The sequence below is a fragment of the Schistocerca nitens genome, chromosome 7 (genome assembly GCF_023898315.1).
Source record: "Schistocerca nitens isolate TAMUIC-IGC-003100 chromosome 7, iqSchNite1.1, whole genome shotgun sequence".
Classification (NCBI taxonomy): domain Eukaryota; kingdom Metazoa; phylum Arthropoda; class Insecta; order Orthoptera; family Acrididae; genus Schistocerca; species Schistocerca nitens.
In genome coordinates, this window is record NC_064620.1 from 77,485,075 (window position 1) to 77,557,163 (window position 72,089).

Consider the following 72,089-nt stretch of genomic DNA (forward strand, 5'->3'; position numbering starts at 1 on the left):
GTAAAAATGTTCGCAAGCCGGGTTCCGACTAAAGAATAGACAGGCCTCTCCATTCCACAGCATTAAGTCTTCATAAAACTGACATGTACTAGGGGCGTTGAATAAGTAATGCAACATATTTTTTTGAAAGCAGGTTGGTTTTATTCAGGATTCCAATGCACCATATCCCCTCCCCCTGTTTTGATTACAAAACCATATTTTTAAACATTGTCTCCGTTCAATGTGAAGGCCTTGGGACAACTTACTGGAAGGGGCTGTCTGACGACATGGTACCATTCCACTCGTCAACTTCAGAATCAACTTACCTCGCATTGATAACCTCCCTTCTAACGCGCAAGCAATACCGTACAGATGACCGTTGCTTACTACTTATGGTCTTCTGTTAGGCCTCGAGGCTTCAGCGGGCAAATGATATTTAATCTATAAGATTTAAAAATCCCATTCTTTCCGCTCGGTTTAATAGGTAAGCAAAGTTTCATTGAAGCTAGAACAATACAACAGGCACAGTTGTTTTACTTTTACTAAAAGCTTTTACAATTACCTGGAATAATGGAAACTAATTGTGTCATCTTTTAAAATGTAACACTGAAATAAGATCTAGAAACTTATTTCAGTTTCAGTGGAAAGTCTACATACCATTTTACTATTATGTGATTTACATTTACGAGTTTATCTGCACTAGGAACAAAGACGTCCAGTTGTGCAGCGAAGTGTTTGATTGTCAACCGTGAGTCACATAGAATGAGAAGGCCTGGGCATTCCAACATTGCAGAAGTCACCGTTGTGTGTGGCCGACGGGCACCAGGGAGATCAGACAGTGTTACACGACCTTTCTGCGATGATTAAGGACGCGTATGACTCACCATTGTGTGTGCCTATTGTGTATTGAACCCCATAACAGGCCACAGCAGTCCACCCACCACACCGCTGCCAGCCGGTCGGCGTGACCGAGCGGTTCTAGGCGCTTCAGTCTGGAACCGCGCGACCGCTACGGTCGCAGGTTCGAATCCTGCCTCGGGCGTGGATGTGTGTGATGTCTTTAGGTTAGTTAGGTTTAAGTAGTCCTAAGTTCTAGGGGACTGATGACCTCAGAAGTTAAGTCCCATAGTGCTCAGAGCCATTTGAACCATTTCATCGCTACCCCTCACCGAAACCAGGGTTATTGGGCGGTTCGGTTCCCAGTAGACAGTAGACAATGTCATCAACAAACCACGATGTTCTTTCTTCTCCCTGGATTTTAATTCTGCTCCATGTTTTTCTTTTGTTTCCCTTACTGTGTGCTCAATATACAGATTTATTGCCATGTAGGATAGACTATAACCCATCTCATTCCCTTCTCAACCTTTGCTTCCCTTTCGTGCCCCTCGACTCTTGTAACTGCCATCTTATTGCCGTACAAGTTGCGAATAGCCTTCCACTCCCAGTATTTTATCCATTCCATCTTTAGAATTTGAAGAGAGTATTCGAGACAACATTGTCAAAAGCTTGTTCTAAGTCTACAAATGCTGTAAACGTAGGTTTACCTTACCTTAATCTATCTTCTAAATTAAGTCGTAGGGTCAGTATTGCTACGAGTGTTCCTACATTTCTCTGGAATCCAAACTGATCCTCTCTAAGGTCGGCTTCCACCAGTTTTTCCATTCTCCTGTAAAGAATTCGTGTTCGTATTTTGCAATTGTGACCTATTGAAATGATAGTTCGCTAATATTCACACCTGTCAGCACCTGCTTTCTTTGGGATTGGAATTATTATATTCTTCTTGAAGTATGAGGGTATTTTGCCTATCTCATACATCTTGCTAACCACATGGAAGAATCTTCTCATGAGTGGCTCTCCCAAGGCTATTATTAGTTGTGACGCAATGTTATCTACTCCCAGGGCCTTTTTTCGGTTTAAGTACTTCACTGCTTTGTCAAACTCTTCACTCAGTATCATATCTCCTTTCTCATTTTAATCTACATGCTCTTCAATTTTCGTAATAGTGGCCTCAAATACGTCTGCCCTGTATAGACCCTCTATATACTCCTTCCACCTTTCTGATTTGCCTTCTTTGCTTAAACTGATTGCTCTTGATATTCATACGGTTGGTTCTCTTTTCTCCAAAGGTCTCTTTAATTTTCATGTAGACCGCATATATCTTACCCATAGCGATATATGCTTGTACATCATTACATTTGTCCTCTATCCATTCCTGCTTAGCCGTTTAGAACTTCCTGTTGATCTCGTGTTTTATCGTTTGTGTTGCCTTTGGTCCGGTTCATTTGTTGCATTTTTGTATGTTCTCCTTTCATGGATTAAGTGTAATGTGTTAGCAAAAAATTTCTACCAGCCCTCGTTTTTTTTACCTATTTGATCCCCTGCTAGCTTCACAGATTCATCTTTCAAATCTACCCATTCTGCTTCTACTGTATTCCTTTCCCCTGCTTCTGTCAATCGTTCCCTAATGCTACCTCTGAAACTCTCTATAAACTTTGGTTCTTTCAGTTTATCCAGGTCCCATCTCTTTATATCCGTTTATAACCATTTCACCGCTACCCCTCACCGAAACCAGGGTTATTGGGCGGTTGGTTTCCCAGGTTCACAGTAGACAGTATACACCCCCCCCCCCCCCCCCAGAATGTCTCATACCAGTCGCGTGTAACCCTAAATGTTTTCGTGGTAGAGTAATGATGGTGTACGTGTACGTGGAGAAAATGTTTCCGCAGCAATCGCCCCCATGGTGTAACTGAGGCGGAATAAGGGGAACCAGCTTGCATTCGCCGAGGGAGATGGAGAACCTCCTTAAGAACAATCCACTGGCTGGCCGACACACCTGACTTCGACGCTAATTCGCTGGGCGGATTCGTCCCTGGGACCGGCACGCCTTCCCGCTCGGGAACCAGCGCGTTAGACCCCATGGCTAGGGGGGCGGGCACGACTCACCATGCTTTTGTTCACTGCCAGATCTTCGTAGACATTCTGCAAATGCCTATAAATATCTGTAACGCTTCGATTTTCCGCCAAAAGAAAATTACGGCTTTTTGCTTGTAACGCACCTCCGCTAGAGACGTCATTTTGAAGGCAATGTATAGCGCTGTCTCCTATTTGAAATTCGTGAAACTATAGGTATTGTAGCTGCATTACTTACCGAAGCCCTGTCTTACTTTTGTTTCTCGTCGTAGCTTCGGGAGTTATAACCTCCTTGCGAGAAGAAAAGGAGATTACGTAATGTGTGTCTGTCGCCTATCACCTTCTCCGCACGATATACGGCCCCGAGCGTTTCGGCAGCAATTGCGCCGACATTATCGGGACGGAGGTGCCGCAAGTGGCCTCATTAGCAGCGCAGTGGAGGTGTGCGGCTGCGGGGGCCAGGACGCTGCCCGCCGGCTGATAAGGGGGAGTGGCCGTGCGCCGGCACAGGGAACTGCCGCAGATAAGGTCCGTAACGCGGCGGCCGCCATTAGCGCAGGACTGCTACTGCTACGGCTGACCACGTGACTCGCCGGCGGCGTGCACTACCAGCGCTCTCTCCCCGTCTCACCCCTTCACCCGTCCACTCACTCAAAACCGACGTCTATCCGGTCAACGTGCTCACCTGTCTGGCTTTGGCGCAGCAGCCGACAGTACGGTACTATTCAACTCGCCTCCCTTTACTGAAATCAGTGATCTCTTTGAACCAGCCAATCTATTCCAAATCAATTGCTTCAGATGAAACCTGCTTTATTCGTCACAATCTAAATCCTACATAATAAAAGTAGCTTCTTACGTATCGAAATACTCACTTTCGATCACTACGAAAACCTGCTAAAAATTATCCAAAAACGTTCCACACCAGTCTTTTTACTTGTACTCCCTACATCAGATTAGGATCTTGCTGGGGTTGGAACCATGATTTGACGTACTATCCCGAGTTTGCAAATTAGATTTAGATTTTTAAACTCCACCTTCTGCAAAACACCATCAAAACACCATGTTTTCCTTTTTTCGTTCTGCCCCAGCAGACACTCCAGAGAAACAAACGTTCAATGTTAGCATTACTCTGAACAAAAACAATTTGCGTACATTAACGACCTCTTGTCCCTTACATTGCTAGATGCTAAGTTTGTTTTGTTTGCAAATGATACAGACATTCCATTAAATAGGAAATCAAGTACAGATTTAGAATTCTGCTAGTGAAACTTTCACTGACATTAATAAATGTTTTAAAGGTAGTTCACTCTCATTAAACTTTGAAAAGAACGATTTAATGCAGTCCAGAACCTGTATGAAATTTCCTTCCAACATATGTATACCGAGCGAGGTGGCGCAGTGGTTAGCACACTGAACTCGCATTCGGGAGGACGACGGTTCAATCCCGTCTCCGGCCATCCTGATTTAGGTTTTCCGTGATTTCCCTAAATCGCTTCAGGCAAATGCCGGGATGGTTCCTTTGAAAGGGCACGGCCGATTTCCTTCCCCATCCTTCCCTCACCCGAGCTTGCGCTCCGTCTCTAATGACCTCGTTGTCGACGGGGCGTTAAACACTAATTTCCTCCTCCTCCTCCTCCTCCTTCCTCCAACATATGTATGGCATTTTTAAACTCCACCTTCTGCAAAACACCATCAAAACACCATGTTTTCCTTTTTTCGTTCTGCCCCAGCAGACACTCCAGAGAAACAAACGTTCAATGTTAGCATTACTCTGAACAAAAACAATTTGCGTACATTAACGACCTCTTGTCCCTTACATTGCTAGATGCTAAGTTTGTTTTGTTTGCAAATGATACAGACATTCCATTAAATAGGAAATCAAGTACAGATTTAGAATTCTGCTAGTGAAACTTTCACTGACATTAATAAATGTTTTAAAGGTAGTTCACTCTCATTAAACTGAAAAGAACGATTTTATGCAGTCCAGAACCTGTATGAAATTTCCTTCCAACATATGTATACCGAGCGAGGTGGCGCAGTGGTTAGCACACTGAACTCGCATTCGGGAGGACGACGGTTCAATCCCGTCTCCGGCCATCCTGATTTAGGTTTTCCGTGATTTCCCTAAATCGCTTCAGGCAAATGCCGGGATGGTTCCTTTGAAAGGGCACGGCCGATTTCCTTCCCCATCCTTCCCTCACCCGAGCTTGCGCTCCGTCTCTAATGACCTCGTTGTCGACGGGGCGTTAAACACTAATTTCCTCCTCCTCCTCCTCCTCCTTCCTCCAACATATGTATGGCAGAAAGGCATGCAGATGGAAGAGGTTGACAGTGTAAAATTTCTGGAATTACAACTCGATAATGTATTCAGTTGGGGAGGGCATACCACAGAATTGCTCAAGCACCTACACAAGTCTGTATTTGCAGTGCGAATGATATCAGCTGTAGTAGATATAAATGTAAAATATTTGCATACTTTGCAGACTTTCATTCTATTGTGTCATGTGGGATCATATTCTGAGGCAGCTCGTTAAACCGAGCAAGAGTTTTTAGAGTACAAATGTGTGTAATAAAACTCATTTATGGTTTAAATTCAAGAATATCATGTAGAAACCTGTTCAAGGAACCGGGTATTATAACCAAAGTTTCTCAGTATATTTATTTATTAGTAAAATTTGTTTCAAATAATATGTCTCTATTTCCAACCAATAGCTAAATAAACTCCTGGAAATGGAAAAAAGAACACATTGACACCGGTGTGTCAGACCCACCATACTTGCTCCGGACACTGCGAGAGGGCTGTACAAGCAATGATCACACGCACGGCACAGCGGACACACCAGGAACCGCGGTGTTGGCCGTCGAATGGCGCTAGCTGCGCAGCATTTGTGCACCGCCGCCGTCAGTGTCAGCCAGTTTGCCGTGGCATACGGAGCTCCATCGCAGTCTTTAACACTGGCAGCATGCCGCGACAGCGTGGACGTGAACCGTATGTGCAGTTGACGGACTTTGAGCGAGGGCGTATAGTGGGCATGCGGGAGGCCGGGTGGACGTACCGCCGAATTGCTCAACACGTGGGGCGTGAGGTCTCCACAGTACATCGATGTTGTCGCCAGTGGTCGGCGGAAGGTGCACGTGCCCGTCGACCTGGGACCGGACCGCAGCGACGCACGGATGCACGCCAAGACCGTAGGATCCTACGCAGTGCCGTAGGGGACCGCACCGCCACTTCCCAGCAAATTAGGGACACTGTTGCTCCTGGGGTATCGGCGAGGACCATTCGCAACCGTCTCCATGAAGCTGGGCTACGGTCCCGCACACCGTTAGGCCGTCTTCCGCTCACGCCCCAACATCGTGCAGCCCGCCTCCAGTGGTGTCCGGACAGGCGTGAATGGAGGGACGAATGGAGACGTGTCGTCTTCAGCGATGAGAGTCGCTTCTGCCTTGGTGCCAATGATGGTCGTATGCGTGTTTGGCGCCGTGCAGGTGAGCGCCACAATCAGGACTGCATACGACCGAGGCACACAGGGCCAACACCCGGCATCATGGTGTGGGGAGCGATCTCCTACACTGGCCGTACACCGCTGGTGATCGTCGAGGGGACACTGAATAGTGCACGGTACATCCAAACCGTCATCGAACCCATCGTTCTACCATTCCTAGACCGGCAAGGGAACTTGCTGTTCCAACAGGACAATGCACGTCCGCATGTATCCCGTGCCACCCAACGTGCTCTAGAAGGTGTAAGTCAACTACCCTGGCCAGCAAGATCTCCGGATCTGTCCCCCATTGAGCATGTTTGGGACTGGATGAAGCGTCGTCTCACGCGGTCTGCACGTCCAGCACGAACGCTGGTCCAACTGAGGCGCCAGGTGGAAATGGCATGGCAAGCCGTTCCACAGGACTACATCCAGCATCTCTACGATCGTCTCCATGGGAGAATAGCAGCCTGCATTGCTGCGAAAGGTGGATATACACTGTACTAGTGCCGACATTGTGCATGCTCTGTTGCCTGTGTCTATGTGCCTGTGGTTCTGTCAGTGTGATCATGTGATGTATCTGACCCCAGGAATGTGTCAATAAAGTTTCCCCTTCCTGAGACAATGAATTCACGGTGTTCTTATTTCAATTTCCAGGAGTGTATATAGTGTCAACACTAGGAATAAGATCAATCCACACAAGGACCTCAGGTCACTTACCTTGGTTGAAAAACGGAACCAATATTCAAAACACGCATTTTCAGTAAACTACAGCAATCATTAAAAACTTGGATTCAGATGAAGCACATTTTGAACAGAGACTGAAAGATTTTTTGGGAGCCAACTCTTTCTTCTCTATACATGAATAGATCATCTTAAGTAAAAATGTATGTTAGAATTCAGTTTTGACAACACTTGGCCAAAACAGTGAAGATTAGGTATTTTGTGTACAATAAATGTATTAAAAGTGGTTACCTGTGATTACTTCTGACAGCGTATTAATTCTCTGTAAATATTAGTAGTTCCATTTTACTGTAATGCAATCACATATCTTGACAGTCTCCTGACAAATGATCAGGAACTTGAGTATTATGTTCAAATGTTCTGCGTGTTTTGTCTTAAGCTTTCTGTCATGTTCCACACTCACGAGGATCATCTCAGGTTTGGATCTGAGGAAGGAAAGCTGAATTTACTCTAATCTAGTCAGAAACGATGAAAGAGTCAGTAACGACAACAACATAGCTTCTCTGTACGAGTATGGCGACATCAACGTTTACGTAAAAAATTGTGTGAAAAGAGGTGAGAGAGGAAGGAAGTATTGGATTCCAAAAGAGAGAAAAAAGAAGGAAAATACACCAAAAATTCATACCTGGACGAAATCATAGGATATTCAAAACCACTACTCCGAAACTGCTTTGCTGTTGATATGAAAGCGACTGAGCAGAACCTAGAAATGCTCTTTCAGAGGTACAGTAACTTTGTTTAAGGTGAACAGTCGAAACTAAATAAATAAAGTGCATCTTGTACGTTTTTTGACTCTGAACTAGAAAGCCGACCACGAACTTAAAATGATATTTGACAGAATTAAATCAGTGTCCATAGAAGATGATACACGTTTGGGTAAATATAAAAAGCTTTGGTCGATTAATCCTACAAAAGCCTGGTATGAGAACAGTACTGATCTTAATTTTCACACATTTTAATAGACTTTCGAAGTAATTGATGAACTGTAAATGAAGCAAGAGATCAAGAAGCTTATTCTCATATCTAGTTTTGCTTAAAAGGCAATACTGTCTGATCAAGCAGAATCGTTTTATGTACGTGACGGTAACATTCTTCCTCCTAATTTGCCGGTTTCCTAGTGGTATTCGGTTGTCTACGTTCTTAGACCTCTCACCATCTTTCAATCATATTTTATAAACTTGGTTTGCTTGAGATCAGAACAGACAAATTTTGTGGTTCACTTACAGTTTCACCCTATGGACTGAATTGCCTTTATAACTGACCACCAGCATAGCTAAAAACTGCAGAAAAATATATTTGAATCGTAGGACACGTAGTAATTCTTTCGATGGTCTCATTTGAAGAAATGGTAACGACGACACAATGCAGTAGAATTAAAGCTGCACCCTTTGTTCGAGGAGGTCACGTAGCATTTGGGCAGGTTTGGTGGGAATATTGATACCGTTTTGTTGAGTGTAGCTAAGAGACGCTTTAGAAGGAGACATATGTGTGAAAGTTTTCAAATGGCAGTATATCGTTTTTGTCTAGGTTGAAGATAGTAACGCTGAAGCTGGGAAACATTTCAGTGAATCTCTCTCGTCTTTATTCTTGTACACAATATTCGAAGTTTGTGGTCATCATTTGGAAAATAGTAATAATAATTACAAAGCCCTCACTCGATATCTGAAGCTAGACAAAAATCAACTAGAAGAGTAATGTATCCAAATGGGTTATGGATTTTAGATCCGCGTTATTAATGGGGTCTCGAAATAATGTAACTGCCCCTCGTGCTCTTTGAGTGGGATAATGTTTGCCCACGTGAGTGACAGTGATGTGGTCGTGTATCGAGCTCTGATTATAGCTGCGTGCCTATCCATCCCTCTGTTTTCCAGCTGCAGTGTGCCAGCATCGAGTCAGGACCTGCGATATGCTGTCCACTGTTCGCCAGATGACTTCTGCTTTCGAGATTGCAGCCGGCGTGGTCTGCTGGTTACAGTCGCTGTGAGTTGTCAACCTCTTGTCCGCTTATATGACGACTGGAGCCTTCTAACACCGGCTAACTGGGGCCGAACTAATGATGCTTGACGCACTATCACAATGTCGCTGTACCCTGGAGGTCGCTGGTTGCTACTAACCCTGCTCGCACCTATGAGCTAACAATGGCGACCACAGCCATCCTCTGATGAAAAGGCGGTGCTGCAATTCTGCACCACCATTGCTGTCCCACACAGAGCTGCTGGGAGCTAACTGGGGATCGCCCGAAGAGGTCCTGCCTGCAGCCAGTGGGGTCGGGCTACCCTGTACGATCCCGCTCCCCCAGTCACCAAAAGCTTCGGCAACCTGCTGAGCACACGCGGCAGTACTTTCCACGCCGCGTGCTTCATCCAGAGCAGTTCACGCTGCTGCCCCTGTGGAAACAGTTCAGTTGCAAACTAAAGCTAATAACTGTATAGTTCACTAATACTGTCTCATTAGTGCCCATGGATCCTGAAAGGCTCTCACCACCGTGCTACACCCTTTCGTCGTCCCGCATCCACAAGGGTCACTACTCACCAATCCTTATATGCGTTTTCTGCAATCGCAGGAACACTCGTTCATAGATGTTAATGATTACAAAACGTGCATAGTCATTCGACAAACTGTGAAACACATCGCCACCACAAAATAATCCTAGTGATTTCAATTACAACTGTCATGTGCAGCTACACGATATCTGTCTGTAAAATGGCAATGATCTCTGTGTTTCACATTAAATTTTCCTGGCGTGTTCGTTGTAGATGTGACAGATTCGCGTGCTCTGAAATGCCTCATCCCTTTCGACACCAATATACACCTGCTTGTTTCACAACAAATATTTTTTTTTTATCTTCCAGCACTTGCTTAGAGTAGTTCGGGAAATAATTCCATGCGATCTGTACCTTAATGCAGATGAAACTGGTGGCCGCAAGCGTTCGATGTCTGTATAAATGACAAATGGTAACTTCAGTTGTTCGATATATGACTTTATTTTTATGAAGTGCTTTGAGATTGAATTGTTGGTTGATTTAAATCGCACACAGTCATCCATGTATGCAACTAACTTTTCTTTGAAATGAAAAATAACGTAATCAGCTTTAATATACTTAGATCAGCAGTAAAACTACTACTTGCAAATTTCAGAAGTTTTCACGCAATAGAAATGACGTATCTGTACTACCATTCCACATAACTATCGCACGACAGTGCTTTCAGATACGTAGTCGTAGAAGCATAAATTCATTCTTATCTTCCATGTCATCTACAGGCGTCCATTAATAATCCCAATATTCAATACTGTAGAGATTTACAGAGACGTTTTAGTTCTGTTGTTTTGCAGATCTGTACATACACTCCTGGAAATTGAAATAAGAACACCGTGAATTCATTGTCCCAGGAAGGGGAAACTTTATTGACACATTCCTGGGGTCAGATACATCACATGATCACACTGACGGAACCATAGGCACATAGACACAGGCAACAGAGCATGCACAATGTCGGCACTAGTACAGTGTACATCCACCTTTCGCAGCAATGCAGGCTGCTATTCTCCCATGGAGACGATCGTAGAGATGCTGGATGTAGTCCTGTGGAACGGCTTGCCATGCCATTTCCACCTGGCGCCTCAGTTGGACCAGCGTTCGTGCTGGACGTGCAGACCGCGTGAGACGACGCTTCATCCAGTCCCAAACATGCTCAATGGGGGACAGATCCGGAGATCTTGCTGGCCAGGGTAGTTGACTTACACCTTCTAGAGCACGTTGGGTGGCACGGGATACATGCGGACGTGCATTGTCCTGTTGGAACAGCAAGTTCCCTTGCCGGTCTAGGAATGGTAGAACGATGGGTTCGATGACGGTTTGGATGTACCGTGCACTATTCAGTGTCCCCTCGACGATCACCAGTGGTGTACGGCCAGTGTAGGAGATCGCTCCCCACACCATGATGCCGGGTGTTGGCCGTGTGTGCCTCGGTCGTATGCAGTCCTGATTGTGGCGCTCACCTGCACGGCGCCAAACACGCATACGACCATCATTGGCACCAAGGCAGAAGCGACTCTCATCGCTGAAGACGACACGTCTCCATTCGTCCCTCCATTCACGCCTGTCGCGACACCACTGGAGGCGGGCTGCACGATGTTGGGGCGTGAGCGGAAGACGGCCTAACGGTGTGCGGGACCGTAGCCCAGCTTCATGGAGACGGTTGCGAATGGTCCTCGCCGATACCCCAGGAGCAACAGTGTCCCTAATTTGCTGGGAAGTGGCGGTGCGGTCCCCTACGGCACTGCATAGGATCCTACGGTCTTGGCGTGCATCCGTGCGTCGCTGCGGTCCGGTCCCAGGTCGACGGGCACGTGCACCTTCCGCCGACCACTGGCGACAACATCGATGTACTGTGGAGACCTCACGCCCCACGTGTTGAGCAATTCGGCGGTACGTCCACCCGGCCTCCCGCATGCCCACTATACGCCCTCGCTCAAAGTCCGTCAACTGCACATACGGTTCACGTCCACGCTGTCGCGGCATGCTACCAGTGTTAAAGACTGCGATGGAGCTCCGTATGCCACGGCAAACTGGCTGACACTGACGGCGGTGGTGCACAAATGCTGCGCAGCTAGCGCCATTCGACGGCCAACACCGCGGTTCCTGGTGTGTCCGCTGTGCCGTGCGTGTGATCATTGCTTGTACAGCCCTCTCGCAGTGTCCGGAGCAAGTATGGTGGGTCTGACACATCGGTGTCAATGTGTTCTTTTTTCCATTTCCAGGAGTGTATTTCAGACCTTCAGTAAACGGTATATTGGCAAAGTTTAATTTGTTTGCAAATGGAACATGTTCAGACACACGTTCCGCACACAGATTTGCAGGACGGAATCCTGCTGAAACAGACGATTGAAAACATGCATTGTCCTTGTACACTTATAAAGGTACTTTCTTTATGAGAAGTATCAATTTTGTCTGTGATATTGGTCGCAATAACACTATTTCTGAGTGCATGTGTAAAGCAGGTTCTCTGGATTCCAGAGATAATTGTTTGTTGAGTTTTCATTTCGTGTGAGACAGGGATTTCGGTGTCACGCGTTGCTGGGAGCAAAAGTGTGTATTTCTGTGGAGGCCAAATTTCGTAATGCTGTTCCTGTAACTTGCTGTTGTTGTTGTTGTTGTGGTCTTCCGTCCTGAGACTAGTTTGATGCAGCTCTCCATGCTACCCTATCCTGTGCAAGCTTCTTCATCTCCCAGTACTTACTGCAACCCACATGCCTCTGAATCTGCTTAGTGTATTCATCTCTTGGTCTCCTGCTACGATTTTTACCCTCCACGCTGCCCTCCAATGCTAAATTTGTGATCCTTTGATGCCTCAGAACATGTCCTACCAACCAGTCCCTTCTTTTTGTCAAGTTGTGCCACATACTCCTCTTCTCCCCATTTCTACACAATACTTCATCATTAGTTATGTGATCTACCCATCTAATCTTCAGCATTCTTCTGTAGCACCACACTTCGAAAGCTTCTATTCTCTTCCTGTCCAAACTATATATCGTCCATGTTTCACTTCCATACATGGCTACACTCCATACAAATACTTTCAGAAACGACTTCCTGACACTTAAATCTATACTCGATATTAACAAATTTCTCTTCTTCAGAAACGCTTTCCTTGCCATTGCCAGACTAAATTTTATATCTTCTCTACTTCGACCATGATCAGTTATTTTGCTCCCCAAATAGCAAAATTCCTTTACTACTTTAAGTGTCTCATTTCCTAATCTAATTTCCTCAGCATCACCCGACTTAAATCGACTACATTCCATTATCCTCGTTTTGCTTTTGTTGATGTTCATCTTATATCCTCCTTTCAAGACACTGTCCATTCCGTTCAATTGCTCTTACAAGTCCTTTGCTGTCTCTGATAGAATTACAATGTGATCGGCGAACCTCAAAGTTTTAATTTCTTCTACATGGATTTAATACCTACTCCGAATTTTTCTTTTGTTTCCTTTACTGCTTGCTCAATATACAGATTGAAAAACATCAGGGAGAGGCTGCAACCCTACCTCACTCCCTTCCCAACCACTGCTTCCCTTTCATGCCCCTCCACTCTTATAACTGCCATCTGGTTTCTGTACAAATTGTAAAAATCCTTTCGCTCCCTGTATTCTAAGTCTACCAATGCTAGAAACGTAGATTTGCCTTTCCTTAATCTTTCTTCTAAGATAAGTCGTAGGGTCAGTATTGCCTCACGTGATCCAGTATTTCTACAGAATCCAAACTGATCTTCCCTGTGGCCGGCTTCTACCAGTTTTTCCATTCGTCTGTAAAGAATTCGCGTTTGTATTTTGCAGCTGTGACTTATTAAACTGTTAGTTCGGTAATTTTCACTTCTGTCAACACCTGCTTTCTTTGGGATTGGAATTATTATAGTCTTCTTGAAGTCTGAGGGTATTTCGCCTGTCTCATACATCTTGCTCACCAGATGGTAGAGTGTTGTCAGGACTGGCTCTTCCAAGGCCATCAGTAGCCCTAATGGAATGTTGTCTACTACCGGGGCCTTATTTCGACTCAGGTTTTTCAGTGCTCTGTCAAACTCTTCACGCAGTATAGTATCTCCCATTTCATCTTCATCTACATCGTCTTTCATTTCCATAATATTGTCCTCAAGTACATCGCCCTTGTATAGACCCTCTATATACTGCTTCCACATTTCTGCTTTCCCTTCATAGCTTAGAACTGGGTTTCCATCTGAGCTCTTGATATTCATACAAGTGGCTCTCTTTTCTACAAAGGTCTCTTTAATTTTCCTGTAGGCGGTATCTATCTTACCCTTAGTGAGATAAGCCTCTACATCCTTACATTTGTCCTCTAGCCATCCCTGCTTAGTCATTTTGCACTTCCTGTCGATCTCGTTTTTGAGACGTTTGTATTCCTTTTCGCCTGCTTCATTTACTGCATTTTTATATTTTCTCCTTTCGTCAATTAAGTTCAATATTTCTTCTGTTACCTAAGGAGTTCTACTAGCTCTCGTCTTTTTACCGACTTGATACTCTGCTGCCTTCACTACTTCATCCCTCAGAGCTACCCATTCTTCTTCTACTGTACTTCTTTCCCCCATTCTTGTCCATTGTTCCCTTATGCTCTCGCTGAAACTCTGTACAACCTCTGGTTCTTTCAGTTTATCTAGGTTTCATCTTCTTAAATTCCCACCTTTTTGCAGTTTCTTCAGTTTTAATCTACAGTTCATAACCAATAGATTGTGGTCAAAGTCCACATCTGCCCCTGGAAATGTCTTACAATTTAAAACCTGGTTCCTAAATCTCTGTCTTACCATTATATAATCTATCTGATACCTTCTAGTATCTCCAGGATTCTTCCATGTATACAACCTTCTTTCATGATTCTTGAACCAAGTGATAGCTATGATTAAGTTATGCTCTGAGGAAAATTCTACCAGGCGGTTTCCTCTTTCATTTCTTTCGCCCAATCCATATTCACCTACTATGTTTTGTTCTCTCCCTTTCCATACTCTCGAATTCCAGTCACCCATGACTTAAATTTTCGTCTCCCTTCACTATCTGAATAATTTCTTTTATTTCATCATTCATTTCTTCAATTTCTTCATCATCTGCAGTGCTAGTTGACATATAAACTTGTACTACTGTAGTAGGCATGGGCTTCGTGTCTATCTTGACCACAATAATGCGTTCACTATGCTGTTAGCAGTAGCTTACCCGCCCTCCTATATTTTTATTCATTATTAAACCTTCTCCTGCAATACCCCTATTTGATTTTGCGTTTATAACCCTGTATTCAACTAACCAAAAGTGTTGTTCCTCCTGCCACTGAACTTCACTAATTCCCTCTATATCTAACTTCAACCTATCCAATTCCCTTTTTAAATTTTCTATTGTACCTACCCGGTTAAGTGATCTGACATTCCAAGCTCCGATCCGTAGAACGCCAGTTTTCTTTTTCCTGATAACGACGTCCTCTTGAGTAGTCCCTGCACGGAGATCCGAATGGGGTACTATTTTACCTCCAGAATATTTTACCCAAGAGGATGCCATCATCATTTATCCATACAGTAAAGCTGCATGCCCTCGGGAAAAATTACGGCCATAGTTTCCCCTTGCTTTCAGCTGTTCGCAGTACCAGCACAGCAAGGCCGTTTTGGTTAATGTTGCAAGGCCAGGTCGGTCAATCATCCAGACTGTTGCCCCTGCAACTACTGAAAAGTCTGCTGCCCCTCTTCAGGAACCACACGTTTGTCTGGCCTCTCAACAGATACCCCTCCTTTGTGGTTGCACCTACGGTACGGCCATCTGTATGGCTGAGGCATGCAAGCCTCCCCACCATCGCAAGGTCCATGGTTCTAGTAACTTGGAGTATGTTAAAGTAGGAAATTACCAACGTTTTGTAGCTTTGCAGAAAGTGGGAAGTCAAATTTTGGGAACTTTTCCAGCTTTGCTTCGTAAATTTTTGTAACTCGCCTTCTTTTACTATCCTGTAGTGTTGTTTAAACATCTCGTAAATGCACAAGAAATGCAGCACTCTTTACCGCGTTTCACATGTAAATACTTAATGTAAATCTTGTTTAAAGAATTGAAACTTTTGCCTAATGATTAACCTTCTAAATTTACTGTTTATTTGCAGATTTCAAAATATTGTTAATAACGAGGTTGAAACACTCCCTTTAAAACCCACCGTTATTGACTAGTGGATTATAGCCTGACAGTTTAGAACAGTTTGATAGTGTGCAACTGATAAAGGATGATTGGGTAACATCTGCTCGGGAGTTGTTTCGTATCAAATCCAACAAAGCTAATTAGCACGTCAGCTAACGATAATCGGCACATACTTGTTAATGTTCTATATCTCTCGTGTAAACAGCACTAATGAGACCTTTACTACCTTCGTCTGACGAAATAATAACGGTTAACTCACCACAGGTCGTCTGTTAATGTCCTCACATGGCAAAAATCTTCATGAGTAGAATAGAATAGAATAATTCTATTAGCCTTTCAGTATTTTTCATACAATTGGCTTCGTCAAAGTTTACAGAGGGTTTTAGTTTCATTACGATATTCAAATAGTTACAGAAAAGGGAGAAAAGGAGCTACAGACCTTTTCTTCAGCATCATGTAAAACAATGTTTTATACAGTAATTAAACACACACATAAGAAAAGAATGAGAGTAAATAACTAGCTTATATAATATCAAAACATTTTCTTCATAACTTAGGTAAAACATATTTTTTGATTTTTAGTTTCTAAGAATTCTTCAGTTGTACAGAATTCGTTGTTTTTTAGCCAGGTTTGCAATGTATTCTTATATTTATTTAGTGATACTGTACGAGCTGAGCATGGTAACTTTTTGCAAAATGTTTTGCTTAAGTACTTATAGTTGTTATGGACTACAGCAAGTCTTGTGGAAGGCAAGCCCAGCAGGTGACTGTTTCTTGTACTGTGTGCATGCACATCACATCTCATTTTCATTTTTTTCAGAATTTCTCTGGCATATATTAAACAGTTATATATGTAGAAGCTTGGCACTGTCATTACGCCAAGAGATATAAAATAATTTCTGCAGGACTCTGTGGGTGCTAACCCTTCCATGCACCTGATTGCTTTCTTCTGCCATCTGAAAATACATTCAGCCCCTGGGGAGTTACACCAAAGCAATATTCCATATTGCAGTTAGGAATGAAAAAAAGCATAGTATGAGTGGAGCAGCAATTGTCTGCTCACACTGTTTCTTAATTTATACAATAAGAAAAGTACTCGTGCTAGTTTACTACATAGATAATTGGTGTGTCCTTCCCATGAGAGCTTTTCGTCTATGATTACTCCAAGTAATTTCACTGTTTTGTTTTCATTTTTAGTTACTTTGAGATTAAATATTATTTCTTCTGTTTTTGTTTGATTTATGTACAGCTGGTTAGCCTGACACCAGTAATTAGCCATCTGCATCATTTCTCTATTTTTGTCCAGTACACTCTGTAAGTTCTCTCCTGTGCTTATTAATGTCATATCGTCAGCATATAGTATGTTCTTACACAGTATGTAATTCGAGAAGTCATTACCATAGACAATGAACAGAAAAGGTCCAAGAACAGAGCCTTGGGGTATTCCTTTTTCTATAGGGAGTATTTCTGACCTCTGCTTATTTGCATATACAAGTTGTAACCTATTGCTTGGAGAAGATTTGAATAGATGGAGTGTGTCATCTTCAATGCCATAGTATTTTAACTTTTTGATGAGTATGTCATGTGACACCGAGTCAAATGCTTTACTTAGGTCCATAAGTGTTCCAGACATTGATACCCTTTTTTCATACCCTTCATAAACATTTCAGTTTCTTTTGCTATACATTTAATGATGAGATTACTCAGTCCATAATAATCTTCTGTTTTAGAATTACTTAATTTGTTTATTGACTTATGTATATCATTTAATGTGATTCAGGTCCAAGTGTTCTCACTTCTTGTCTGTTTGCACAAGTGAGCAATGCTTCTGCATCAGAGGCAGAATTAATGGGTGGGGTGGTGCCGCTTTTTACAAAATATTCATTGAGAATATTGCAGTCAATAGGGATACTCCTTTCTTTATTGGTATTATTAATTTCCCTTTTAATGACAGTCCAGGCAGATTTAAATTTATTTTTAGAATTTAAAATATATTCATCATTTGCACAGCACTTAGCATTTTTTATGTCTAGTCTGTACAGGTTTCTAATTTTATTTTAATTTACCTTGTCCCTATCACTGTTATGATTCATAATCATAAGTAGTATTCTGAGTTTGTTAAGTTTTGGGGTATACCACTTGTTAGTATTTTGTTGCTTGTGAGTAACATTACTCTGTTACCTTTTGGTTACCAAGGGTCATGTCATTTGTACTATATGCTTGATCTCTATCAGGAAAATGGAAAAACATTTATTAATCGTTTTCTTGTTATTCATTACATGAGTCCAATCCATTTATTTTAACTGGTTTGTCATTTTGTTTACATTTGATTCACCTAGAATTCTAAATGCACAATTCTCACTTCAATCCAAATCGTGGGTGTCTGGCACTGTTGTCCAGTAATCACAGTGCACAAATGAACACTTAAACACATCAACAAATCACTCAGTTAATGCCATTTCCTTATTTGGTGGAGGTGAGGCTCACGGCTTTGGGTGACACACACACAGCCGTTAAACAACTGTATGCGTGGTTGGCCGTCGTGCCGCGATGCGCCCTGCTCTCTTAGCAGCCAACTACTTACTTGCTCAGAGTCTCAACACTGACTACCTCCTGGCGCACCGGGCGCTCGACTATCGATAGTACATACTGCGACCTGCGTGAGGCAAAGATATTGAGCGTCCATATCGTTCATGCAATCTAAAAATTTCAAAACAGAATAATTCGGACTTTAATTGCAGCTCCCAAGATCCAACTGATACCTGCGCATTGGGCTGGCACTGAACATCGTTGCATTGCACATGGCAAGAGTTATTTAAGATATTTTGTTTCAGCCCGCAGCAGTGACACGCAGCTGCAACGCATAGTTCATTATCTGTTGTCGTACTAGTGGCCCAAAGTGATTACGTCCAGTAAAACAATAACTGGCTTGACATACTCTGTGATATTATTTGGGCTAGAGGCTGTGTAAGTGTTTTGCACTGAAAATTTAAATATTGGAATGACGTGCGAAGTTCACACAGCAATATTGTTATCACATGTGGGAGGTCAGATGTCTGTTGTTAATAAGGACTGCATAAAGTGTATGTAATAATGCCCATAGGTACATTCAGTACGGAAGCGTCATAATCAGTACAAATAATGGTTAGATACAGCTACTATTGAGCATAAAGCTACATCATATCCACTGTCAGATTAATGTGTAAAGGGCTCACTTACATATAAAACCAAGAAACTCTTTTGAAAGTTTACACTTAGACATTCACAGAGATAGAGAATTTGAAGCATAAATATTATACTTGTTGAATTTTTACTGCATGTGTCACGATTTTATTACTAGTTTTGGATTCAGCAGCCAGATGAAAGCTTGCCTTGTAATTGTATCTACAATGAAAGACTATGTACACACCTTTGCGTGTATATCTCATGTATTACTAATAACAATTGTGTTAGAACGGTGAGTAGCATTGTAAGCAAGAAACATAATTTTATGTGCAGCATAGCATAAATATTACTGTCACTTCTTGTCGTTTAACTGCACATTACGATACGTATTGTGGGAACTATTTATTACTGATGGGTTATATATTCTGTGAAGAACACCACACTATGTGACGTTGATAGTATACTGATTTTCTATTCTTAGTTGGAACGTATGACAATCTTTACGGAGAGTAATACAGTAGTACATAGACAAAAGCTTTTGAAAGTATTTTCGTACTCATTGTAAATAGGTTAATGCAGTTTATTATGATAGAAGCAGTTGTAATGTGTAATTTTCTAAGGTAACATGTAGTATGTAGGACAGGAATCTGTCTTATAAATGTTTTTCTACTTCTAATGTATTAATTTTGTTGTGTGATAATTCATAGTATCTAATAATCTCATAAGTTCACATTTTTACATTGTACTGTCAATTTTTACTTTTGGAAGAAGATTGTTTTTCCACAGAATACTGTTCTTGACATGCAGTATTGTAAAGTTAGCGATTTATGGTCAATGCTTACACTAAAGTTGCACTTACGTGTTACTTATTGAAGTGCATGGTATTTCTCTTTTTGGTGTGCATAGAGTACTTGTGTATTTTTCTTGGCAGTCATACTGCTGGGTAATTTTCTGAGCTTTTATTGATTCTCGGATCTGCTGTTGAGTAGTTGTGGTTTCAGTAGCTATTTGTGTACAGCAATATGTCACTGATAATGTTAGGATTTTGTGATTCTCATTAGTAGTCAAGAAATACTTGCTCCAAATGACGTTTTAGAGGAGAAGGGAAAGCTGCTTCTAACGAGTTATCAAATGTTCAAAAGAGGTCGTCTCAGGTTATCGATTTAAGTAAGATAGTGTGATAATGGTAGACAGACATAATCAGAGCAGTCACAGTTTGATACTTAGAGATGAACAAGAGAATGCAGTAGAATATTTTATATCTGAAAATAATTCGGTAGGACGTGAATTCTCATAACACTCTAATTCAGTGGTTGAAGATTCAGGCAATGCATCTACGACATAAGTGCAAACTGAGGGAGTCCCTCCACCAATGTCACCACTGTGACCAATAAATCGTGATCCTTACAGGCATGATCTGGGAAATTAATCCCTTTATCGCCTTTTTCAGCTTTGTTCCAAGTCCATAAAAATTGTATCTAGGAATATGAAGCTCGACTCATTCTCGAGAATACCGCCCACACCTGTGTTGATACGTTTCCTAGCGCTCATGTCATATTACTGCTTAATCGGAGGTTTGCGTGTCCTATTATATAGCAAGAAATACCTAACTGCAAGAAACACCCGACCGTTGTGGTCTGATAAGAAGCTGAGCCATTTCACTAATGCCTTCCTCCCACGACGGACATCTTCTGACACGCTCTACAAGAAAAACTTTCGGTTCAGTGCTTCTCTGTAATTCCTCAGAACCCACCTGCAGTTTCTTCAATGCAACTGTTCATTGAGATCTACATTGTCCGATTTGTGTGCTCCACCTTGAAAACTGTAAACATCTCCTTTGACCAGTTCGGCAGGTTAAACTTCTTAAACGCGTTCTGTATCTCTGAATATGTACCAAGTCACCTGCGTTGTAATTAAATTCATCAAAAACGCAACTGTATACAGTATTCAGACGCCTGTTACCATGGATATCAGTAGGTCTCTTCTACTTGTGTAATACTTCCACATTCGGTTTTTTATCCTAGCATTCAAAAATAGTATCTTTCAAATGCGAGGACGTTGAATAGAGGTTTATCCTATGTCTTTATCATTAACGCTTTGAAATTCCTACTGCAAAATTCAACTTTATAGTCGGTTTGAAGGTTGTTGGGACAGCAGTTTGTTCAAGTCTGCAGAAATGTCCGATAATCTCTAAAACCACCTTCCACGTCTTAACCTTCACAAGTGGAGCCCAAGCAAAATTTCAATATGTATGTATGCCTACTAGAGTGTACTTCAAATCTTTAATCGATCTTGAGTAGTATCACATATCTATGAAATCAATGAGATCAGCGTTCCAAGCTGTTGTTGTGGTCTTCAGTCCTGAGACTCGATTGATGCAGCTTTCCACGCTACTCTATCCTGTGCAAGCTTCTTCATCTCCCAGTACCTACTGCAACCTACATCCTTCTGAATCTGCTTAGTGTATTCATCTCTTGGTCTCCCTCTACGATTTTTACCCTCCACGCTGCCCTCCAATGCTAAATTTGTGATCCATTGATGCCTCAAAACATGTCCTTCCAACCGATCCCTTCGTCTAGTCAAGTTGTGCCACAAACTTCTCTTCTCCCCAATCCTATTCAATACCTCCTCATTAGTTACGTGATCTACCCACCTTATCTTCAGCATTCTTCTGTAGCACCACATTTCAAAAGCTTCTATTCCCTTCTTGTCCAAACTATTTATCGTCCATGTTTCACTTCCATACATGGCTACACTCCATACAAATACTTTCAGAAATGACTTCCTGACACTTAAATCTATACTCGATGTTAACAAATTTCTCTTCTTCAGAAACGCTTTCCTTGCCATTGCCAGTCTACATTTTATATCCTCTCTACTTCGAACATCATCAGTTATTTTACTCCCTAAATAGCAAAACTCCTTTACTACTTTAAGTGTCTCATTTCCTAATCTAATCCCCTCAGCATTACCCGATTTAATTCGACTACATCCATTATCCTCGTTTTGCTTTTGTTGATGTTCATCTTATATCCTCCTTTCAAGACACTGTCAATTTCATTCAACTGCTCTTCCAAGTCCTTTGCTGTCTCTGACAGAATTACAATGTCATCGGCGAACCTCAAAGTTTTGACTTCTTCTCCATGAATTTTAATTCCTACTCCGAATTTTTCTTTTGTTTCCTTTACCGCTTGCTCAATATACAGATTGAATAACATCGGGGAGAGGCTACAAACCTGTCTTACTCCATTCCCAACAACTGCTTCCCTTTCATGTCCCTCGACTCTTATAACTGCCATCTGGTTTCTGTACAAATTGTAAATAGCCTTTCGCTCCTTGTATTTTACCTCTGCCACCTTCAGAATTTGAAAGAGAGTATTCCAGTTAACATTGTCAAAAGCTTTCTCTAAGTCTACAAATGCTAGAAACGTAGATTTGCCTTTTCTTAATCTTTCTTCTAAGGTAAGTCGTAAGGTTAGTATTGCCTCACGTGTTCCAGCATTTCTACGGAATCCAAACTGATCTTCACCGAGGTCAGCTTCTACCAGTTTTTCCATTCGTCTGTAAAGAATTCGCGTTAGTATTTTGCAGCTGTGACTTATTAAACTGATAGTTCGGTAATTTTCACATCTGTCAACACCTGCTTTCTTTGGGATTGGAATTATTATATTCTTCTTGAAGTCTGTGCGTATTTGGTCTGTCTCATACATCTTGCTCACCAGATGGTAGAGTTTTGTCATGACTGGCTCTCCCAAGGCCATCAGTAGTTCTAATGGAATGTTGTCTACTCCCGGGGCCTTGTTTCGACTCAGGTCTTTCAGTGCTCTGTCAAACTCTTCACGAAGTATCTTATCTCCCATTTCATCTTCATCTACATCCTCTTCCATTTCCATAATATTGTCCTCAAGTACATCGCCCTTGTATAGACCCTCTATATACTCCTTCCACCTTTCTGCCTTCCCTTCTTTGCTTAGAACTGGGTTGCCATCTTAGCTCTTGATATTCATACAATCGGTTCTCTTCTCTCCAAAGGTCTCTTTAATTTTCCTGTAGGCAGTATCTATCTTACCCCTAGTGAGACAAGCCTCTACATCCTTACATTTGTCCTCTAGCCATCCCTGCTTAGCCATTTTGCACTTCCTGTCGATCTCATTTTTGAGACGTTTGTATTCCTTTTTGCCTGCTTCATTTACTGCATTCTTATATTTTCTCCTTTCATCACTTAAATTCAATATTTCTTCTGTTACCCAAGGATTTCTATTAGCCCTCGTCTTTTTACCTACTTGATACTCTGCTGCCTTCACTACTTCAACCCTCAGAGCTACCCATTCTTCTTCTACTGTATTTCTTTCCCCCATTCCTGTCAATTGTTCCCTCATGCTCTCCCCGAAACTCTCTAAAACCTCTGGTTCTTTCAGTTTATCGAGGTCCCATCTCCTCAAATTCCCATCTTTTTGCAGTTTCTTCAGTTTTAATCTGCAGTTCATAACCAATAGATTGTGGTCAGAGTCCACATCTGCACCTGGAAATCTCTTACAATTTAAAACCTGGTTCCTAAATCTCTGTCTTACCATTATATAATCTATCTGATACCTTTTAGTAACTATAGGATTCTTCCAGGTATACAACCTTCTTTTATGATTCTTGAAACAAGAGTTAGCTATGATTAAGTTATGCTCTGTGCAAAATTCTACAAGGCGGCTTCCTCTTTCATTTCTTCCCCCCAATCCATATGCACCTACAATGTTTCCTTCTCTCCCTTTTCCTAGTGACGAATTCCAGTCACCCATGACTTTTAAATTTTCATCTCCCTTCACTATCTGAATAATTTCTTTTATCTCGTCATACATTTCATCAATTTTTTCATCATCTGCAGAGCTAGTTGGCATATAAACTTGTACTACTGTAGTAGGCATGGGCTTTGTGTCTATCTTGGCCACAATAATGCGTTCACTATGCTGTTTGTAGTAGCTAACCCGCACTCCTATTTTTTTATTCATTATTAAACCTACTCCTGCATTACCCCTATTTTATTTTGTATTTATAACCCTGTAATCACCTGACCAAAAGTCTTGCTCCTCCTGCCACCGAACTTCACTAATTCCCACTATATCTAACTGTAACCTATTCATTTCCCTTTTTAAATTTTCTAACCTACCTGCCCGATTAAGGGATCTGACATTCCACACTCCGATCCGTTGAATGCTAGTTTTCTTTCTCCTGACAACGACGTCCTCTTGAGTAGTCCCCGCCCGGAGATCCGAATGGGGGACTATTTTACCTCCGGAATATTTTACCCAAGAAGACACCATCATCATTTAATCATACAGTAAAGCTGCATGTCCTCGGAAAAAATTACGGCTGCAGTCTCCCCTTGCTTTCAGCCGTTCGCAGTACCAGCACAGCAAGGCCGTTTTGGTTAATGTTACAAGGCCAGATCAGTCAATCATCCAGACTGTTGCCCTGCAACTACTGAAAAGGCTGCTGCCCCTCTTCAGGAACCACATGTTTGTCTGGCCTTTCAACAGATACCCCTCCGTTGTGGTTGCACCTACGGTACGGCCATCTGTATCGCTGAGGCACGCAAGCCTCCCCACCAACGACAAGGCCCATGGTTCATGGGGGAATACATTATCCAGTTCTCGTGTTACCACATGTCTCTGTGGGAATGCTGTGCATACTGGCCTGTGACGCATATGAGCAACCGTCTACGTAATTACTCAATGATGCTTCTGTCTTGAAGCTCTGATAAGATTGACTTGAAGTTCGTGTGACCTGTATTCAATGCAGCAGCTGATACTTTAGGTAATTGTAATTGGTCTATGATTTCACTCATGTCAGTGTAATACACATATATTCCTCTAGTGGTAGATTACTCAGTCTTCATGCTGAACTTAAGTCATTTTACCTGCTCTGTATTCTCGTATTTGTCACTCTCTGAGGCTTTCATTCATCCTGTGTTAGTCATGTGTAATATTTGACCAAACACATTTATTTCTTTTGGGCACACTTTTTGACGACAGAAAATTTTTAGAATATTACCTTTAATAAAACTATTTTTTTCAAATTCTTTATACCCAACTCGTACTGAATTCTCAGTTACACGTACTGGGTGCTTACCTAATATATATAGTTTCGTCCTGATAATCCCGTATGGCGTGCCGAACTCAGCACTACCGTAACACACAATGAAGTCAGTAATACCATAAATTCCCTCTTATTTTTCTTCTTCTTTTTTCGGCGTCTACCAATAGTGCGTGACGTTCTTTTTAGATTGTCGGTTACTGGCTTAAACATTTCTAAGTGATGCTGATCTCGTAGCAGCTGCCCTAACGTAAACAATCGTAACTTCCATCAAATAGACTTAACCTTAGTCGACGAAATTCTGCTGTGTCCTAAGCCGTTTTTGAGATAATATATAATTTGTATATACTTTGAGATTAATGGTGATTACGGGAGTCAAGTGCCTTAGCTATCGCTTTGATACATCCACACATATCAGTCAGTTTTGTGCTGACTTTTTCGATTATGTCATTGACATATCATTGACATTCCTATATTCTACCATTTAACACCTCGTCATCTACAGCCCTCATCTCCATAATACTTTTCAGTTCCATTAATTTGCACTGCTTGACTCTATTTTTCTGTCAACGTACAGACACCTCTGTTTTGCACCATCTGAATCAGTGCAGCTTTCTCCATAATGTGCAATATACTGATAAAGCTACATTTTAACATACTGCCTTTTATGCTAAATCTCATCGAATTTCGTCTCTGTAGGCCATCACTCAATTTCCTAGTTTCGTCTATAACCATAAAGCCACACTGCGAGTTATTCCTGCATATGTTAACGAATTAATTGAACAACAAGTTTTTTGCTACATATGCTTAAGATTAATGAAGTTGGCATTATCCCAGACAAACTGCTACTGGAGCCTGGAATCTGTCTGGCTGAAAAAATGTATATTGATTTCCTTATGGTGACCAAAGCACAAATATCACCGGATTTCATTCTTACTTTCCATCGCAACTTCGTCAGATTTGAATACGCTGTTCAGCTTTATTTCTTTTTCAGTAGGTAGAAAATGACTGCTTTCACCGAATGGCTGGTATGGTACTCCCTAAGTACCGTGCAAACTACCTTGCAATACCTGATATTTTAGCGGAAACAGGGCCTTAGAAAAAAATATATGCATGCACGAAGTAGGACCTATCAAGATGAGTTAACAGTGTTAGAACAAAATTCGTTTTCCAAAACCACGAAAGACCAATAATCAGAGCACCTTTGTTATCGGGAGTTAATGATCCACTTGTCTCGTTCTTCCAGTTTGTAATATCATTAATGCACAACCATTCGCTTACTACAAGAGTTTTGCGGTTTGTAATACAATGATGTCACTAAATCGTGGGTTTTCAAATAGCACCACTGGGAAGACCACGCTGTTCGGTGTCATACCGAAACTGACACGTTTACATCATCCAGTGTAAAGCAACTGAACGGCATCATGCTCACGTCAAGTGCCTGCTGCTGCAAGGACTTCCTCACGCCGGAAGGAAAACATGCAATGTTAGCTGAGCTTATTTGCCTCTTTTCCCTCTTCACTATCAGCGGTAACTCTAGTAGTACTACCTCGCAGCAAGCAGTCTTGATATACGTCTGACACCCTTACACTGTGACGTTTCTCTCAAAAATGGGTGAACAATTTATCGATCACTGTAAATATGTTTACAACCTGAAACTTCCTGGCAGATTAAAACTGTATACTGGACCGAGACGCGAACTCAGGACCTTTGCCTTTCAAGGGCAAGGGTTCTACCAGGTTTGCAGGAGAGCTTCTGTGAAGTTTGGAAGGTAGGAGACGATGTACTGGCACGGGGCGTCAGTCGTGCTTGGGTAGCTCAGGTGGTAGATCACTTGACCGCGAAAGGCAAAGGTCCCGGGTTCGAGTCTCGATCCAGCACACAGCTTTAATCTGTCAGGAAGTTTCATATCAGCGCATACTCCGCTGCAGAGAGAAAATTTCATTTTGTTTTCGACCTTTTCTGCCGTTGTTATTATTATCTTTGGTACACTTACCTATGCCTATGCCCATGTCGTTAAGGGGGTAGGACGTCAAACGGATCGACTTGAAGCAGGAAAGGCGCCACAGGACATTTAAACCTTCACTGACTATACTTTTACAGATAAAGTAATAAAACGTTGTCAGCATGACCAGGAAGAATTCAGGATTCACACTGCTATGAGTGGGAATCCTGAATCCTTCCTTGTCATGCTGACAAAGCTTTATGAATTTATTTGTAAAAGTATAGACAGTGGAAATTAAAATGTCCAGTGGTGCCTCTCCTGCTTCAAGTTGGCGCCTTTGATGTCCTGACCCCCTCAAGGCACTGTATTGTAAGATGCGTGTTGAGGTCACGGCTGCAATGATGACGCGCTGAATATCACACAGCATGACTGATATGAGCCTCAGAGTCAAAGGTGGCGTGCTGTGCATCAAAAATGCTTAAACTGAAAGTGTGTGTGACGATAATTATTTATTATTATGTAATTGCCAACAATGTCCTAATTACAATTTCTAGGAAACCACAACAGCAACAGGAATGTGCTTGAATCACATTATTATCAACACTCCCATTACATTTTGCTGTGAGGAAAAAATCAGTAAATACCGTCATGTGAGAATGGCGTATTTTTTATTCAAATACTTACAGCCTATATCTTCAAAAATCGTCATCATTGTCAAGATACATATGCATGGATATTTTAGATACCTTAAACTTGCTGCTGCTGCGAACTCCTTCACTGGCGCTATATATAATAAATCTCTAGGTATAACGTCATACGAAAACACAATAACAGTTGTAGATAGACGAATACTTCCTGTAATTGCTTACCCTTCTTGTGTGATGTGCGACTGGACAGACATTTTAAAAATAATAATAAACACTTTCAACACATGCAACACTGTGCATTAGTGGGCCCTGTCACATATGAAAAATAATTTATTTGTCCATACATATTAGTTATAATGTCATAATTTTACCACCTTCTCCCAGGAGCATGGGCGTGTGGGGGCGTGGGTGCTTCAGGTTTCAGGCACTCAGCAGGCGCACATGTAGGTGCACTGGATTACAAGCATGTGATGGCTTACATGCAGATGCATCGGATTAAGAATATTGAAACGTCCCCTTAGAAAAGTTTATGAATGACTCTGTTGATAAACCTCTTACATTATTTGCTTTTCAATCAGCTGAGCAGAACTGAACGTACTCAGACATTTCGCTCTTTACTTATTCTGATCAACACTAAACTGACACAATATTTTTAGCGCAACGCAATCTGACTTTCAATAATTCCTACAAAAGAATGGCCCTGACTAACAATAACCTATACCTTTCATGAATCACTTACCTCACAAAAATCTTCATTACTCGAACTACTGCAATACAGCGGGCGCCAATACTGCCAGCTAAATAAAAGATTCTAACTACTGAAGTCACTAACTACTGATAGGCATAGTTAGCAAATGAAAGATTTTGATAAGGAACAAACTATGTATTTACCTTAATAATGTTCCAAAGTCATCATATATATATCTCAGTTCATGAGATCCAATGTTACAAAATTCTGCCATCTCTCTCCCCACATCCATCACTACTGGCGGCTCACCTCCAACTGCGCAACGCTACGCGCTGTTAACAGCCAACTGCCCAACACTATAATAGCGACTATTTCAACAATGCCCACCAGCCACAGACTGCACAAAGCACAGTCAGTGATTTTCATACAGAGCGCTACTTGACGTTACCAATATAAAAACCTAAACAGCCTACTTACAATATGTGCGTTGCACCTTTGTGTGAACTACAGGCCACTCTCACCCACACAGAAAGAATGAACATAGTGAGTGATCTACGTGGACAAGTTCTACATATGTGGTGAAAATGTGAATGCAGTGCTGTGCTTCATGCTAGCAACATGGATGTTATTGACGGCAGAGCAGGGTGTGCTTGGATGCGCGGACAACATGCATGCGAACTGCAGGGGATGCCGAGGGTTCTCCCCTCCCTCCTCCTCCTCCTCCTCTTTGTCCTCCTTCCCATCCTCCCCTCCTCGGCCCTGGTACATGGTTCCCAATATAGCCTCGAAGATAAGGAAGTGCTGATGTGGCTGTCAGCGAAATACAAATATATAGTTGTCTCCGCTGTATGTGTCACTACACATATAGGAAGCACATTCTCTCCCCGTACTTTCCTTGCCATACTACTGTAGTGTACTTTTCATTTGAGGACACCTTACAGATGACTACTGGTTCCTTGAGATAGACTGGCGTCTACTGACGTCCCTGTTAATACACGGCATGAAATTTGTTTTATGCCTGACGATTTCCAACACATTTCAAATTAACTGGGAACAGACTGCAGCGACTCGATTACAAATTTTGTATAGTGCGTACAGCAACAACTACTAGGAATGCTGCGTGTATGTAACTGACAACAAACTGCCCCTTTAAGAAATTTCAAGGTTCAAATGGCCCTGACCACTATGGGACTTAAATCTGAGAACATCAATCCCCTAGAACTTAGAACTACTTATACCTAACTAACCTAAGGACATCACACACATCCATGCCCGAGGCAGGTTTCGAATCTGCGACCGTAGCGGTCCCACAGTTCCAGACTGAAGCGCCTAGAACCGCTCTGCCACACCACCAGCTAACAAATTTCATGTACGGGAGTACTTTACTGAACGTTTGTCATATTTCGACTGAATCATTAATATTTTTGCTATCACAAAATTTTAATTCTAGTTCTGGAAAGGTTGTAAAATATGCTGCCGGTAATAAAAAGTACTACACCTGGAAGACGACATTATTGATCCATTGATGGCGTACGCCACCAGGGGTATAGTAGACTTCCTGATAATGGTATCAACGTAGTCCATCAAGAGATAGCGTAGTGGCATAGCTACCAGAGCGCCCTTTATGTCTACTCTTTCATAGAGAATAACCGCAGCCAGAAGGCTCCGTGTGGTGCAAACGTGTGTAGCAAGCAGACAACCATGCCATGGAGACACACTCGTACTTCCTACAGCCAGAGAGCGTGGTTTAAAGAGGTCTAATTGGGGCCTTCTCAGTCGCGGGATGGTCCTTTCGGAAAAATGCATCACAAGTGGAACATGCTGCGTCAATTGTGCAACGATGCTAGGTACCAGTGGTCACATGAACATTCTCACATCCAGAGACCCAGAAGTGAGGTTCTTGACGTGCATGCAGCACAGACGCCCTCCGGTATCGTCGTACTGTAAGGGCAGCAGTTTCTGATCGTACGGCTATCACGGTACAGGTAAGGGAGCTTGCGAGTTCAGACGTGTCAACACGAACTGTTGCGAACCGGTTATTAGCATTGAGAAAACTGGCACGCACACAGTATCGACGTCCAAGGCTTGACTGCTGTCGTCAGAGGATGAAAACAGATTCAGCGTACACGTAAATGACGGTCGTTTGTGCGTACGACATGGACCCGGTGAGCGCTGACTGATGGAGTGCATTCGTCCAAGACGCTTTGCACCCACCCCAGGCCTTATGGCCTGAAGCGCGGTAATCCGCAACTGTTTGTTTACCTTTGGTTTCTCTGGAGGGGACGCTAAACAGCTCTTGGTACGTGCAGAACGCTGTTAGACCCTTTCTTTTACAGTTCATACAATATAAAGATTTTGCGTTCCTACAACACGATAATGCTCATGCACGCACTGCCCGCGAAAGCGTGCTGTGCCAAAGATCGAGCAGGCATGGCGTAACGAATCCCAGGACAGTATTCTCTAACCGTACGATCGACTGTACGTCATAACTAGGACCTGTACTGCCGTCCATGGAGTCTACACCACATACTAAAATGAGTGCTCCAGAATGGGTCCATACTTGGTACCTCAGAACTACTTCTGCTATCGATCTGTAAATGTAATCATTTCACGTACTCCATACACAGTGTTGCAACAAAAAATCTTGAGTGAATTGGAAACAACTGAAAGTCTGTACTAACTTTTATGCGGCAATGTATAATAATAGGAGTTGATGTGATAGCTTCCAAGAAGTAAGAGGCCGACATTCTAAGAACGCCGATAGTGTGCTGGCGATACCGTTCGACGTGCAAGAGCTGCTGGAAGCCGGCAGGGCTGGTCCTCCGCCGCGCGCCTAATCACCCAACTTCCCCTTCACTCGCCGGTTCCGTGTTCGAGTTCCGGCGTGACGCACTCGATTAAACTTCGCAGCGATAATGCTAATCCGATCCGACCTGCGTCTAACGAAGGATAATAACGCGAGACCGCAGCTACAAGCGATGGGATGGGTTGGCACGCCAGCATAGCGAGAGCTCGCATTCCCGTTACCTACCTGAAAGGCTTTCGGCGTGCAGGGCCGCCATCGTTCTGGACTACACAGTTTGCATTTCTTATCACGCCCTAAACAACAGGTTGAGCTCCAACGACAAAATTTCGGAGGAAGTTTCACGACTTCTTTTCTTGTGCTGAATATAAGAGACTGTAACAAAAGAAGCTTACATTTAAGTCTATAATCTCCTATCTTTTGTCACTGTAATATCGTGGTATTTTGTACATATTGGCCGTGAAACCAAGTATTAACTCTCTACCCACACCCATATGAACCCTTGTACATTCCAATGGCGGTCTGGCTTGCGTACCGTAGATGGACCGCAACAGAGGGGTGTCTGATGAATGGCCTGAAGAGAGGCCACATCCTTTACAATAGTTGCAGTGGCAAAAGTCTGGATTACTGGCTGATCTGGCTTTGCAACATCAAGTCCAGTAAGCATTGTGGGTAATGAACCATTATTGCGAGGAGCATCTACATGTTTAATACGATACGAAAAGGTACAGTAAAATATTAACTGCTCACTGCTCACACGTCTGCACTCCAATTGAAACAACGTTTCTTCGGCTATTATTATAACTGTAACAGGAGAATCGATCGCCTTCAGGAATATTTTTGTTGTTTATTTATCAACAATGTAGTACCATGTTTTATAATAACATGTGTTAGTGTTACAAGGATGTTTATCATTTTATATCTCTCATGTCACTTTTCGATGAGATGTTGTTAATGAAAGAGTAATTACTGGCAGTGTAGATGATGTGTAATAATACTAATATGACCAAAGACAAAAGTAAATTAAGTGCTATACCATCTTATGTGGAGAAATTATTTCGCGTATCCTATGTATCTGACTGCCGCTCGAGTTAGATTTCAGAGACGCTTGCGCGCGTAATTCAGATATCGCTGTAGTAACTTTCGTCTACTCCCCGAATATTAGGAAATGTAAAGGGCATAGCTGTCATTCAAAGCCTGAAGTTTGTCATTGAAATGTAGCTGTGCGAAATTCATTCTAAGATGACTTACGTTTACAGTGAATAAAATCATATGTAATTGCTGTTAACTATTTACACTGGTCAGTGGTGAAATATTTAAGAATGGAAAAGGATTACAATCTAAGATGGGTGATTAAGTAAAAATTCTTGGTGTTACGTCTAGTCTTTAGGCAGAATAGCTTTTATTTTGATACTATACGAATATGTTACACGTGTCAAATAAAATCGTTCCGTTTATTAAAATTAAAGCCTCCAACAGTTACAAATTATTTCAAACAGCAATTTTCGCCACTTAAGAGAGGCGTTATGTCCATATTGAGTACTAGTACTTGGAAACCAAGCAGTTTTCCCTACTCCCGTGGCAGCCGACATGTTATGATAGTGCCTGCCAGGCGCTATTATAATGCCTTCAGTTAAGAGCAAAAGTGGTTGTTTAAACTTTTTAACAAAAATGTTGTGCAGTTATTGGAATGGTTACTCTGCCATAGATCATGTTTAATGCGACTTTTTATATATCCATGATAGCATTTACAATAGTTTGGACAGGTATTAGAATACAACTCCCCTTTAAAATTAATATCATTAAAGTAATTCTTCAGTCAGTAATAGCTTCATTAAAAATAAACGTCAATAATATTAGTATTAAAGAGCAACTTTGCTAGACATTTCATGTGATTAGTTGACGCCTCTGTAACAGCAGAAGATGGTAGTAAGGTCACGAAAGTTCGCAGACGCGACTTGACCCATGGACGGTAATAGTTAGAAGCAGGTATGCTGCAATACTTATGGTCTCTGGTGCCTCGTTACAAACTGCAATTCGTTCGCTTTCTTACCCTCTTGTATCTTTGTATCTTTATTTTAGTTACCTGTAGCAAATTGATGGTGTGAGCATCGTATCTTATCCGACACAAACTTGTTCCATTAACTCACGTTATTTGTTATTAATAACAGTAACCCCTACGTTATTCTTCGCCCTTAGGCTTGCATTCAGTTCCACTCGGTTCACTCATGGGTTCATTTTCCTCTACGATGTTATCCTTTAAAGCTCCCTCTAGTATCATGGTAGTTATTCCGGGATGTCTTATTAGATGTCCTGCCATATTATCCTTCTTTCTGTCAGTGTTTTCCCACATATTCATTTCCTCACCAATTCTCCAGAAAACCTCCTCATTCCTTACCTTATCAGTCCACCTAATTTTCAACATTTTTCTATAGCACCACATCTCAGATGCTTCGATTCCCTTCTTTTCCTGTTTTACCTCAGTCCACGTCTCACTTCCATACAATTATGCGTTCCAAAGTACATTTTCAGATATATCTTACTCTAAAGAAGGTCTTACATGTGAGGATTGTTGCATTACTCTGAGTTTTGTGTTTCACGTTTTGATGATACCAGGATAGATACATTTTTGATGTTGTACAGAAACAAATGTAAATGGTGTAACTAACCGAATAAATGATAATATGATTATCACTCTGAAACAAACCAGCAGTAACCACAATACTTAGAAATGTTACGAATACAGCTTCCACTGTTATGTAAGTGGAGTTCGAGTGCAGTTTAGCTGGGACGATGGATTGGGGATCATTGCTTCCGCCATCTTGAATGGTTGTAGGGAGGGAATCAATAAACTATGTACGGCACTTTCCAATCAGTGTCCAGTTGGTTGCTGGGTAAAGTTGACTCTAGTTGGATCTGCGGGTGCCTGGTTGATGTGCGGCGCTGCCGTAAGTGTCGTATTCGTTTAGCATTTGGGATCAGGTTTAACTCATCATCTGATCTCCTGATATTGACTAATGGGCCAAAACATTATGATATTGTCGTTTACGAAACACAATGTCATTGGGTGACGTTGTGGGCACTTGAGACGGCTAGGAAAATATTTAAACGGAGCAAACACGAATGGAGAAACATTCTAGTGATGATAAGGGCCGCAAATGGTAAAAATCTACTAACACAAGCGACTCTGACAAAGGGCAGATTACTATGGCCAGGCACTTGGGAACGAGTATCTCTTCGAAGTTGGTCGGTAGTTCGCGTGAAACTCTCATGGCCATATGTGGAAAGTTGTTGATGGATGGTGAAACCATGAGTGTATGATAAGGTGTTAGATGTCCACACCTCATCAGAGTACGCAGGAGGCTTGCCCACTCTGAAAAGTTAGTCCATCATCTGTGGCAGATCTGACGACAGACTGCAGTTCCGACGGAAGCACATGTGTTCTGGAACACACCGATCATTGTGCATTGATAAACATGAACTTGCACAGCCGACGACCCATATGTGTTCCCATTTCGACCCAACGACTTCTTGAAATACGACTGCAAACCGGTACGGGATCATCGAGAATAGACCGCGAGTCATTCGAATGGGATCCCCGGGTCGGTCGCATCACGTATCTTGTTACCGAAGGTAGTGTCCGGATACTCTGTCATCCACGCAAACTATTGCTCTAAACATGTACCACAACACGGATGCAGACTGGTGGAGGCGGCACTATGCTATGAGGTACAATCGCGTGGGTTTCCATAGACTCTATAGTGATATCCGTTGGCTCCATAACAGCAGCAGTTTACGAGAAGTTTATTGGCGGACCACAAGTATCACCTGACGGTTTCCCTGACAGGGATGGCATCTTCCAGCAGGACAGCAGAACCGTGATTCTGTAGTCTGAGCAGCATGATAATGAATTGTCTTGGCCACCAAATTAAGAACCCAATGGAACACACCTGGGGCGCCACCAGGTGCCAGTTCTGCGACCACTAACCACCTGCCTGTAAGTTACCGTACTTACGGGACCTGTGCTTAGACATCTGATGCCACATGCTTATAGAAATCTACTACTAACTTGTCTAATCCATGTCATGCCGAGTCGCATCAGCATTCGGCGCCAAATGTGGACCAACACGGTGTTAAGCAGGTCTTTTAGAGTCAGTAGTGTATGTTTCCCGTTGTTAACCAAATAATTTCGGAATAATGTTAGTTTGGCACAAAGGACCGGTCGATGCTACCTCCAGTCTATCTTGAAGTCGATTTGTGCTTCGATGACCTCGATTTCCTGGAAAATAAAACTCTGTCTTTAACTTACCTTGTCATTTAACTTGTGTAGGGAGCACATTGTGCTCATGTGGGAGCGATCTAGATGGTTGTAAAACAATAGAATGATAGCCAAGATCACAGGAATTCTTTTTATTACATGATTGCTGGTTTCGGCGAAACTAAAGCCGCCATCATCGGATCTTAGGACACATACAGGTTACAACATCAAGGCAAACAATGGTGATATTAATAGTTGCCTATAACACGCAGGACTTACAAAATTGTCGTAAGTAGCACATAGGCGTCCAAGAGAGATGACATAAATGTTAAGTGTCTCCATCACATACAAGCACAAGCTTGTGACTGCTACTTACCAAGAACGATAGCTTGTGCCACTATGAGTGAGAATAAGTACGTTAATTTCTCTGAGTACGTCATTACAAAATATGTGGATGGTTACTTACGTAAGTAAGAAGAGCTATAAACTGTGTTTAAAAATCTGTTACGAATTAAATTCTGTGTTCTCAAGAAGAAACGTTGAGAACTTTCAAATGGCGTCTTTAGATGGTGATGGCTGTGCCACTGCTATTAGAAATACAGCTTGAATATAGAAACGATGACGAAGCGAATTGTAATAAGTTTTATCATTAAAAAAAAGTACCCAACTGCAGAGCATTGCCAACTAGTTTACAATTACGGAGAGCAAAGCGAACTTAATTTAAAAAGAAAATGTGATTTTGATGACATGTATTTGATAACGATGGAAAAGATTTACGAGACGAGCAAAGATCATGGATGAAACGATCAAGGACTACCTTACATGACAGATGATGCCGTGTAGAAGGGTTAATTCAGACCGTTCGTCCTATTCATAAGAGACAGATTGCACACAATCTTAACATCTCTGCTGGCAGCATAGTGGATTTTGTCCACAGTGTATGTCACAACAGAGAAAGTGTTTTGGTTTTTTAAAAAAATTTCCTAAATAAATCTGAAGATGGTCATTATAGAACGAAACCGGTAGTCTTGTGACAAACAATTTGTGACCGTAGACGTTAAGTAAAGGAAATAGAATGTACTTTTCGCCAGTGCTAGTCTCCTTTTGATGTCTTCCTTCTTCCGTCCATCATGCGTTATTTTGCTGCCTAGGCAGCTGAATTCCTTAACTTCATCTATTTCGTGACCATCAATCCTGATGTTAAGTACATGACAGTTCTCGTTTCTGCTGCCTCTAATTACTTCCGTCTTTCTTCGATTTACTCTCAATCCATACTCTGTACTCATTATGCTGATAATTCTATTCGACAGATCATGTAATTTTTCTTCTCTTTCACTCAGGATAGCAATGTCATCAGCGAATCATATCATCGATACCCTTTCACCTTGAATTTTAATGCTACTCCTGAAACTTTATTTTATTTCCATTATTGCTTCTTCGATGAACAGATTGAACAGTAGGGGGGAAAGGCTACATCCCTGCCTTACAACATTTTTAATCTGAGCATTTCGTTGTCGGTTGTCCACTCTTATTATTGCCTCTTCGCCCTTGTACCTATTACCCTTCTCTCCCTATAGCTTACCCCTATTTTACTCAGGATTTCGAACATTTTGCACCATTTAACACTGTCGAATGCTTTTTACAGATCGACAAACCTATGAATGTGTATTGATTTCTCTTCAGTCTTGCTTCCACTATCAACCGCAACGTCAGAATTGTCTCTGTGGTGCCTTTACCTTTCCTAAAGTCAAAATGATTGTTATCGTTATTGTATCATTACAGACTATGAAACGTCGGCACTGAAACGCCCTGCTAAACTCGCAGGACAGGACAGGTAGTTTAAATTTTGGAAATGGACCAAAATAAGTGGCTGTCAGTTACACTCAAGCATACAACTTCATTAATTTGACTAGACTTTACAAGAGAGAAGAAAATTAAGAAAAAAACACGGCATTATTTTTTGGAACTTAATAACCAGCTGAATACGCCATACAGTCTCATGCCTTAAGGGCAACACCACTTTAATTTAAAATTGGCTGAAAGCCAATAACTTAAGACTCAAACCAAAATACGAATTTTTTAAAAGGCAGAAGGATTTATCTTTAAACAGTTCTTTAATTAGGCTGCAGGCCCAAACAATCTAACACCTTCAGAATAAAAACAACTTTACTTTTAAAAAAATCAGCTGAAGGCCCATGACTTAAGACTCACGAAAATTAAATTTTTTTAAATGCGAAAGGCCTTACTTAAAACAGTTCTTTACATTAGGGTGAACACACAAGCAATCTTACGCCTTAAGGGCAAAACAACCTTAATAAAAAAATCGGCTAAAGGCCATACAAATGAGAACAAGAACAGACAAAAAAAAGGCAGTACACCCAACGCCGCTCAGGAGTTTCCGAGGGTAGGCCTGGAATTCAAACACTAACGCCCGCTTAGGTGAGACAGGTAGTCGGGCCAACTATTCTGGAATCGACGATAACCCTACTGACAGTCAGTCAAAGGACCCACCGACAAGACAACTTCCCCTCCACCCGACCATCACACAACAGGGAGTTCAAGGGAACAACGTAGAAGGTATTGTTGCCCACAACCAATTATACATTGCGCTGTAAAACTACACACAATGCTGGACAGTGACAACACGATGAGAAAAATACACTGCGTGAATTTACGTCAACAGCCAGGGCAGGTAACTGGAACGTTAACAGCCACAACGCGGAAGATTCCGCTGGTGCACTTCAGTTCAAAATAACCAAGTACAGTTAAACTCAACCGGAGGGTGGCTAAAATTTGCCAACTTGAAAACACAAGTTGTTGCTCCCGGTAATGTCTGAACAGCCGACAACGAAATCCAAACGACACAATGCGAACAGTCGTGACTTGCTGGTAGATCAAGTCAAAACTCAACTTTCGTGTCCAGGATCGGTGAGACACGGACCTCGTAGCAATGGAAACAGCACCACACACTCCGACAGCGCGTGGACGCCGCCAGCGGCCTCGGCCAAACTAGGCGCCGCGGAGATTTCCTCGCTGTTCCACGCCAATCGACCAACTGCAGGCCCAGGAATGGTGAAAGGACCAAATATACGCCTGCCGATTAGACGACCAACCGAATGACCAACCAACCGTCATCCCATTCCAATCTCCCTCCGTCGGACAGTTCATGTGAGCCGCCAGCGGTCGGCGAGCAGTGGCTGCCGGCGCCTCACCGTCGCTCCGTCCCCGACTTCACTGCTCCTGCATCCCAACTGCACTGCTGGTCCGTCTCCAACTGACTGCCAGTCACACAACGACCCGGAAATACTATCGGTCGCTCCAGAGATGGTATGGCAGTGCACTTATCGATACGCCCTGCTACTGCCGCTCACGGGCAAGCAAGGCAGGAAGTTACTGGAATGGAATAAGAAATCAAGGCGTTAGTACCGTAATAGAAGATGACAAAGAATAAGTGGGATAAAGGCGAGTCGTGCACGGCTCAGGTACATCTATGACAAAAGGGACGAAGAAAGCATGAATATCTTGGAGACATCACACCTCTCCCTTATAAGTAGTTCAGAGCAACGGTGACTGCTAAAATGTTATGGCCACAGTTTTGTCGGATCTTTGCAGTACCCTGCTAATTGATTTCCTCGGCCATGTAGAAATTAAATGCTTCCATTTATTGTGATGCCCTATAATGGATGCGGAGGGTAATTCGACCATTTACACCATCGGTTGCGAATGATTTTGTCCTGTGTATCCGATGGACTGTACTGGAAAACAAACAACTCACACGAAATGATTTTCAACTCTTCTGCCTGTCATCACTTAATAAATGGCGCTAATATTCCGGAGGCTGTTGTTAAGTAGTTCCTCTTCCTGCACCATGGTTTTATTTATGGTCGTTTTGGCAGATTCGTTTACAATTGGAACGGTTGCTAGGACGAAATATGGTGACAATGTGGAAATCTAATACGTGCCACTGCCTTAGTAACTCTGCTTATCTCACTAATTTCCTGAATAAAACTTTTCTCGCAGACGACTTTTATATTATCTTTAGAACCACTCAAGTATGCACGCAGTTATGATTAATTTCGGGAAACGCTTTTCTATTATTCAGAATGCATTCTGGTACAGGATCTATAGTTTTTTCTTACTGAGAAAATCCTATTTTCAGCAAGTTAAAACAATCCCCAACTTAATTACATTGTTCTTCTTCTGACCTACTTTACGTCGCCGATTGGTATTGTCTCGTAAGGACATTAGTGTGGTGAAAAACCTGGAATAGGTGCAGACAGGGCATAAGAAAATATTTACAAATCCTGTAAACATATGTTTGTTGAAAGCTGCCAAGGTTTCTCGTAAACCAGTCCATTCCTTGCCGGTGGGACAAACGCATCCACGGTCAACAGCTATGGAGTGTAGTCCATGAAGGTTCCTATATACTCTCAGCATAAGAGTCATTCTAAATACCTAGTAAGGTAACTGTCTGTGTCTCTCCTAATTAATAGAAATGTATGTTTGTAAGTGTATGATAAAGAGGTAGTACACAGAGTGGTTTCGTGATGATGTCACACTCGTTTAAGGATGATGGAGAAGGATAAATGTATCAATTTGAGGTAAGGGTCCCCAGTCGAGATACGACTGAGTCGAAAGCTGTACCACCTCCGACAATGGAATACATCTACCGGTATTGTTCCTGCTAAGACTGTAGAGCAAGCCACTTTCAGAGGTGGTAGTATAGGGCAAACAATAATAAAATGTATAGTAGACTTGAGTAACACTCATATCACAACACTTCTTGCAAACGTGATGTCAATTTAACGTCATACGCAGTACTGACAACAGCAGGAAATACTATCGACTTTCGTTATCGTTCGATGTGGACCTCTTTGGCATGAGTAACGGTTCACACATATCGTTATTGGTAGAGAAAAACTAACCGGAAATCCCATTACCTTCAAGTAGCATACTGCAAGTTATAATACAAACCAGCTAAATATGCCAAAATAAATATAGTGCCTATCGCATCGATTGTCGATATTGCGTGTGACGTCACAATTGAAAGAAGCAGTGTGATATGAGTGTTAGCCAGTAAGCACAGGCTCTAAAATATATACAGTAAGAGTTATCAATACTTGCTCATCTACCGTACTGTAAAACACATTTTTTACAGCAATGTCTTTGGTTTCCATATTTTGGGAGGAGTTGGTATAGACAAAACGAGAAAAAAAGTGTACAGTAAATATGAGTTCTAAAATGCGTACATTAAGAGCCATGAACACTCGTTCAGTACAAAAATTCTTGAAATGTGTCATTATAATATGACAGTTTGTAACCTCCCCCTCACTTATCGACCTTAATGACAGTGAAAAATTAAAACCGCGTGTACCTAATGGAAATTTGGGAGAAGTAATAGTCACCGAAGATAATCTGTCGGTAAAGATGGAGGAAGTGTTCTATATAAATGAAAGGAAAAATGCAAATGAAATACGTGGAAACTAATTTTGTAAAAGGGTAAAGTTAATAAAGAAAGTAAATGTGCGGTCGTTACGTTAACAATGAACTGGCGTTAATTAGATATTTGAGGTATGGGGAAAATTATGGTCGCCAGTCCTATGGACAACTACTATAATAACTGAAAAAGAAAGATTAATTCACATATAATTAGCACTAAAAGCTTGGCAACTGAAGGTTGACACATGTTGTGTGAAAACTGAATGTTTGTCAGAAGTAATAAATTTCGCTACACTCTGACTTAATTTAGCAAAAGAATTAATAAAACCGGAAAATTGAAAGTTAATTTAGTGACTGAATTCAATAGTGAACTTTGTTTCTGAAGCACTACGAAATTAAATAAAATAAGGTTAGTCTTGGGCTACCTCAACAATCATCTCAAAAGCTACTTGAATCGACGCAATTTAGAAATAAGAGATTTCACTTTGAACTTGAATTAATTGATTCTGAGCAATTAACAATAGTAAAATTTAGTACGTACCAAGCTGAGCTGCAGTCACAGGTAAGCTAAAATTTGGTAACAAAACTCGCACCCTTAATTTGTGCTTGTGTAATCTAAATATTGTAGCCAGCTATGAATACTTCAACTGAACTTTGAAATTAAAGCACTGAAATGGAATGATATTACTTTAATGCTGGCGTTTGAATATCAACGACACACGGGTTCATTTCGGAAAAGGAAGGGACCCTGCTTGGTAATGCAATTGGGACAATGAGCAACAGAGGTTCATGCTAAGTTGCTGTATTTTAATGATGGAAATGGGACAGTTTGAAAAGCTGAGGTATGCCATACAGTTCTAAGACTTGACGTGCTTTCAGTCTTCCTTGTTGGTTGATTGAAGGTTTGAAATCGTCGATCGAGGAGGTGGCGACAATCACTTCTTGTCGGCCGTCGCTGTTGCAGAAGCTGGATGTTGGCGCGCCTTCTTCTCGACACGGTCTCCAACCGAAACGGGCTCTTGATGTGTGCCAGCTAACGTTTCCCGCCCGCTACACCGTGCCAGGAACTATTATAGAAAGTCGAACGCAATTACATGCTGCCAAACCCCGAAAGCGCAGCAACTTGCGGGACCGTCACTCAACACACCTGCTCCACCGCCCTACTCCAGCCACACTCTGCTCTGCCCGCGCTCCACGCGGCAGAGTTAACACTACCAAAGATCCTAAACACTTTGGTTCTCCACACGACCTATCGATGTAATCGTTCGATAGCATAGTTTTCCCTAGGCAAGACCCAGTGTAAAAACACAAATAATATTTACAAAACAAACCAATTATACATCGACATAAATGCCTATAAGACGCAGAAATGTCATATCTTCAGGTAACAAAATAAGGAAAAAATTTATAGTACAATGGATGGAAATAGGAGGATATGCATTTCCGGCGTTACAAGTTTCGTTGTATAATGTCTACTAAGCAGAGCAAAATTGCATCTGTTCACATGAATGGAAGAAGCAGAATTTCAGGTACGTGAAATTAAAGGAAGAATCCGAAAACATATCGTCTATAAAAATCTACTGTAGCCTATGAAAAGAAATTTGTGTAGTGCCAGGTGGCGAGAAAATCAATGGTATGACTCTAAGAGTTTTCACTTTCTCTTTATGTATTTCGTCAACTACGTTATTGTAATAACCAAAATCCTGGGATACGTATCGGACTGAATCTGGTTCTTTGACTTTATTCTCTTCCGACATTGGAGTCCCATAGAGCCCATCAGTCACTCCGCCAAATAAAGTTATTTTTATTTAAAATTGGGTGGCACGATGATGCGTGGATGGTGTCAGCTGCTGTAGTAACTCTCTGCTGTATGTTGTAGACACTGGCGAGCAGATTGATGCCGTATTCCTGGACTTCAGGAAGGCATTTGATACGGTTCCGCACTTACGTTTAGTGAAAAAAATACGAGCTTACGGAATATCGGACCAGGTTTGTGATTGGATTCAGGATTTCCTAGAAGAAAGAACACAACATGTCATTCTTAACGGTTCAAAATCTGCAGATGTAGAGGTAATTTCGGGAGTACCGCAAGGAAGCGTGATAGGACCTTTATTGTTTACAATATACATAAATGACTTAGTTGACAACATCGGTAGCTCCGTGAGGCTATTTGCAGATGACACGGTTGTCTACAAGAAAGTAGCAACATCAGAAGACTCGTACGTACTCCAGGAAGACCTGCAGAGGATTAATGAATGGTGCGACAGCTGGCAGCTTTCCCTAAACGTAGATAAATGTAATATAATGCGCATACATAGGGGCAGAAATCCATTCCAGTACGATTATGCCATAGGTGGTAAATCATTGGAAGCGGTAACGACCGTAAAATACTTAGGACTTACTATCCGGAGAGATCTGAAGTGGAATGATCACATAAAACAAATAGTGGGAAAAGCAGGCGCCAGGTTGAGATTCATAGGAAGAATTCTAAGAAAATGTGACTCATCGACGAAAGAAGTAGCTTACAAAACGCTTGTTCGTCCGATTCTTGAGTATTGCTCATCAGTATGGGACCCTTACCAGGTTGGATTAATAGAAGAGATAGACATGATCCAGCGAAATGCAGCGCGATTCGTCATGGGGACATTTAGTCAGCGCGAGAGCGTTACGGAGATGCTGAACAAGCTCCAGTGGCGGACACTTCAAGAAAGGCGTTACGCAATACGGAGAGGTTTATTATCGAAATTACGAGAGAGCACATTCCGGGAAGAGTTGGGCAACATATTACTACCGCCCACATATATCTCGCGTAATGATCACAACGAAAAGATCCGAGAAATTAGAGCAAATACGGAGACTTACAAGCAGTCGTTCTTCCCACGCACAATTCGTGAATGGAACAGGGAAGGGGGGATCAGATAGTGGTACAATAAGTACCCTCCGCCACACACCGTAAGGTGGCTCGCGGAGTATAGATGTAGATGTAGATGTACCTACCGTCATTGCTAATGCTACGAGTTAAGAAATTGATACAGGCGTCTTTTTTATTTAAATCCCAGAAGTCATACTATCGTTTATGAAACTGCTGTAAAGTTCGATAGTCACATCGTTATTTCCACTGATAAGAATAATTGTGACACCTACATATCCTCCACAGTTTGCCAGTGAGGCAACATCCCTTTGTGGGCCCAGTCTCTTTTACGTAGACTTTATTGTGAAACGTCAAGAAAGATAGGAGACAATACAGTCTGCAATAGTTCACTTAACTTAATTGCTTCAGTAAATTCGTTTGTATATTATCTTGTGCTTTTCCCTCTGTGACGTAGGCCTGCTTGAAAATGATACTTCATACAAAAGTAGTTTTCAGTATAGGATTCACTAAAAGCTTCTTATGGTGGTAATTGTGGAAATGTCAATCTTCATAGCAGGAGGAACATGGACGATTAAAGATTGGAAGACTTGGACCAGGTTCAGTGGTAACTGAAGAAGCTTACAATAAATCCCCTGTGGAATGAACAAGGATAATTAGTTAATAAACTCCTAATAAACTGTTTAGCTAACTGCTTTGACTTCATGCTACAATTCGTAACTCCTCACAGTGAGTTGGAGTTAAACTCAAATAAGCAGCTGCCATCAAATAATACCAATTCAACAAACGCCGATCACTTAATAGCAAGATGTGAACTTCTGTATCGTATGTTGGATATATTCTTGAATCAAAAGCTGCAGTCTGTGCACCGTAAGATACATGAATAACTTTCCATAAGTTATATTAAAATCATCGTTAGTTATAACCTTGGACTGGTGCTCTGATGTTTTCAGTAAAATATAAAATTCAAAACTAATGTTGTACAATAATCACTTCAAGAGCTTCTTATTGCTGTATTGGTGCCCAAGACTCCATGTTAGTTGACATATTATAAGTGATCTGTGGCTTCTCTCTCGCATTTGGGTGAATACTCTTAATGTCCCCAGCTCCTCATGATACAGCACGGCGCGGTAGTAAGAATACTTCTGAAACCTAGTTTTTGGAGATGTTAGTTCAAATACGTTATACGTCCTACATCCCCCAAAGTGCCATCCTTAAATGTAGGAGGAGGGAAGCATTTTAATTACTACTTATGCTGAATTAGAAATTAAATACGGTCTCTCTAGTTCTGACTCTGGACAGTGGTAATAGTGAATTCTCAATCACACCATCTGAGCTCCTTAATAGTTTGTGCCTTCACCATTCACTAGTACAAAAGATGAGTGAAAATTAGAAAACTTGTGTCATAGTTTATTAAAGTTCACATAATAACCTAGCTACTCCATATGATGAGATACTCAGCTTTGATACCCTCACGAGTTGTTGCTTAAGAAACTCCTGGAATCTTGCATTGATTTTCTACTAAATTTTTAATAAAACATAGGGTATAACACTTTTCTTGTCACACATATATTGTGACTGATTATCAAATACATCGATGGAATATACATTGGCCGTCTGACAGCCACCGAAAGACTCTCATGCAAACAGCTTCCAAAAGACAGTAATGCAAACTGACCTCGTGACTCATGCACCACTTCTTTTACATAAAACAAAATAAACAAATACATTGTTGATTGTAAGATTTACAATACAACAATTAAACGTCATGAGATAATATTAGTTACTTGCTTCAAAAAATGGGCCACATATTGCCCTACACATCCTGATATTCAATTTGGAGAAGTTTACTTAATTACATAAACAATTTCAATGAATTTACAGCACAATTTAAATTACATTTTAATTAATTGTAAACAAATCACTTTCAATAAAATATTATTAACAGTACTTCAGTTTGCTCTCAAGTAGAGCTATCATTTCAAATCATCATAATGAATAAATACTGTAGCTTTTCAGAAGTAGGGGAGAGGTAAATTTTCAACAATATGTGGTGCAACATGTCTGCACAGTTCATATCACAAAATATCAAAGTTGGATTAAACAAACGGTTTACTCCCCTTAGTTGCTAATATAAATTGGGTAGCATATTATTTTGAAATTTAATCTGAGATAATAAACTCATTTGTAGTAATTTTTCAAAGGGAGGTTTACTGCAAGAACTGGGTATAGACAAAACAGTATGAAATCCAGAAGGTTAAAAATTTGAGCCAATAAGACCTCTTCAGAGAATTTTGACATGAGGAAGGAATTTCAGATAAGAATGGGAAACTAGTCTGATTACATTTCCTGCTAAGACGAACCTATTCACCTGAGCCAGATAGACCTCACTACATTCTGGGACTTTGGACAGCAATAGACTATAGATTGAATTTTAGCATTAAGGTATTCATGTCACTGAACAGTGGTACACAGTGTGATAAACCTAGATACTAGCTGTTTATGTTGTTATTCATAATAAAACTCCACCTATCTCTCTGACCACTATGTGGGAACAACAGCTGTGTAATCAACAGGCACTCGTTTGTTCTTTTAATTATTCTGTTCTTGCACTTCACATTTACCACAATGCTAACATTTAACAATCTCTTCATATTCCTTCCTTTTACAAGAATTAAGTTAATAGACTAGTTACCATTATTCTACAAAATTCCATATAACAGTACTTAAACATATTACTTATCATCATGAAAAATATAAATCAATGTTCTTATTTCAATCTTTTCTTCAAACACTTCTCCTGTATAAGCTAAGTAACTTAGGTACTCTTTCCTCTTATGCAAAAATAAACATCACTTCTATTGCTCGTTTCTCTTCGTTAATACCATTCACAAAATTTTTAACTCTTACTTTCTCATGTATGTCTATTACCACTGATATTTAGCTTCATTTCAGTTAAACTATGCACAAAATACAACACAGGTCAGTATATTAATAGCCGCCCTGTGTTAAGACAACGGTTCATCCATCTTTTATTTAGTAATGTTGATATTGATTTACTGAATTAATAATTGCATTTTGCCTCATGTTCTTATACGTCCATTATAGAAAGTAAACGACTCCCCACCGTAGAGCACTGTACACAGATTACATTATGTGCACTATACTAGTCAATGCTTCTTAATTATCCCTCCAGGTAATGGTAGTGGGCATAATATTCCTAGTCATTGCTCCTTAATTACCTCTCCACGTGACGGTAGTCAACATAACATTCCACTCAATCTCCACCAATGAATTACATGTAAAAGTTACAGTTAGACATTTCCACATCCTGTCATTTACCATTAGTATTTTTTTAATTAGCTCAAATAGCTGCTCAAAAATAGCTGTCAGCTACCCATTTATTGCCCAAGTACATGACTTACTGAATGTGTGTTTTTCGCATTATCTATCAACAATGAAATAAATAACTTATATTACACCATTATTTGTAAACACCTGGGGGAAAATTATTGATTGTAGTCACACTTGTTGACGCCCAACCGGAGATATCGTTACTAAATTACAGTTGAATAAACAAGTGAACATCTACAACATCTCTTAATCTTATGCAACTATTCAGCTTTTAGAATACCAAAATTCTTTATGTACCAGTACTCAAGTACTCAATTACTTTAAGTACTAAAAATACTACCAACGCCAACTTCATATACATCGCAAACATTCTTTAGCTAAAAATAAAATATGCCTTCATTTATATAATTGACATAGTAGTAAATCCACGCAATATATGGTGCTTACTCACTATGGAAATATTCTTCCAGGTATAACGCATTGATTCAGTATTAGCTCTCAACAAAGTAATTGTGTGAATTAACATGCAATAACATTTAGCACTAGCAAAAAGTCAAGCAAATGGCAAACTTACGCTCTATCGTAAAACCAGCGATCATACGTAACATTTAGGTATTCTGCTGCAGTACATACAACAACTAAATGTTCATCAGTGTTTGTGGCATTACGCAATGACATATATGTCTCTTAACACTATCTTTCTCTTCCACAGCATATTGCTATTATTGAGTATGTAAGTAAGTAAAAGTAAATAATATAGTAAATAATCCTAACGAACCTTGTAAAATAAATAAAAATCCTTGCTCTAATTCTGTAACTGGCAGCATGAAGCCCACCATATCTGTAACGGTTAATGATGGCCTCAACACAAAATAACAGAACCACCACCGGTATTGGGACAGTAGGCATGCCATAAATCTATGTTTTTTAAGTTCCACACCTCACACTTCTTTTCTATCTTCACTGTGACAGTAGGTTTATTTCTTTATTAATATACTCTATAAATACCATGTGAGGAAGGAACCTTATCGTTAGGTTAGAGGATGGATAAGAATCACATTAGGGTATGGTTTACAATGATTGCTGTACATGTGTTAATCTTTAATGGTTAATCTGTAATGGTTAATGATGGCCTCAGCACAAAATAACGGAACCACCATCGGTATTGGGACAGCAGGCATGCCATACATCTATGTTTTGTAAGTTTCGCACCTTACACCTCTTTTCTATCTTCACTGTGACAGTAGGTTAATTTATTTATTAATTTACTCTATAAATACCATGTGTGCAAGGCACCTCATCGTTAGGTTAGAGAATGGATCAGAATCACATTCGCGTGTGGTTTTCACTGATATGTGTAAATGTGTTAATGCTGATTTATTGGCACTCAATTTGTCACACTTTCCCCATTCTAACATTTGATCAAATACATTTTTAAAATAGTGACCCTTTACCATCTGGTATACATAACGAGCATACAGGCGTGGCTACATATTATGGGAAAGCGAGCTCACCAGCGGCTACTGTGAGGCTTAAACAATACAACTGGCAGTCGCTACCGCGCTGTATGTTATTATGTCAGCCTGTAACTAACCTTACAGATTCTGACCGTTTCTTTGACCAGTATTCTTCTTAGTATTCGGCATAGAGTATCTACATGCAGCAGCTCGCTTGACATTCCGCAGTATACACAACTTAGAAACCTTACACCTTCTGCAGATAATAAATCATGTAACAACTTACGATTAACACTTTCACAGAATAACGCTCCATTCGAATACATATCCAGTTCAAAGACCTCTCAAAATGCATGTAAAATCACAATATGCCTTGTTATTTTCGCCACCGAGACATACTTTGCTAAGAGTTTAAATCTTCATTAGCATGCTCATTACTGATGAAATAGTTTTTAAAGCTGGGTTTCCTAATATTCTACACATTAGTGCCATCACTCAAACATATCAATATCTCTTAAAGGCTACTTCGAAGTTATGCGAGGTTGTTATTTTGGTATTTGCACCCTATCCTTCTGCTTATTCTTTGTAAAAAAGTTAAAAATAATATTAATTCCCTTAACATCTGCCCAATGTGTGGGAAATCTTTCCTCAAACGACTTTAGAAAAGGAATTGGGTTTACAGTGCCCAGAATATTGCAACTAGTAGTTGACGGTCATCATTATTTGCTGGGTCTCTGAGCAGTATGTTTCACCTGAAAATTTCTTGGAATCTAAGTCTTTTGTACAGTACGTACATAAGGCCCTTCCATGCAACACAGTAGTTTACAAATATAAGACACATTTCAGTGCATCTTTCCTAGTTACCATCGTTACGTAACCATTTCCCCCAACTTCAGGATCTTACGATTTACAACAATATCTACAAAGTCCATCTTTAAATACTCCGAAGACATGTCTCTCAGATCACCTGTTAATGGTGAAGTAGCACTAACACATGAAGCTCTGTTTTTGTTGAAATCACATTTTTAGTTATTCTCATTGACTTCTTAGTGTAAACCAGTCTTTGATTCTTCAAGTTTACCTTCCCATTCCTTATTTTCCCTACGTCTTGCGTCTCTTTCCGCTTCTAAGTTGGTACTGATTTCTTTTAGTCAGTTTATTAGCATCTATTTATTCCTCCATCTCTTGATTTTCAGTTTCCCACTAAGGTCTAAGTTCACAACGTAATGGATGTGCTTTTTTACTTCTTATGCCAATGTTCGATTTTAATTCATTGCAACTAGCTTTCATTCCTAACATAAAACCTCTATTTCTAAACCTCGTAGAGTTTACTAAACGAGGTAATTTTGACGAAGTTTCACCACACTCCTTCCGCACAGTTTCGATCAAAGTCGATGTTTCATCCCTTTTTCCTTCAGGTTACTGTAAATATGCCGTGCGTGGAACCCTCCCAAAGTTATTTTGTATTTCTCCGACTTTGTGACCCCTCTGCAGAAATCTGTGGTGCTGTGGATTCTATTTGACAGAGTAGTTTTTCGTTTGACGGTGCTCCGTTAGGCGGCGCGTGCGGGTCAGCGAAGTGGTTTTGAGTTACAAGGGTAGAGGAAGGTGGCGAGCCAGGCCGATGCTAGGAACACACCCACATTTGTGTCGGAATAGACTCTTTTCTGGACCTGGAGAGATAGTGTGGACCCGTTCGGGTTGAGTGCTGTTTGTTTGAAAAGAGTCATATCCTCAAGTGTTCGCTAGTCACTGTACTGGTGTTCGTAGACTTACTAACAGCGAACGGTGTCTAGGCTTTTGTGTTCTGCAACCGTTGTCCGGAAGAGATTGTTGGTCCAGGCAAAGCTGGAAGGTGTCTACACCTTTCAGTGTACCATCACTGCACCCTATTTGCTTTCATGACGATTACTTGTACACTCCATGTAAAGCTGAGTAGTTCTATTGTTCAGCAGTTGGTAACCTCTTTATTTTACGTGTTCGTGTTGTAAAGCTTGCCCTTGAGTCTGCCCTTGTTGGCGCCATTTTTGTTGGGTGTATTTGTGGTACTGGTGGTAACTGATTTATATTTCAGATTTTATCATGCCATTTAAATGATGTGCGCAATGTATCGCAAAGAAGTGTACACAAGACTGAAGTGTGAAGTAAAATATAACTGCAAGCTTACACGTTATAAACCAACTTAGGTAGCTGTGGGTGAATTCTAATGCTGCAGGTCAATCTTTGAGTTAAGTAATCACCTTTTATAACTGAACAATTCGCCTTTCCTTATTTGGCGTTCATCTGAAGGCAATCTGCACCTAAACTTGTTTTGAAATTTTCTAGTACATCTGTACAGTACTTAACTTAATCTTAAAGCGTGCAACGAGTGAAACTTGTGTGCGTAAAAAATGTGAATGGGGATACTGCTGTAATTGTTACTGGGTATTTAGGTTCTGTTTCTAATCAGATTTTGTCGGAAGAGTGTTTTTAAATCTGAGCGGATATCAAATTATAATTATAAATTTCGTTTAATGGTTTACTATATGAATTTTTAGGAGAGGTATGGGGATTTAAGTTTTAATGTAGCTACTTGTTTCTGCTGAAATCTTTAGCTGCCGTCGTTCTAATTGGCTTGAGTTTAATTTGACGTAGTAGTATCACCACTATTTACCATCAGTAATGGATCAGGGTTAATGTTTAATTAAGGTTATTGTCGTGGTTACCTTTAAAGAAAAGGTACTGGACGATATTCATTTTTTGTAAATGCTGAGTAGGAATTTCTTGTCGCAGAATTTGTTTAAAAAACATAACTGAATTAATGTTGCCCACACGTACCGCTTCCTACAGCTCCTACCACACCAGTCAAAATAAAAAGGCCAGAAATTTTATTTGAAACTTATTCAGTGACGAGCAGTGCAGCCTGCAAGTGTACATTGGCTGCTGGCTTGTTGCGAGCTGCCGAAGGGTCTACGATTTGTAGATGGCTGTCGCAGCCCCGCTGTGAAACAGCCAGATCTGATAAGGAGAGAGACGCCGCCGCTATCACCGATCTGCTACGCGCCAGTGATGGCTCCACTCAGCATCGATGTCCGACGTCCAAATCAAAAGACAGCGCCTCTCCGTCCGCCAGTCTCACCCAAGGCTACGGCAGATGCTGCAAGGGTTGCGCTGCACTGTGTCTCGCGCCGAGTTGAATAGACCAGCGTCCGGGGTGGTGCACGTAGTTCACTGGATCCGCTACGCAGCCGCTGTCCGTCTACTTCCTCGTCTAGTCTCCCACTTTCGTGAATAGCCAGTACGAACCCGACAGTGTCGCCAGTGCAATGGCTGACTATGGGAATGAAGATGCCAGTGCAAGTGTTGGTGTGTAAAGTTACCTGGACCGACTGCAGAGTTAACTAAATGTATCCAAATGCGCCTGAGAGTTCGCAAAGGCAGTAATTAGTTAATAAAGCCGTGATAAATTGTTCATCTGACTCACTGATTCCACTCATTTCTGAGACCATTAGCTCTGAGTGCAATCAGATATTAGCTACTACTCCCTCCCACCCCCCCCCCCTACACTCCACCCTCCTATCCCCTGCGTCATCAATATAAGCCATTAAATAGATTTTAGAATAGAAAAGGATTTTCTCTGAGCCCTTTTTCTTTCTAAAAAGACGAAAGCTGAATTATATTTTGATTTAGTATATGTTTTGTTAAACCTAAAACTGGTAAGTCAATGAGGCAATTGGTGCTTCTTATTTCTAACAACCATTTCCATATAATGATGAATCAATTCTCAGTGCAACACGACTGCTATCTACACATACTTCTGAGGTAAGAACTTTAACTATCCAATTTGAGGTTAGACACTTTTCGACACCACTCTTTTCTCTAGGGGCACTTGCTTCACCCACACCATGCAACCCCCATTTTAGTAGTTAACCAGATTGAGATGTGTGCTCTGTACCTACGCCAGCTTTTCGTAAATCACGCGATTACTGGACTCTTCACTTCCTCACTGCCTGAAATTAAAGAGACTTTAGACTGCCAGTGATTTGTGTCTGACCACTCACAGTAATAATAATACCGAGGAGAAGGAGACGAATAGCAATAATACTGTGTAGTCCCTACAGCATTTCAGGTGGTATTAAATTATGACTATTGTATTTCGCTGCCAGTGAGGAGACAATTTATGATCTATTTCGGAAACTATCTGCGAACTGTAGAAGGTATACTTATGAGATATTTACACATATTCTACATGTATGTCTCAATTTTACTATCATAAGTGGATGGTACGAAACATGTTAGTAATGGATGGATGGACTATGTGAGGAACCCACTCATACAATTGTTTCACAAGCTGTAACACCCACCATTCCGTGTCACGGGTTGATGGTAGTATTTGAGAAAATCACAATTTTTGTATGTTTTTATACAAGTAATAATTTGTTACAAATAATTTTATTTGTTGACTGAAACACAATTTAACAATTTATTTTAACCCCTCAGAAAATTTTATTTCAACGCTAAGGATGTATTTGTCCCACGTTGGAACCATTGATCTAACTACCTGGACTGTATACTAAATTCCGTAAGTGTTCACGCAAGAGTAAAGTTGAATCATCTCGGAGATTCGATATATTTCTACTAATTACTCTCACCCGAAACTGAATAAGTAGATCAAAGTTAAACAAACAACCTATCACTGCCAATTAATACCAATTCAACAACACCAGTCTGTAGATCACAAGATGCAAACTTCTGCAACATAAGTTGGATGTATTCTTGAATCAAAATGTATAGACTATGCGCTTAGTAACTTTCCGTAAGAAAGTAGATCTTCATTGTACACAATACAATTTAGAACTAAAATTGTACAACCATAATATCAAGGGCTTCATATCTCTTCACTGGCGCCCAACAACGGTTAATACGTCCTACCTCACTTAGCGGTTCTCACACAACTATGCTAGACACTTTTAATTCCTCCAGCTCCTCATGATACAGCCTGGTTATACAATAAAAATTTATCTGCAACATTTAGTACAAATACATACCACTCGCCAACAACAAACTTGTCCACTTAGCAGCGATAATTGTTTCGATGTTCCTACAGTTAAGACAATTTTGAGGCTAAGAACTAATATGGAATATTGCCGTAGGAATACTGTCACAACATGAAATTCTTGAATGTCGTAGTAATGTCTGATGTTGTTAGAAATACTTTATAACCCCGTTACAGAGAAGCCATGGGAAAATTTCGCTTGCTAAACACAAAACGCAAAGAGAAATCACACTTTTTGCTGAAGACATGTGATTACTGAATAACATTACTGTCACGAAGGTTATTTTTCACCTTGACATGTGTATAGGGGGAAGAGTTACACGTAATCTGCATAATAGACATATTAATGGTAGATGTGCTAATGAAAAACCCCTTGCTAATTAGCTAAACACAAGGAAGAGTCAGGAATGGCTCAGGAACAACTAAAATTTGCATACCGATGTACGTAAACATGCGATGCACACTGACAAAATTTGCCCTAACATTATGTCCCATCATAACACCGTTAACGTATGTAAAACACTAGAATTGTGTTCTTTAAGGTGTGAAGTGAGGTATAGCTTTTGTAAACGCGTGTATAATTATAAAGTGATATTCAGTGAACCCGTAAGGTACATGTTAAAGTCTACCACTTTAATACAAAAGAAAACATTCTTCAATGGAGCAATCTTTGCTTCCAGAGCGCAGTCGCTCTTTCTGATTTTAATATGTTCTCTCTTACATGACTGAAAAAGTGCAGGACTTCTTTGACGAACCTGCGAATAAGTGTTCCGTCTGTCGTGATCTCCAAAATCATCAAATCTGTATATGTTCGAATCGCGATGACATGTTGCAAAAATACAGAACACCTAAGGATCCTTTGTATCCCACAGTAGGACGTTTTGGATTTACGCAAGATACAAAATTGTTGAGGCTTTCGTGGCCACTTGTTGACAAACTGCCTATTGGCTTCTGTCTCGGGTTCTTCGGCCGACGTTCATCTAATGATTTTTCTGACGTTTCGCCAGCACGAGTGGCTGGCATTGTCAAAGCTTCACCCTCCATTGCCGGTGGTGAACTGGAGCCGAGCTCGCGGGCGCAGACTATATGTACCTGGCGCGCCAACGTCCGAGGGCTTCTCCGCGGTCATTTCCGGTGCGGTTCTCCTCTTGCTACCTGCGACGGTCGTTCGCTGCAGTACGGGAAGCCAGGATCCGTTGACCTTAAGGCTTTCCTCTTTCTTGTTCAAACTGTTCGCGTGTTTTTGTATTTCTACAGCTTCTCTGAACAAGCGCGTGTGATAGTGGTTCTCTACAGCCAGAACTTCCGTGTCGGCGAATTTTATTACGTGGTCGGTCTCATTCAGTGCGTGTTCTGCCACGGCCGATTTCTCCACCTGCCCCAACCTGCAATGTCGCTTATGCTCCTTGATCCTGGTGTTAATGGATCGTCCAGTCATCCCGACATAAACTTTTCCGCATGTGCATGGTATGCGGTATATTCCCGACATTGAAAGTGGGTCTCTTTTCTCCTTCGCCGATCTAAGACACTCTTTGATCTTCCTTGTCGGTTTGAAGATCGTCTTTACGCCATGTTTCCGCAATATACGGCCGATTCTGTCCGTCACTCTGGGAATGTATGGCAGAAAGGCCGTACCCGACATTTCTTTTTCTGGTTCCTTACTTCGCCGAGTGTTTGGCTCAGTTACACTTCTAATATAATTTGTGGAGTACCCATTGCTCCTCAGGACTGTTTCCAGGTGTTGCATTTCTCGTTTGAGGTGTTGCGGCTCACATATTCGTCCTGCTCTCGTTACGAGCGTACTAATCATGCCCCTTTTCTGGCTCGGGTGGTGGTTTGACAGTTTGTGCAGGTATCGGTCCGTGTGAGTCGGTTTTCGATACACGCTGTGTCCCAGGTTTTCGCCGTCCCTTGTGACCAGCACATCTAGAAATGGCAGTTTCTTGTCCTTTTCTACTTCCATGGTAAATGTTATGTTGGCATGGAGGCTGTTCAAGTGTCTTAGGAAGTCACCGAGCTGTTCTTCACCATGGCTCCACACCACGAAAGTATCATCGACGTACCTGTACCACACCTTAGGTTTGCAAGTGGCCGAGTCCAGTGCCTGTGCTTCGAATTGTTCCATGAAGAAGTTGGCCACCACTGGACTGAGAGGACTACCCATGGCGACGCCTTCCAGCTGTTCGTAGAAGTCGCCATTCCACGTGAAATAGCTCGTGGTGAGACATGCATGGAAGAGCTTTCTGATGTCTAGCGGGAAAATGGAACCGATGTGCTCCAGAGCGTCACTGAGTGGCACTTTCGTAAATAACGAAACAACATCAAAGCTGACCAGGATGTCGTTTGGTGCAAGTTTCAGTTTCTTCAGCTTCTCAATGAAATGTCCTGAGTCCTTAATGTATGTGTCGGTCTTCCCCACGTGTGGTTGGAGCAGAGAGGCCAAGTGTTTTGCCAGCTTAGATCCGACGACGTACCGAAAACTAAGCGCAGAACCGACGCAACGCATCACACGGAATACGAATCGATTGATCAAGGCGTCTTCTCTGCCGGCGGACATACAGAGAAACCTGCGCAACACAGAAGCCCTACCACCTCGGCTGTATGGATTACCCAAGATCCATAAGAACAACGTTCCACTGAGACCGATCGTTAGCGCTCCTGGATCACCGACATATAAGCTGGCAAAACACTTGGCCTCTCTGCTCCAACCACACGTGGGGAAGACCGACACATACATTAAGGACTCAGGACATTTCATTGAGAAGCTGAAGAAACTGAAACTTGCACCAAACGACATCCTGGTCAGCTTTGATGTTGTTTCGTTATTTACGAAAGTGCCACTCAGTGACGCTCTGGAGCACATCGGTTCCATTTTCCCGCTAGACATCAGAAAGCTCTTCCATGCATGTCTCACCACGAGCTATTTCACGTGGAATGGCGACTTCTACGAACAGCTGGAAGGCGTCGCCATGGGTAGTCCTCTCAGTCCAGTGGTGGCCAACTTCTTCATGGAACAATTCGAAGCACAGGCACTGGACTCGGCCACTTGCAAACCTAAGGTGTGGTACAGGTACGTCGATGATACTTTCGTGGTGTGGAGCCATGGTGAAGAACAGCTCGGTGACTTCCTAAGACACTTGAACAGCCTCCATGCCAACATAACATTTACCATGGAAGTAGAAAAGGACAAGAAACTGCCATTTCTAGATGTGCTGGTCACAAGGGACGGCGAAAACCTGGGACACAGCGTGTATCGAAAACCGACTCACACGGACCGATACCTGCACAAACTGTCAAACCACCACCCGAGCCAGAAAAGGGGCATGATTAGTACGCTCGTAACGAGAGCAGGACGAATATGTGAGCCGCAACACCTCAAACGAGAAATGCAACACCTGGAAACAGTCCTGAGGAGCAATGGGTACTCCACAAATTATATTAGAAGTGTAACTGAGCCAAACACTCGGCGAAGTAAGGAACCAGAAAAAGAAATGTCGGGTACGGCCTTTCTGCCATACATTCCCAGAGTGACGGACAGAATCGGCCGTATATTGCGGAAACATGGCGTAAAGACGATCTTCAAACCGACAAGGAAGATCAAAGAGTGTCTTAGATCGGCGAAGGAGAAAAGAGACCCACTTTCAATGTCGGGAATATACCGCATACCATGCACATGCGGAAAAGTTTATGTCGGGATGACTGGACGATCCATTAACACCAGGATCAAGGAGCATAAGCGACATTGCAGGTTGGGGCAGGTGGAGAAATCGGCCGTGGCAGAACACGCACTGAATGAGACCGACCACGTAATAAAATTCGCCGACACGGAAGTTCTGGCTGTAGAGAACCACTATCACACGCGCTTGTTCAGAGAAGCTGTAGAAATACAAAAACACGCGAACAGTTTGAACAAGAAAGAGGAAAGCCTTAAGGTCAACGGATCCTGGCTTCCCGTACTGCAGCGAACGACCGTCGCAGGTAGCAAGAGGAGAACCGCACCGGAAATGACCGCGGAGAAGCCCTCGGACGTTGGCGCGCCAGGTACATATAGTCTGCGCCCGCGAGCTCGGCTCCAGTTCACCACCGGCAATGGAGGGTGAAGCTTTGACAATGCCAGCCACTCGTGCTGGCGAAACGTCAGAAAAATCATTAGATGAACGTCGGCCGAAGAACCCGAGACAGAAGCCAATAGGCAGTTTGTTACGCAAGATAGCCGATACAAACATTGGCACCCTGTTATTAGCTGAAAACTCACCATTGCATGAAAATTATTGTAGAAGGTTTATGGTCAGTACGTTAAGAGAGCAAGACGACTAATCGAAATTACTGAAGATTATCGTTCAACATTTAGGCTGACCGAAGAAGTGGTACTTAAACGGAAATATAAGTAGTCATAGCACTCTAACTGAAATAAAAATCCAACAGATTAAACGCCAAAATTTTCCCTCTTATTCGAATTCGAATACTGACCACGTAAAGGAATCAGATGTCTCGAAAACTGCATAAGACTTAATTCATCTCAAAGACTAGAACTAAACTTTGTGGTGGTGGTTGATTCCACGGCCTCTAAATTAAAAAAATTGCTTATTGTGAATACTGAAACGCTCTTAGTGATATCCAAATTATACCAGTATTCAGTACTGGTTCATTGTGTGCAAACTGTGAGCTGGTGTTTACAGTAAAGTAAGAATTCAGAAAATGTTTCCAACGTAATGAAATACTGGACTCTTATTTCTGTATTAATATTACTTTTCTGACTTACGATTGGTTTATTAAAGTGATCATTACCACGAAGCTAACGTCACTTCTTCAGTAAATATTGAAATTTAACTCATTTTGGCAATGAACAGAAGTTCCAATTATTGTTAAGAATTAGCCTTTTAAGTAGTGAAAAATTCCCGAGTCGAGCCATAGTTATTTCCTTCCGTGATTGCAAACTAGGGACTGAGCACGTTATAAATGTTTCTCGCTCTTAAGTGGTGCGAAGCCGACCTCCAATAGCGGTAAGCTAATTTGGTTCAGCAGAATAATGACTAGTCTGTGATTATCGAGTAGCGTAAAGGCAATGGGATACGGAACAAAGTATCATGATAATTGATTAAATGCAGCTTCCACAACGACTGAGTTTGCACGCTATTTGAAATTGATTCATTAGCTCAAACACAAGAGTTCGACACTGTCCCGTGGTAACTGGCCACGTAATATATTAGAGAGATAGTCTACGCGATGTCAAACACGGTGCCAGAAAGGAGATACACGACAGATGAATAATCATTAATTCAGTCAGATGCGGTGCCCAGACGTTCGTGTCCGAAAATAAATGAAACACTGCTCTATTTTTACTAAGAAAACACCCTATACCGCAGAGATAATGTAATATGGTACTTGTTGGACGTAATTTTGTGTTGGACGTTGATTTACTGGCTGGCGTAGATCGCGAGGAACAAATAAGACTAGGCCGTACACCCCTTAACTACCTTCTTATTAAAATTACCTTAAAGTGTTATTTGGCTTTGTCACTCCCAAACAGCCTTTGTTTCCGCATTCCAAGTTCCTAACAGTGATTCCCTCTTTTGGATTACGAGAAAGGGACTTCGCAGGAAAGACTAAATTCAGTGAAATACCAAATACAATAATACTGTCTTAGTAAGTTTTATTTAGGTTGACGCCGTCACTCGGAAATAAACCTCAACAGGCTATAATAACTTGGAGAAATCTCTGAAGACTGAGCTTGTCAAAACACATTCCTGGTCGTTACCGCAACTTCAGACGAGATGTTCTTCATTTCGACGTAATTCCGCAAATGTATTGAATAATTGAACCACAGAAGGAATTAATAATTTGCGCTGTGGGAGGCCGTTGTGCGTTGAGAGCTCTTTGAAGCCGTCTTCCCACGTCGTGCCGTCTCTAAACCGTAAGTCTCATTTAAGCCGATGTACCGCCGTTGCCAGTTCCTGAAACCTTCTTTTCTTCTTCCTCCCGAAACGCCGCGGCGTGTAATTAAACTTCGCGCACACTGGGCTGCTAAGTAATGTAGAAGGACCAACAGCGGGGCATTATGTGCGCTGAGGCCCGTTCTGCCCGAGAGGCGCTACCTGTTTGAAACAGCGCTGCCGAAACCCACGAATTCCTCCCTCTCCCGTTCCCCACTGCTGCCGCCTTCATTATACGTGTCACCTTGAGTGTAAGCGGCGGAGGAGTCGTCATCCAATTTGGGTGACATTGTTCGTCCGTCCTTTGTGACGACATCTTTTCTTCCGGACTCGAGAGCGTAATTGCCCGCCATTAGAGTGGGGCATCCTCCCGCTCTTTAACGTCTTTTCCATGCAGGCGTCATCACCGGTGAAAGATGAATCGACCCGTCAGAGGTCAGTGCCCTGTGTGTTCCCTATTCTCCTGCCCTGTATTCTTTATCTGTGGTTGTTTCTCTATCAGCTTCCATGGGAAAAAAGTTACTTGATCATCGAACAAGTCGAAGCACTGTTTACAAAGAGCTGTTCGGAAAATTCGCAAACCAAATAAACCAAAATATCAAAGAAACATTGATAAAATTGTGGGAGAGTCTTGTATTCGCTAATAGCACTTGACATCAAACCACTGGAAGTAGTTGCGGTTATTATGTGGCTTGCTCGTATGCAGCAACTATGTGGGTTTATTGCAAGGACCAAACAGCCTCGTGTGGTGATGGTAGTGGTAAGTTCCTATGGGACCAAACTGCTGAGGTCATCGGTCCCTAGGCTAACACACTACTTAATCTAACTTAAGCTAACTTACGCTAAGACAACACACACCCCCATGCCCGAGGGAGGGCTCAAACGGGGGCAGCCGCCCGAACAGTGGCCAGGCATAATAGACCGTGGTGCTACCCAGTGCGGCAACCAAAAATAGATGGAAACACAGACTGGCGGTAATTTACGACGATTTACTGAATGATCTTTTACTGTAATTAATAAGTGTAGAACGAACTTCGTGCATGGCGATATAGATCAATTTTCATTTGGTCTGGTTTACTCTGGTACAGAGACCTAGACAAGCTCATAGGATTCACAGACCTATAAAAAGCCTTCGACAGTGTAAAATGGTACAATATGTTCAAAATTCTGATAAAAATAGGAGTGAGGGACAGGGGAAGACGGGTCGTGTACAATATGTACAAAACCAAGACCGAACAGTTCAGACTGGAAGACCAATAACGAAGAAAACTAAACTAAACTCAACTAAACACCGTCCGAACAGGCCTTGGAAGGCGCAACGGTATCGACCGGTCGCCGTGTCGTCCTCAGAACACAGGCGTCACTGGAATGCGTATATGGAGGGGCATGTGGTCAGCACACTGCTCTCCCAGCTATATGTCAGTTTACGAGACTGGAGCTGCCACTTCTCAGTCACGTAGCTCATTAGTTTGCCTCACGAGGGCTGAATGTACCCCGCTTGCCAACAGCGTTCGGCCGACCGGATGGTCACCCATCCAAGTGGTAGCCCAGCCCGATAGTGCTTAACTTCGGTGATCTGACGGGAACGGGTGTTACCACTGCGACAAGTTAATTGGCTCAAGACTGAAGTGCCCGGATTAAAAAGGGTGTAAGACAAGGATGTAGTGTTTCGCCTTCACTGTTCAGTCTATTCACAGAAGAAGCAATTTCGAAAATAACAGAGAGGTTCAAGAGTGGGACTAAAATTCAGAAAGAAAGGATATCAATGATAAAATTCGCTGATGACATTGCTGCCCTCAGTGCAAGTGAAGAAGAATTACATGAGCTGTTGAATGGAATGATCAGTGTAATGAGTACCTAACATGGACTGAGAATAAAGCGAAAGAAGCTCATGTGACGTAGAACAAACGAGAATAACGAGAAACTGAAGGTCAAAATCCGGAGCTTTATGAAGTAAAGGAAGTTGAGGAATTCTCCCTACCTTGAAAACAAATTAATCCATGATGGACGAAGTAAGAAGGGCATAAAACCTAGACTATCATAGGTAGAAAAAAAAATACGTTCCTGGTCAAGAAAAATCGACTGGTAATATACGCAGGACTTAATTTGAACAAGAAGTTTCGGGGAACGTAAATTTTGAGCAGAGCATTGTATGGTAGTGACTCCAGGGCATTGTGAAAACCACTAGAGAAGAGAATAGAAGCGTTTGAGATGTGGTGCCACAAAATAATATTGGATATTAGGTGGACTGATAAGGAATGAGGAGGTTCTCCGTGGAATCGGAAGAGAAAGGATCTTGTGGCAAACAGTGTCAAGAATACGGGACAGGATGAGAGCACATGTGGTACCGCAACAGAGCATACACTCCATGGTACGTAGCTGAAGACACATATTAGAATAAAGGGTGGTTGTAATTAACTGTCGCTACTTGAGAGGTCTCCCATGAGGAACTAGTCGTCGTAGAACAAAGAAACGTTGTGGAAATATCTGTAGTGGCATGATCATTTACATTAGATCCAACATATAGGAAAGCGTTGGCTAAGAAACAGTTTATTACGTTCACGCTTACGGATACTGTTTTAATCTTACGTCTTTGATATGTCGATGCCCATGTACTACTCTATCATTAGAGACGATTTTGTCAGATTATCGGGTTAATGGTAGTGACCCATGCTAACACATACAGCAGCGACACTTCCTAACTTTTTTTTCTACTCTGCGGCAGCAGCGCCCCAGTGAGACATAAAGCTACACTCTATAGTGCAATGTATGGGATGAGTTCAAATGTTCAAATGTGTGTGAATTCCTAAGCGACCAAACAGCTGAGGTCATCGGTCCCTAGTGTTACACATTACATAAACTAACTCAAACTAACTTATGCTGAGAACAACACACACACCCATACCCGAGGGAGGACTCGAACCTCCGGCGGGAGGGAGCGCGCAATCAGTGACATGGAGCCTCTAACCGCGTGGCCACTCCGCAAGGTTTATTGGACGAGTGCAAATTGTATCGTTTATACTCATTTGTAACCTTTTTCTTCTACACGGAGCGTATGTAGTGGAGTAAAAATCGGCAATGACTATAAAGCGACAAGGCATTTCTCTTTCTTGCTTCCCTAATAACTTTGGGAGATATGAAACGTTGTAGCACAGGACAAAACATTTACGATTTGCTTTTAGAACCAAAGGATGGCTAGCAAACAGCTGAAGACCTGACATTTCGGAGAAATACGTCGCATATTTACTCCAAAATTGTGAAGTTTTCTTCACTACATTTCCAGTCAAATCAGTGAATGTCGAACGTAGAAAACTTGTATGGAATCAAACACTCACTTTATTTAACGTAGCAAGTAAGCCAACTGTAGCTGAAGAGAAAAACACGCAAGCGTGATAATAACACGACAAAAGCAACAAAACGGGTTCCCAACACAGAAGAAACTAATTCCACAATATTGATACATCTGACGCACAAACGGCAAGAATCTTCAACACATGCGCTTTCGATGTAATTACATTTACAAAAATATTTGTGATTGCGAAAGTGTTTTTAAGTGTAAGAAAGCGGGAATCATCAGACTCCGTACAGAATTATTAGGTGTCAAGGAAACTGCGTATCATAACAACAACGGAAATATATGCTACTCGTGCATGAAAAATGTATCGATATGATATTGCTTTCAGCGAAGTAAGATGCAATGATACTCGTATTCGAAAGTATTCCTTCCTGAATAAGTTGTAAATGACGTCACTGAGTCAGTGAGAATCAGCTGTTCTTACATCTATTTCACGATATTCAAGTTTTATGATAATTAACTAATCCTTGGAGCGCAAAAATATAATAACGGTTTCGTCATTAACTACAAATACAATTAAAAACAAACGTTAATCCAAATATAATTAAAAACAACAAACGTTAATGGCTCAAATGGCTCTGAGCACTATGGGACTCAACATCTGAGGTCATTAGTCTCCTAGAACTTAGAACTAGTTAAACCTAACTAACCTAAGGACATCACACACATCCATGCCCGAGGCAGGACTCGAACCTGCAACCGTAGCGGTCTCGCGGTTCCAGAGTGCAGCAGCACCTAGAACCGAACGGCCACTTCGGCCGGGAAACAAACGTTAATCTTACAGCTCGATCTATCTCCGCTAGGGGCGCTAGTGTCGTTCCAACTGTCAGACAATACCAATTTTCACAACAGTGAGTGTCACCACGGTACATGTTTTACTTTGATAATGAGTAACCTGTCTGAAAACTGGCATGACGGTAGACGTTTCGAGACAAATGAGAGACGGGCCACTTTTACATGGAACCCTGAGACCAATGCCCTTTTCGACTGCGCTGTCCATTTATGACAGGCCACCGACCTCACACATTCACCCCCGGAAGTGAGGTGGGTGAAACTAATTTCTCTACAGAGCTGCACAATATCTAAGCTGATAGTATTTTTCGTTACAGTTTTTATATGTGATGATTGTAGTATGGGTGACCGAGGAACGAGGTATCAGAAACAGAATGACTTCATCCACATCATCCAGCATGGGATCCGGAAACATCGGTCATGCGAAATGGAACTCACGCATGTCTCGTATAACGTCGTCGAAGCCATGTAGCAATATATTTAGGCAGATCCAGAATATCATGAGTTCCGCAAAGTATTAGATTCCGTACCACAAGTACGCATATTAGCGAAAGTACGACCATGTGCCATATCAAACGACATAATTGACAGGATTGAGGAATTATTGGTAGGGAAGGCGCAACCTTTATCTTGGATGGAGAGTCATCGATTTACATAGAAGTAACTTCAAGCTTTCTAGTGCCAGTACGTTCGAACTCTTACTGCTCACGATCACAGCAGTAGAAGAGGAGGGCCCTCCCATTGAATTCGCTTACTGTTAACTGACGATGAATCTGAATGTTACTCAGATGTGCTCCTTTGCCCCTTACACTGGTTACATTAATGGGAGTAAAAGTCATTAGTCATAAAGGATCAACTCTTCTTAGCTCCATTTTACCCCGTACCGTAATTAGTAACATGCGCAGGGCTCACTGTTCTCAAGGGTTCCGTGACGGAGAGTATTTGAAGAAAAAACTTGTGAGCAGTGAGAAATTATGGAAGGAAATAGGCTGTTTGAAGGAAGCATGAATAACTAAAGCAATGGTTTCAGATGATATAAGACTAGAACTACTCCTGCTTTCGACACGAAAGAAAGTTCATTGCTTCCTTAAGTTTTTCCCTATTGCTTTGTCTCTACATGACGAACATACTCTAAGTCTGTGTCTTAGAATCTTCTTAAACAATACCTTTAGTGATACTGAAATGTCTATTCCTCTCATTCGTTCAATCGAGATCACAATCGGGGTTATTCTGTTCCGGAAGCCGTTGACTAAAAGCAATGAGTGTAAATAATTCAAATTTACCATTCACCCGGTGACGATCATAAAAATTCTACTAATCAAATGTGTTTAGTACTTTCTCTTCATATACATGTGAGTTCGTCGGATTTTGTCTTATCTATTCGAGTAACCCTGCTGCAGCGCTTACTATGTGACATGAATGGAGAATTCTCGTCATGAGTTTCGTAAGGTGTGTTATTATTATTATTATTATTTACATTTTATGGCCATGACCACTCTAGCTAACTTTATACAATGAATTTTCCAGTGTTCTGTCAGCCCAGTACTTGTTCATTCTCTCAGAACTCATCCTTCTTTCTTCATAGGAAATCATTCTTCTTATTGTCTGATTGTTGATTCTCGTTTGCAGTCTGGTTTGTTTGTCTGTGAGTTTCCTGGTTTTGTCAGTTTTCTTTCATAGGTCTGCATATCTTTCTTGATTTCTGTAATCCACTTAATGTTGTACTTATTATTCCACAATTTTTCAATTATTCTCCTGATTTTCCTGTTCTCTGGTGTAGTGATTAGAGGTCTGGAAAATGAAATGCGTTTCTTCCTGATTGTACTCATTCCCGGTTCTATTTACGATCGGGTGGAGCCTTGATGAGTCTGTCTGCATTAATTGCTAAAAGTTCCTGGGTTCTTCACAATTCAAAAGTTTACTAAATGCTTTTGCCATGAGTTCGGCATTTTCCTGGTCATTATGTGCCATTTTTCCATCTTCCCTTTTCGGCATTAACATGGGAGGGTAAAATTTTTGTAATTTTCTTCAAAACACTTTTTAAAAGTCTCTGGAATTGGTTTTATGGTAATTTTCTTCTAATGAGTTGATTAGACCTTTGTGTTATTTTCTCTTGGTTTGCCTGATAATTTGTGTTAACTTTTTCCCGATATTATTGAGGTTGGTTGCATTTTATTCTGTTTTGTGTGTTTGAAATTTAACCATGCATGATGTCTTTTTTCATGAATTTTGCCACATTCTAGTTCCACCAGACATATCTTTTACGTGGGTTCAATGGGGCTAAATTTTCTGCTTGTTGCCTGAGAATTTGAACTAGTTCTTCTAAATTATCTGTCAGTTTTATGTTTTGTGTGAATTTTCTATATTTATCATTTCTAAGTAATTGGTGGGAATCGAAGATCCTCTTTCGTTTATTGCATTTTGATTTCTTCTTTAGTGGTGTGAACTTAATTTTGATTCTGACAATGTAATGATCTGAATCTGTATCTACTCCACTTAATACTTTAACATTGTAAATTTCTAGTGGAAGAATTTGTCCATAAATACATGAACCAGCTGCCATTCTCCTTTTCTCCAATCAGGATGTTTCCAAGTTTTAAGTATGCTCAGCCTTCTTTTATGCGGACTTCGAGATCAGTTTGTGTTCCCTACAGAGTTCAACAAGTCTTTGACCATTCTTATTTGTTTGTTTATGTGGAGCCCGTTTCCCAATGATACCCCAGTATTTATTTTCTATTCTGACTTGGGCATTGAAGTCGCCTAACAGGATCTTAACACTGTTCATATGTACTTGGTTTATTGTTTGATCAAGGAGATCCCAAATCTTTTCCACTTCTCTCCTAGTCATTGTTAGAAAATTCTTTTCATAAGTAGGGACATGGACGTTAATGACGGTATAAATTTTTTTGAATGCTTTTAAACTCAAAACTTGGGATTCTACGGGATATGGCTTGAAAATCGATAATCGAATTTATTATTTTCACATTGACTATAAACCCAGTTCCAAATTGGGGACATTCTTTCATAACCCTTATTCCAGGTTTTCCATTGTAAATTCCGTATCATTTTGATTCGAATGGCTTCTGTAGTATTTCTCATTTCCTGGAGTCCTGCTACTAAAATTTTCTCTTTATCTAATTCATGTATCAAATTCTTTAGTTTTACTGCTTTAAGTAGAGAATTTATATTATGAGTTGGAATGTAGTTGATCTGATCTTGTTTGATCCTCTTCTTGTGAAGTGACATAAGAGTGGGTAATTTCCAATGCTTCGACTCATTGATGCCTTCTAGGTGGCTACCCACTGAATCCGATGTAGCCTTCTCCTGCATTCTTGTACAGGATGGTGGAAATTTTTTCCTAAAAGACCTTCCCATGGTTGACTTTCAAAGGTAGTTAACCTTGGGTGGAGCAAGCCCCGATTTACAACTACGGTTGCTAACCGCAAAGGCGCAACCCTAGATGTACAGGGTTGGCATTTCCTCCTAACCCACTACAGTGTGGTTATCCCACCAGTACTCGAGTGGCTGATTGCAGTGTTTTCCCACTGGGCGATGGAGTTGACATGTCTCTACGCCATGACAGCAGATAGGAAGGTGTCTATATTGAAGACATTTCGGTTTTACTAAGAAAAATAAATCAATCGAAGGCAGTTCATGTGAAGGAACCAGAATGAAACAAAATTTTTTCTTCTATCCCACATTACAGGAAACATCTGATGAGGATGTTCTTGATCAGTATATATAAAGTGAGAATGAGATGTCACGCTGGAACAACCCACAGCCATCAACATCAAACTTAAAACCTTTCAATAACTTGGCCACCATAATTCTTAGATATACAGTCTACACTCGTGCAGTCAAGCAGGAAGCACATCTGTTATCAAATCAGTGAACCCCACAAATTCAGTGCAAGACTGTGTTGTCTATTTCCCTCTGAAGTGTGATACTCTTTAAGAATCAGTTTCTTTCTCTTTTCCTGACTGGTTTGATGTTGTCTGCCATGAATTCCTCACCTGCGCGAATACATTCCTCTTACAGTAGAACATGCATCCTATGTACTCATTAATTGTTGTTCATTTTCCAGTCTCTCTCTAATCCTCCACAACTTTGCCCTCTACAGCTCCTTCTAGCACTGTGAAAGTTAATCTATGATGTCTTAACACATATCCTGTCATGCTGTCCCATCTTATTCTCAGTGTTTTCCTTAGTTTCTTTCTTCGCCGATTCTGCAGAGGAACTCTTCACTCCTTGTCTTATTAGCCCTCTTGAGCGTCAGTATTCTTGTATAGCACCGCATCTCTTCAGTCCTGTCTTTCCCACAGTCCATGATACAATTCTGTGCTGTACATGTATATTCTCAGAAATTTCTTCCTCTTCCTTCTATTGCCCAAGAATGCTCCTCTACCCTGTGCTAATCTGCTTTCTACATCCTCCCTCCTTTGTCTCTGTCATGGGGTATTTTGTTTCCAAAGTATCAGAATTCCTTAACTTTGATCACCAATATTAATGTCATGTTTTTAAGTTTTCATTTAAGATACTTCTTATTACTTCTATCTATCTTCTATTTATTCTTAATCTATATTCAGTTCTCTGTAGGCTGCGCATTTTGTTCGACAGATCCAGTAATTCCTCCTCACCATTTCTGAGGATAGCAACATCACTGGCGAATCTCATCAATGATATCCCTTCACCCCGATTTTTAATCCCTCTCTTGAACCTTTCGTTTATGTCTGTCATTGCTTCTTCGACACATACACAGTCCAGTCATTAATATGACCACTGCCTACATTCGATATCAATGTGCAATATCCACTCACAGGCAGCAAATGGAAAAGTAACAGTGGAGGATATATAAATCCTGTCGAATGGATGTGGAAAAGTGTGCAGTCATTGTCATAATGGGGAAACAGAGTGATTAATCTGACATCCAGAAGTTTATGTTAGCAGTAGGGCAAAGAGTGCTTCACCCCACTCTGCGTGGCTGCCAATTTATTCAAGATGGTGGATCCAATATGGCTGCTATAGATATGGCAACGAGGCAATGACATCTTGGTGGAAAGTTCAAATTTTGGCGGGAAATTAGGTCACTTGGACTACTTCCACTGACCTAAGTCATCCAACTGCCACGTCTGCCTTGGAATTGGCAGTCTTCATGTAAAAAAATTGAGGCAATAGCTCCATCCAGTGTGTTCACCATGAGGTCCAGAGTCCAACTGGCCTAGTACACAGTACCGCCAGCAGAGGGTGCTGTCGTCCCTTCTGTGACATAATCCAAGATGGCGGTCTGTGGTAAAAATAGCTGGAAAAGGACTCAGACTGTGCTCGGATGCTGGAGACAGTAAGGGGTGTACTTTATTTATTTTGGAACAGTTTATTTAGGCATGGATTTCACATAGTTTATTTATTACAATTGTGCTACACACTTACTCTGATGTGCTTCAGGTCAGAATACCCAGCCTGCAGACCTGAAAACTACTCATAAATTATCGAAATACTGCAGTAGACTGATGTACAGAGACAAAAACAATTCGTACATTATTTAAATGGTACAGTACAGTGAAGTACAGACACGCAAACAACTCGTAAATTGAAAAAAATAATGCATGAGAAAGGCTCTGCAAACACACTTAGGATGGTTAAACAGCCGAAAATAATGCAGTGCACTATTGTCAACTGCGACATATTAGCAAACTCTTTGCATCTATTTTCGGGTGTACCAAGTCTCCCCTCTGAATGCACTATAGAAATCTGTTGCAGTGCTTTCCAGAATAATACAGGTTACATTCTCCCAGGCAATCCTAACTGGACATGTGAGATGCTTCCAGTGGTGAAAATGTTTACCCAGCCACCATGTGTAATTGTCGGTGCAGCACAGGCCTAATTGCCAAGTGACAGATGTCTACATAGCTTCTCACTCACACAGATGCAGCTACAAGGCTGTCGGTGTTGTACTGATGTTCATGTCTACGTAAACAGCAGCCAAGTCCCACCTATGGACGCACTATAGAAATCTTCTGCAATTCATTCAGAAACTGTTAACGAAAATAGTACAGAACAACGAATTCATACTTCCTGATTCTCCTAACGGCAGTGCCGGTCTATTACGTATCAGCCCCCCACAGAAATTATAAATGATCTCTTTTCTAGGAGCATTTGTAATGTCTCAGCTTGTCTGCTTGGAAATTCTTGCCCTAACAGGACAGGTTCGCGAAAATAGTCCAGAATAACGCCAAGTGAATTTATCCTGATGGTCCTGACGAGGCACCCTGTCCATTATGTGTTAGCCTTCCTGGACAACGTTAAGTCCTGCTTTCAAGAAACCTCTGCTATGTAGAGGCTCCTATGTCCCAGCAGAAAGGATGTCTTGTGAATGAATGGAGCATTCTGATCGGCTCTTACTGAATTTATCCACCAAATCACTCATGCTGCTGGTGTGGAAACGCTGTCCACCTTTTTCTTTCTGCAGACGAGACATGCAGCTGCAAAGCTACTTTGTAGAGATTGCCATATTGCACTGACAATTAATCCCTGCAAAATTGGCCTACAGATCGTCAAATTCGAAAAGACTCTTGCTCAGTTACGGGGAAAGAAGCTCGAATATTTCAGAGTGAAACCGATCTCCACATCTCTCGATGTAGTAAACATACAATTGATATCCTGCTCCATACAAAATCGCCCCTTCTGGATCATGCATATAACAGTCGAGCGCCAGACACTCGTACATACACCATGAAGACAGATGGTGTAAGAATATGCACTGAATACACCCCTTGCAGCACTAGATACACTCCTGGAAATGGAAAAAAAAACACATTGACACCGGTGTGTCAGACCCACCATACTTGCTCCGGACACTGCGAGAGGGCTGTACAAGCAATGATCACACGCACGGCACAGCGGACACACCAGGAACTGCGGTGTTGGCCGTCGAATGGCGCTAGCTGCGCAGCATTCGTGCACCGCCGCCGTCAGTGTCAGCCAGTTTGCCGTGGCATACGGAGCTCCATCGCAGTCTTTAACACTGGTAGCATGCCGCGACAGCGTGGACGTGAACCGTATGTGCAGTTGACGGACTTTGAACGAGGGCGTATAGTGGGCATGCGGGAGGCCGGGTGGACGTACCGCCGAATTGCTCAACACGTGGGGCGTGAGGTCTCCACAGTACATCGATGTTGTCGCCAGTGGTCGGCGGAAGGTGCACGTGCCCGTCGACCTGGGACCGGACCGCAGCGACGCACGGATGCACGCCAAGACCGTAGGATCCTACGCAGTGCCGTAGGGGACCGCACCGCCACTTCCCAGCAAATTAGGGACACTGTTGCTCCTGGAGTATCGGCGAGGACCATTCGCAACCGTCTCCATGAAGCTGGGATACGATCCCGCACACCGTTAGGCCGTCTTCCGCTCATGCCCCAACATCGTGCAGCCCGCCTCCAGTGGTGTCGCGACAGGCGTGAATGGAGGGACGAATGGAGACGTGTCGTCTTCAGCGATGAGAGTCGCTTCTGCCTTGGTGCCAATGATGGTCGTATGCGTGTTTGGCGCCGTGCAGGTGAGCGCCACAATCAGGACTGCATACGACCGAGACACACAGGGCCAACACCCGGCATCATGGTGTGGGGAGCGATCTCCTACACTGGCCGTACACCACTGGTGATCGTCGAGGGGACACTGAATAGTGCACGGTACATCCAAACCATCATCGAACCCATCGTTCTACCATTCCTAGACCGGCAAGGGAACTTGCTGTTCCAACAGGACAATGCACGTCTGCATGTATCCCGTGCCACCCAACGTGGTCTAGAAGGTGTAAGTCAACTACCCTGGCCAGCAAGATCTCCGGATCTGTCCCCCATTGAGCATGTTTGGGACTGGATGAAGCGTCGTCTCACGCGGTCTGCACGTCCAGCACGAATGCTGGTCCAACTGAGGCGCCAGGTGGAAATGGCATGGCAAGCCGTTCCACAGGACTACATCCAGCATCTCTACGATCGTCTCCATGGGAGAATAGCAGCCTGCATTGCTGCGAAAGGTGGATATACAGTGTACTAGTGCCGATATTGTGCATGCTCTGTTGCCTGTGTCTATGTGCCTGTGGTTCTGTCAGTGTGATCATGTGATGTATCTGACCCCAGGAATGTGTCAATAAAGTTTCCCCTTCCTGGGACAATGAATTCACGGTGTTCTTATTTCAATTTCCAGGAGTGTATTTCCCACAGGGTCGGGCTGTCGTCCACCACAGCTGATGGTCACAAACCATCCGCTCCCACCATGTGACCAGAGCGCCCACAGTGGGCTGAAGTCTTCTCCGAACTGTTGTAGAAAGTCAGTGTCGATTCCCCTTGGCACAGTGGCGTTACTGTTTCTGGCCCCGACCTGCCTGCCTGCTTGCTTTTTACACCCATCTCCAGACTCTGGGATTAGATGAACATACGTAATTACATATGGTTCACCACAATCTCATACAATTTCCATGATG